The sequence below is a fragment of the Oncorhynchus gorbuscha genome, linkage group LG02 (assembly GCF_021184085.1).
Source record: "Oncorhynchus gorbuscha isolate QuinsamMale2020 ecotype Even-year linkage group LG02, OgorEven_v1.0, whole genome shotgun sequence".
In the NCBI taxonomy this organism is placed as follows: domain Eukaryota; kingdom Metazoa; phylum Chordata; class Actinopteri; order Salmoniformes; family Salmonidae; genus Oncorhynchus; species Oncorhynchus gorbuscha.
This window is the reverse complement of record NC_060174.1, coordinates 70,600,245-70,672,333: the sequence shown is the minus strand read 5'-3', so window position 1 is coordinate 70,672,333 and position 72,089 is coordinate 70,600,245. Positions and strand designations below refer to the sequence as shown.

The 72,089-nt window shown below is 45.0% G+C and overlaps 1 protein-coding gene, 1 long non-coding RNA gene and 1 other non-coding gene across 7 annotated transcripts; all 3 read right to left on the bottom strand.

Annotated features, from left to right (window-relative positions):
* Nucleotides 1-9,791: 9,791 nt before the first annotated feature.
* On the bottom strand, nt 9,792-11,964 carry LOC123994129. Of its 2 annotated transcripts, none has more exons than XR_006831583.1 (3): nt 11,716-11,964; nt 11,206-11,333; nt 9,792-10,745 (listed from the first exon to the last, which is right to left on the bottom strand). It is a non-coding gene; the product is annotated as an uncharacterized LOC123994129 (long non-coding RNA). The 2 variants fall into 2 exon arrangements; XR_006831584.1 differs by having other exon boundaries at nt 9,792-10,730.
* Nucleotides 11,965-22,810: 10,846 nt separating this feature from the next.
* Nucleotides 22,811-69,093, bottom strand: ksr1a (kinase suppressor of ras 1a). Of its 4 annotated transcripts, XM_046319929.1 has the most exons (20): nt 68,645-69,093; nt 43,098-43,238; nt 37,556-37,703; nt 36,801-37,296; nt 34,412-34,599; nt 29,074-29,143; nt 28,872-28,955; nt 28,616-28,707; nt 28,164-28,273; nt 27,874-28,036; nt 26,779-26,827; nt 26,247-26,679; nt 25,900-26,096; nt 25,688-25,784; nt 25,436-25,569; nt 25,188-25,319; nt 24,955-25,090; nt 24,156-24,289; nt 23,756-23,764; nt 22,811-23,045 (listed from the first exon to the last, which is right to left on the bottom strand). In XM_046319929.1, the coding sequence occupies exons 1-19, from the start codon at nt 68,852-68,854 to the stop codon at nt 23,758-23,760; spliced, it is 3,021 nt and encodes a 1,006-aa protein (XP_046175885.1). In that variant the 5' UTR covers nt 68,855-69,093; the 3' UTR covers nt 22,811-23,045; nt 23,756-23,757. The 4 variants fall into 4 exon arrangements, with proteins under 4 accessions (XP_046175885.1, XP_046175893.1, XP_046175878.1 ...); XM_046319937.1 differs by lacking the exon at nt 23,756-23,764; XM_046319922.1 differs by lacking the exon at nt 22,811-23,045 and having other exon boundaries at nt 23,407-24,289.
* On the bottom strand, nt 67,305-67,375 carry trnat-ugu. The gene has a single exon. It is a non-coding gene; the product is annotated as a tRNA-Thr (tRNA).
* Nucleotides 69,094-72,089: the final 2,996 nt, after the last annotated feature.

The following is a 72,089-nucleotide window of genomic DNA, read 5'->3' as shown; positions in this document are numbered from 1 at the left end:
TAATAGAAGGATTATGACATACTAGCCAGGGATGACCCAAAACAACAGGTGTGAAAGGTGAACGAAAAATCAAAAAAGAAATAGTCTCACTGTGGTTACCAGATACTGTGAGAGTTAAAGGTAGTGTCTCAAATCTGATACTGGGAAGATGACTACCATCTAAGGCAAACATGGGCGTAGGCTTGTCTAACTGTCTGAAAGGAATGTTATGTTTCCGAACCCATGCTTCGTCCATGAAACAACCCTCAGCCCCAGAGTCAATCAAGGCACTGCATGTAGCACCCGAACCGGTCCAGCGTAGATGGACCGACATAGTAGTACAGGATCTAGATGAAGAGACCTGAGTAGTAGCGCTCACCAGTAGCCCTCCGCTTACTGATGGGCTCTGGCCTCTTACTGGACATGAATTAACAAAATGTCCATCAAATCCGCAATAGAGGCACAGGCGGTTGGTGATCCTCCGTTCCCTCTCCTTAGTCGAGATGCGAATCCCTCCCAGCTGCATGGGCTCAGTCTCAGAGCCAGAGGAGGGAGATGGTTGCGATGCGGAGCAGGGAAACACCGTTGATGCGAGCTCTCTTCCACGAGCCTGGTGACGAAGATCTACCCGTCGTTCTATGCGGATGGCGAGAGCAATCAAAGAGTCCACACTGGAAGGAACCTCCCGAGAGAGAATCTCATCTTTGACCACTGTGTGGAGTCCCTCCAGAAAACGAGCGAGCAGCGCCGGCTCGTTCCAGTCACTAGAGGCAGCAAGAGTACGAAACTCTATAGAGTAATCCGTTATGGATCGATCACCTTGGCATAGGGAAGCCAGGACCCTAGAAGCCTCCCCACCAAAAACTGAACGGTCAAAAACCGAATCATCTCCTCTTTAAAGTTCTGGTAATTGTTAGAACAATCAGCCCTTGCCTCCCAGATAGCTGTGCCCCACTCTCGGGCCCGGCCAGTAAGGAGTGAAATGACGTAAGCAACCCGAGCTCTCTCTCTAGAGTATGTGTTGGGTTGGAGAGAGAACACAATCTCACACTGGGTGAGAAAGGAGCGGCACTCAGTGGGCTGCCCGGAGTAGCAAGGTGGGTTATTAACCCTAGGTTCTGGAGGCTCGGCAGGCCAGGAAGTAACAGGTGGCACGAGGCGAAGACTCTGGAACTGTCCAGAGAGGTCGGAAACCTGAGCGGCCAGGTTCTCCACGGCATGGCGAGCAGCAGACAATTCCTGCTCGTGTCTGCCGAGCATGGCTCCTTGGATCTCGACGGCAGTGTTACGGCGTCTGTAGTCGCTGGGTCCATTCCTCGGTCGGATCCTTCTGTCATGCAGGTGAATGAGGACCCAAAAGCGACTTGGCGAAAACAGAGTATTTAATCCAGTAATAAACTTTACAAAACAAAAAGCATAATACTACTCGTAAAGACGAGAACAGACTGGAGACTTGATCGAGAACTGCAGGTTGCCTCGGGAAGGCACTTGAACCTAGCAGACTCAGACACCTGCTCACCACGCAGCATCTGAGGGAAACACGACACGACAGGGCAAAACATAGACACAGCACGGTGAATTATAGATGAGGATCCGACAGGGCAGGAACGGAAAACAAGGAGAGAAATAGGGACTCTAATCAGGGAAAAGGATCGGGAACAGGTGTGGGAAGACTAAATGATTGATTAGGGGAATAGGAACAGCTGGGAGCAGGAACGGAACGATAGAGAAGAGAGAGCGAGAGAGTGAGAGAGGGAGGGGAGAGAGAGGGATAGAAAGAGGAAAGAACCTAATAAGACCAGCAGAGGGAAACGAATAGAAGGGGAAGCACAGGGACAAGACATGATAATTAATGACAAAACATGACAGTACCCCCACTCACCGAGCGCCTCCTGGCGCACTCGAGGAGGAACCCTGGCGGCAACGGAGGAAATCATCAATGAGTGAACGGTCCAGCACGTCCCGAGACGGAACCCAACTCCTCTCCTCAGGACCGTAACCCTCCCAATCCACTAAGTATTGGTGACCCCGTCCCGAACGCATGTCCATGATCTTATGTACCTTGTAAATAGGTGCGCTCTCGACAAGGACGGGAGGGGGAGGGAAGACGAACGGGGGTGCGAAGAAAGGGCTTGACACAGGAGACATGGAAGACAGGATGGACGCGACGAAGATGTCGCGGAAGAAGCAGTCGCACAGCGACAGGATTGACGACCTGGGAGACACGGAACGGACCAATGAACCGCGGAGTCAACTTACGAGAAGCTGTCGTAAGAGGAAGGTTGCGAGTGGAAAGCCACACTCTCTGGCCGCAACAATACCTTGGACTCTTAATCCTGCGTTTATTGGCGGCTCTCACAGTCTGTGCCCTGTAGCGGCAAAGTGCAGACCTCACCCTCCTCCAGGTGCGCTCACAACGTTGGACAAACGCTTGAGCGGAGGGAACGCTGGACTCGGCAAGCTGGGAAGAGAATAGAGGAGGCTGGTAACCCAGACTACTCTGAAACGGAGATAACCCGGTAGCAGACGAAGGAAGCGAGTTGTGGCGTATTCTGCCCAGGGAGCTGTTCTGCCCAAGACGCAGGGTTTCTGAAAGAAAGGCTGCGTAGTATGCGACCAATCGTCTGATTGGCCCTCTCTGCTTGACCGTTAGACTGGGGATGAAACCCGGAAGAGAGACTGACGGACGCACCAATCAAGCGACAGAACTCCCTCCAAAACTGTGACGTGAATTGCGGGCCTCTGTCTGAAACGGCGTCTAACGGGAGGCCATGAATTCTGAACACATTCTCGATAATGATTTGTGCCGTCTCCTTAGCGGAAGGAAGTTTAGCGAGGGAATGAAATGTGCCGCCTTAGAGAACCTATCGACAACCGTAAGAATCACAGTCTTCCCCACAGACAAAGGCAGACCGGTAATGAAGTCTAGGGCGATGTGAGACCATGGTCGAGAAGGAATGGGAGCGGTCTGAGACGACCGGCAGGAGGAGAGTTACCCGACTTAGTCTGCGCGCAGTCCGAACAAGCAGCCACGAAGCGGCGCGTGTCACGCTCCTGAGTCGGCCACCAAAAGCGCTGGCGAATAGACGCAAGAGTGCCTCGAACACCGGGATGACCAGCTAACTTGGCAGAGTGAGCCCACTGAAGAACAGCCAGACGAGTGGAAACAGGAACGAAAAGGAGGTTACTAGGACAAGCGCGCGGCGACGCAGTGTGCGTGAGTGCTTGCTTAACCTGTCTTTCAATTCCCCAGACTGTCAACCCGACAACACGCCCATAAGGAAGAATCCCTCGGGATCAGTAGAAGCCACAGAAGAACTAAACAGACGGGATAAGGCATCAGGCTTGGTGTTCTTGCTACCCGGACGGTAAGAAATCACAAACTCGAAACGAGCGAAAAACAACGCCCAACGAGCTTGACGGGCATTAAGTCGTTTGGCAGAACGGATGTACTCAAGGTTCTTATGGTCTGTCCAAACGACAAAAGGAACAGTCGCCCCCTCCAACCACTGTCGCCATTCGCCTAGGGCTAAGCGGATGGCGAGCAGTTCACGATTTACCCACATCATAGTTGCGCTCAGATGGCGACAGGCGATGAGAAAAATAAGCGCAAGGATGAACCTTATCGTCAGACTGGAGCGCTGGGATAGAATGGCTCCCACGCCTACCTCTGAAGCGTCAACCTCGACAATGAATTGTCTAGTGACGTCAGGAGTAACGAGGATAGGAGCGGACGTAAAACGTTCTTTTAGAAGATCAAAAGCTCCCTGGGCGGAACCGGACCACTTAAAACACGTCTTGACAGAAGTAAGAGCTGTGAGAGGGGCAGCAACTTGACCGAAATTACGAATGAAACGCCGATAGAAATTAGCGAAACCTAAAAAGCGCTGCAACTCGACACGTGACCTTGGAGCGGGCCAATCACTGACAGCTTGGACCTTAGCGGAATCCATCTGAATGCCTTCAGCGGAAATAACGGAACCGAGAAAAGTAACGGAGGAGACATGAAAGAGCACTTCTCAGCCTTTACGTAGAGACAATTCTCTAAAGGCGCTGTAGAACACGTCGAACGTGCTGAACATGAATCTCGAGTGACGGTGAAAAAATCAGGATATCGTCAAGATAGACAAAAACAAAGATGTTCAGCATGTCTCTCAGAACATCATTAACTAATGCCTGAAAAACAGCTGGCGCATTGGCGAGACCAAACGGCAGAACCCGGTACTCAAAATGCCCTAACGGGTGTTAAACGCCGTTTTCCACTCGTCCCCTCTCTGATGCGCACGAGATGGTAAGCGTTACGAAGGTCCAACTTAGTAAAGCACCTGGCTCCTGCAGAATCTCGAAGGCTGATGACATAAGGGGAAGCGGATAACGATTCTTAACCGTTATGTCATTCAGCCCTCGATAATCACGCAGGGCGCAGAGTACCGTCCTTCTTCTTAACAAAAAAGAACCCCGCCCCGGCCGGAGAGGAAGAAGGCACTATGGTACCGGCGTCAAGAGACACAGATAAATAATCCTCGAGAGCCTTACGTTCGGGAGCCGACAGAGAGTATAGTCTACCCCGAGGAGGAGTGGTCCCCGGAAGGAGATCAATACTACAATCATACGACCGGTGAGGAGGAAGGGAGTTGGCTCGGGACCGACTGAAGACCGTGCGCAGATCATGATATTCCTCCGGCACTCCTGTCAAATCGCCAGGTTCCTCCTGAGAAGTGGGGACAGAAGAAATGGGAGGGATGGCAGACATTAAGCACTTCACATTACAAGACCAATTAATAGAAGGATTATGACATACTAGCCAGGGATGACCCAAAACAACAGGTGTGAAAGGTGAACGAAAAATCAAAAAAGAAATAGTCTCACTGTGGTTACCAGATACTGTGAGAGTTAAAGGTAGTGTCTCAAATCTGATACTGGGAAGATGACTACCATCTAAGGCAAACATGGGCGTAGGCTTGTCTAACTGTCTGAAAGGAATGTTATGTTTCCGAACCCATGCTTCGTCCATGAAACAACCCTCAGCCCCAGAGTCAATCAAGGCACTGCATGTAGCACCCGAACCGGTCCAGCGTAGATGGACCGACATAGTAGTACAGGATCTAGATGAAGAGACCTGAGTAGTAGCGCTCACCAGTAGCCCTCCGCTTACTGATGGGCTCTGGCCTCTTACTGGACATGAATTAACAAAATGTCCATCAAATCCGCAATAGAGGCACAGGCGGTTGGTGATCCTCCGTTCCCTCTCCTTAGTCGAGATGCGAATCCCTCCCAGCTGCATGGGCTCAGTCTCAGAGCCAGAGGAGGGAGATGGTTGCGATGCGGAGCAGGGAAACACCGTTGATGCGAGCTCTCTTCCACGAGCCTGGTGACGAAGATCTACCCGTCGTTCTATGCGGATGGCGAGAGCAATCAAAGAGTCCACACTGGAAGGAACCTCCCGAGAGAGAATCTCATCTTTGACCACTGTGTGGAGTCCCTCCAGAAAACGAGCGAGCAGCGCCGGCTCGTTCCAGTCACTAGAGGCAGCAAGAGTACGAAACTCTATAGAGTAATCCGTTATGGATCGATCACCTTGGCATAGGGAAGCCAGGACCCTAGAAGCCTCCCCACCAAAAACTGAACGGTCAAAAACCCGAATCATCTCCTCTTTAAAGTTCTGGTAATTGTTAGAACAATCAGCCCTTGCCTCCCAGATAGCTGTGCCCCACTCTCGGGCCCGGCCAGTAAGGAGTGAAATGACGTAAGCAACCCGAGCTCTCTCTCTAGAGTATGTGTTGGGTTGGAGAGAGAACACAATCTCACACTGGGTGAGAAAGGAGCGGCACTCAGTGGGCTGCCCGGAGTAGCAAGGTGGGTTATTAACCCTAGGTTCTGGAGGCTCGGCAGGCCAGGAAGTAACAGGTGGCACGAGACGAAGACTCTGGAACTGTCCAGAGAGGTCGGAAACCTGAGCGGCCAGGTTCTCCACGGCATGGCGAGCAGCAGACAATTCCTGCTCGTGTCTGCCGAGCATGGCTCCTTGGATCTCGACGGCAGTGTTACGGCGTCTGTAGTCGCTGGGTCCATTCCTCGGTCGGATCCTTCTGTCATGCAGGTGAATGAGGACCCAAAAGCGACTTGGCGAAAACAGAGTATTTAATCCAGTAATAAACTTTACAAAACAAAAAGCATAATACTACTCGTAAAGACGAGAACAGACTGGAGACTTGATCGAGAACTGCAGGTTGCCTCGGGAAGGCACTTGAACCTAGCAGACTCAGACACCTGCTCACCACGCAGCATCTGAGGGAAACACGACACGACAGGGCAAAACATAGACACAGCACGGTGAATTATAGATGAGGATCCGACGGGGCAGGAACGGAAAACAAGGAGAGAAATAGGGACTCTAATCAGGGAAAAGGATCGGGAACAGGTGTGGGAAGACTAAATGATTGATTAGGGGAATAGGAACAGCTGGGAGCAGGAACGGAACGATAGAGAGAAGAGAGAGCGAGAGAGTGAGAGAGGGAGGGGGAGAGAGAGGGATAGAAAGAGGGAAAGAACCTAATAAGACCAGCAGAGGGAAACGAATAGAAGGGGAAGCACAGGGACAAGACATGATAATTAATGACAAAACATGACAGTGTGGCTCTGATCTGTTGGTTTGACTTTATGGCGAATCTAGAGATTGCAGCGCATAGACGTTCGGTGGTTCTCTTCTGGCACTTCTAGAAATTTCTCTCACAATGACGCATGCGGCCATCATTGTTTTACACTAATTGAAACACGGTCAAGCCATCTGCTTTTCTCTTTTCTCTTTGCACTCTCTCTATACACTCTCAAACCCAGATCAATGAATCCCTACCACTGTGTCGCTGAGTCATCATAATAATAATGTAAGTAACACAATTTATGTCCCTCTAACTTCCCGAATGCCTCTGCTGATGCTACAGCTATTGTTTGCCGCAATCATGTGACTATTGACAAAACTCTTGAACGTGCCGTCGTTGGCCAGCTCTCCCGCTATCTCTCTCAGAATGACCTTCTTGATCCAAATCAGTCAGGTTTCAAGACTAGTCATTCAACTGAGACTGCTCTTCTCTGTATCACGGAGGCGCTCCGCACTGCTAAAGCTAACTCTCTCTCCTCTGCTCTCATCCTTCTAGACCTATCGGCTGCCTTCGATACTGTGAACCATCAGATCCTCCTCTCCACCCTCTCCGAGTTGGGCATCTCCGGCGCGGCCCACGCTTGGATTGCGTCCTACCTGACAGGTCGCTCCTACCAGGTGGCGTGGCGAGAATCTGTCTCCTCACCACGCGCTCTCACCACTGGTGTCCCCCAGGGCTCTGTTCTAGGCCCTCTCCTATTCTCGCTATACACCAAGTCACTTGGCTCTGTCATAACCTCACATGGTCTCTCCTATCATTGCTATGCAGACGACACACAATTAATCTTCTCCTTTTCCCCTTCTGATGACCAGGTGGCGAATCGCATCTCTGCATGTCTGGCAGACATATCAGTGTGGATGACGGATCACCACCTCAAGCTGAACCTCGGCAAGACGGAGCTGCTCTTCCTCCCGGGGAAGGACTGCCCGTTCCATGATCTCGCCATCACGGTTGACAACTCCATTGTGTCCTCCTCCCAGAGCGCTAAGAACCTTGGCGTGATCCTGGACAACACCCTGTCGTTCTCAACTAACATCAAGGCGGTGGCCCGTTCCTGTAGGTTCATGCTCTACAACATCCGCAGAGTACGACCCTGTCTCACACAGGAAGCGGCGCAGGTCCTAATCCAGGCACTTGTCATCTCCCGTCTGGATTACTGCAACTCGCTGTTGGCTGGGCTCCCTGCCTGTGCCATTAAACCCCTACAACTCATCCAGAACGCCGCAGCCCGTCTGGTGTTCAACCTTCCCAAGTTCTCTCACGTCACCCCGCTCCTCCGCTCTCTCCACTGGCTTCCAGTTGAAGCTCGCATCCGCTACAAGACCATGGTGCTTGCCTACGGAGCTGTGAGGGGATCGGCACCTCAGTACCTCCAGGCTCTGATCAGGCCCTACACCCAAACAAGGGCACTGCGTTCATCCACCTCTGGCCTGCTCGCCTCCCTACCACTGAGGAAGTACAGTTCCCGCTCAGCCCAGTCAAAACTGTTCGCTGCATTTTTTGGCCCCCCCAATGGTGGAACAAACTCCCTCACGACGCCAGGACAGCGGAGTCAATCACCACCTTCCGGAGACACCTGAAACACCACCTCTTTAAGGAATACCTAGGATAGGATAAAGTAATCCTTCTCACCCCCCCCCCCTTAAAAGATTTAGATGCACTATTGTAAAGTGGCTGTTCCACTGGATGTCATAAGGTGAATGCACCAATTTGTAAGTCGCTCTGGATAAGAGCGTCTGCTAAATGACTTAAATGTAATGTAAATGTAACTATGAACCAGTTTGCCACAATTGTTATTATTACTTCATCATAAAGTTGATCAGCTAGCTAACACAGAGGACAGATCTGTTCATGGCTATGCAGCTATGTTGGAGGCTCAGACGCTGAGACAGCAGTGCAATTAACTTAGGCCTGACTTTATGTGTCGCTAATAATGTAAGTCTGATTAGGCCAAGGGAGTATTTTATATATGTAGCTAGTAATATATATATATATTTTTTAAAGGAATACTGGTATTTACATGGCTGGATTGCTAAATTAGTTACTAGTTCGTTTGCTAATGTTCCTTAGCCGCAAACCCTGGCCATAGCCGCAGTGAACAGCGTCGTCTTGTAACATTTTTACAGATAAATTGAAGGAAGTATCTGAGCTTTGTTATTTTGAATGCCTCTTTTTAAGCATTGACCTCCAAACACTGCTGAAGTTAGTGAGCAGCAAGGTTCACTCTGTTTTTGCCCCTGTATCGTGTTCTCCAATAAGTGTTACTTATGGACTTTAATGTCCCCCCCTCCCTTTCCCTTCTTTTTTTCAGAGGGAAACACATACCCTTTGACCCTAGAGAAGGTTCTCCTTTTCACTTCGGTGGCTTCAGCCATTCCTAGGCTGGGATTGCCAGTGGAGCCACAGCCAGTTCTTACACACACAAGAGAATAAGGCTGCCAGGATCTTCCCGGAAGCAGATACATGCAGCATTGTTTTAAGGCTACCAATTCACCCAACCCTACGCAGCCTTCAGGGAGGAAATGGAGAGTTGAATTCTACAGTCATCAACATTTGGTGTCATTGTCAAAGACTCCAGCCACTCAAGTCATAGACTGTTCTCTCTGCTACCGCACGGCAAGTGGTACCGGGGCGCCAAGTCTAGGTCCAAGAGGCTTCTGAACAGCTTCTACCCCTAATCAAACGGCTACCCAGACTATTTCCATTGACCCCCCTTCTCTCTTTTATGCTGCTGCTACTTTGTTATTATCTATGCATAGTCACTTTAATATCACTTTATCTCTACCTACCTGTATATATTACCTCAACTAACCGGTGCCCCAGTACATTGACTCTGTGCCGGTACCCCCTGAATATAGCCTCGCTATTGTTATTTTACTGCTGCTCTAATTATTATTATTATTATTATTTTATTTTGTGACAAATAACATTTGATTTAAAGGGAATTCATTTTAGGGGAATTATCCAAAATGTTTATTGCATGACCACCTAGTAAGTTCGGAATACTGCAGCCAATGTTAATTGGTGATGTGTGCCAAAATGATTGATATTATGAAAGTTTCCGACAAGATTGGCCATCAGCACAAAATAGTTGTGTAGTGAATGTTTTCAAAAACAACCAACCAGAATCAATTGGACAGTAATACATAATGGAGCTTTAATATTTTAATAAATGTATGATTTCTTAGAGTGGGTAGACTGGGCATTATGCAAAGTAGTTAAGTCATGAATGTCAAGGGGCTATAATATTACAATATGTGCAATGTTAACATAAATCTTACAGTAAATATGGACAACATTTAATTTACACGTGTTATGGCAATAAAAACAGACCCTGTGGTTCATCGGTGGGCAACTCCAGTCCTCGAGGGCCTGATTGGTGTCACACTCTTTCTCCATCCCTACCAAACACAGCTGATTAATCAAATTGCATTCCAAACTGAAGATCATGATTAGGTGATTATTGAAGTCAGTTGTGTTAGCTGGGGCTGTGGTAAAACTGACGCCAATCAGGCCCTCGAGGACTGGAATTACCCACACCTGCTGTAGTTGGTACATAGGTCGTGGTGCAGCAAGTTGATGAGGGTAGTGGAGAAGCACTGGTGGGACTTTTTGAGTGAAGTGACTAAGGGTGAAAAGGATATCAGGGTGCCCAGGAACTTGAAGCTGCTGATCATCTCCATGTCAATGTACCCTATATGGGAGAATGGTCTTTAAGTCTCACCATCTACTTTTTGAATATGTTTTTACAGGATTTACACCCAGAGGCCTGAGTCTGCTAACAAGTTTGTGGGTCAGGATGGTGTTGAAAGCAGAGCTATAAAAGAAAACGCACTCTGACATGTGTAAAATGCATAATTGACAAATTTGTTGGGACAATAGGCATTGGATAGGAGTTGGTCCAGTGAATTTTCTACCATGTGCTACACGATATCTATTGTTCCAGTTTTTAAAATCGATATCGACTGGGCTGTAGTGGAGATGGTAAGAAGCTTTGAAATCATGGGGACCAAACTTCTAACGTCCTTTCTTGGTACACACCCACACAGACACAGCAGTCATAACAACCAGTGGCACTCCATCCTAAGGTGGCTGAAGAAGTTTTGCCTGACGTCAAACATTAAGAGTGTCGGATTGAAATGTTTGAAAAAATGTAAACAACCATAAGAGCAGATAACTTTTTTTGTAATCATTACTGGCACAGTGATTTTAAAATCAATTCTAATTCTAGTTGCTTTCAATTGATTAATTGACTAACGGTTGTCTAGGTGTGAAGGAGAGTTTTTTGTATCCATGTTTAATAAAAACAAAGTAAACACGAATCAATACAAAAACGTAATGAAACCAAAACAGCCTAAACTTTGCAAACTAACACTAGACAGTTACAAGGACATAAGGACAATGACTGAATTGATATGGTTCCCAATCAAAAACCATAAAAGATTGTTCTAGATCACCCCACTAGCTTCATAACATTAACACAACTGACATTAAACTTTGCTTGATCGTAGATTGGGATACATGTTTTAATAACATTGGATATTTGATTGGGCTTAATGTTGCATACCTTGCGGTGTTGTGCATGCCAACCAGGTGAGAATCACCGGAATTAACTGTGATACTTGATGAATCAGGTCTTTGCTGCTTTATCAGCCTCTCCCTTGCCCACTCCAAGCTCCTCTTCATGGTTCCCTTCTGCAAGACAATTGTGTGATAATAAAGTGGAAAGAATGGGAATCCTATTCCTTTGAAGCAGTCCTTTTAGTACTGGGTATATGCCTGAAGTTGTTATTTTACCCTAATAACCTTAGATGGAATGTAGATATTCCAAAAACGAAGTGAACTTGCACATTAAAGTCTAATCTGTTCTAAAGCTGACATGTTGTAGATGTTAGAAAAGGTTTTACAAGGTTGTCACTAGCCAAATTTGCTTTATGTGAGCTTTTCAGTGTCTTCATGCTAATCGCGAGCTAGCGTGGCTACCACTAGCATTGAAATGACAGCCAGTCCGGCTGAAGAAATTGCCTACCTTCTTCAGCTGTTGTTTTGCTTAAAACATTGAAAATCTGGATTAGACCTTCTTCAGCTGTTGTTTTGCTTAAAACATTGAAAATCTGGATAGATGTCATTGCTGAGCATTACTGAGCAAGGATCTCATTCCATGGATGCCTCGTGTTAGTGTTTAAATACTGGAGAGTCGAGACCAAATCACGGGTGCTGGACAGAGTGGATTTCAGTTGTAACAAAAGGCAGTTTTAATGAGTTAAAAGATATCTTGTCCCGCAGTTTTACGTGCATGGATCTAGTTCATATAACTCGGTAAGAAGTCAGGTGAAAAAGAGACTTAGACATTGGTCACAGCAGATTTTATACATGGAATATGTAGGTGGAGTCTTGTCGTGTTGGTCTTCTGACTGGTCCCGAAAGGGTTGGAGGCGGACCTGCTCTTGCCAGAGCAGGAGCCCCATTGATGTACATCAGAGTCTTCTTGTTCTGAGCACCCGACCAGTAGAGGGGGAAGTAAGGTGTGTGTGTTCATTCAAGAAGGTATTTGTGTGTCAGGAAATCTGATACAGGAGAGCAGAGGGGGTCAGTTTTATGGCTGGGTGTATGTGTTCTTGCAATGGAAGATCTTTGTTTCCTGGGGTGGTGAGACAACAAAGCTGAGGGGATAGTGTTAGGGGGTAGTTTTATTGCTGGCTGTGTGAGCTAGTTCCTGTTTTAGCAGGGGTATGTAAGATGACTTGAGTCAGGCGGATTAGCTTAGCGCTGTATAATATATGAGCTATGTGTATGAATATTTATATAACACCTCGTGAGATGATAAAGGCTACTATGCCACAGGTTTTTCAGGATAATTTTTCAAAAACAACTTGTGTTATTGACTGCACATGAAGTGTTTTGCAGAAGGCTAAACATCTGGACTAAAAAAAACTGAATCTTACAGTCACTACTATGCCAGTAATACTGTAAAATATCTAGTACTACTGCTCCAACAGGAATGGTTATGTTCATTACAGAGGCTTATGGTGGGAAATGTAGCGATAGGTTCATAACACAGAGTTTTATGGGTTTCTCGACCATTTTGCGTGCTGGAGATGAGGTGATGGGGGACCGTGGCTTCGCAATTAGGGACTTGCTAGAGGAACGGAGTGTACGCTTGGTCTTATCAGCATTTACATGCAAGCAATGCCAGTTGACAAATGAGCAGGTCACTCGCACACAACGCACTGCTAATGTCCGTATTCATGGGGAACGAGAAATGACGCATCTTAAGGTGTTTCTCTCAAACTCTGCCTATTAGTTTGGTCCCTAAAATTGACAACATACATTTGTGCAGCTCTTGTAAACCTGAGAGGAGAGCTTATTTCTAGCAAATAGACACAATGTCTAATAGTGGTGGGTCGTTCGCGAATGAGTTGGCTCTAAGAGCCGGCTCTTGTAGGTGAACGTTGGGAGCCGGCTCACATATCAGAGGAACCAGAATCTATTTAGAAAAATATACACAAATTAAGATATGAATAATCAAAAGATTTCAATGAATATAATGAACTAATTCAAGGAACTAAAAAACAATATAATATTGGGCTAAATGCTCAATCGCTCACACATTTGTTCTGTCTGCTCAGACTAACAGCCTCACGTGTTGTTCCTGTCCAATCAGACACACAGTGTCAAGCAATGATCCAAAGATGCGTGAGGGAGGGCGGAGCCAACTCACTCACACACACATAGAAGCCGAGGAGAGAGAGGAAGGACAGCTGTGAAAACAATAACTGGAAAAGGAGTCGGAAACACAGTGGCATTTGGATGCAATTTAATAATGTAGACAATGTTAGAGCACAGTGTAGAATTTGCCAAAACAAAATCTCATATAAAGCCGGTTCTACGCACAACCTACACCGGCATATGCGAACTGTGCACCCAACTGTGAAGCTAGCTGTAGCGGAGCTTCAAGAAACTAGCGGGCTTGCTAGTGATAGAGCCAGCACCTCCACACGTGGAGATGTATCCACTCAGTCAAGTAGGCATACTCCGCAACCCACAGCAACAGTCTTCTATGGACCAGTTTATGCTAAAGTCTATGTCTGTAGCAAAACAAGGCCAAATTGATATTGCATTTGCTAAAATAATTGCCACCGATTTCCAGCCATTTTCGATCGTGGAGAAAGAGGTTTTTAGAAATTATAGCAATAATCTAAATCCAATGTACACAATTCCAAGCAGGAAAAACCTTTCAAAATCACTTATTCCACAACTGTATGAGAGCAAACAGGCTTCAGTGTGGGAAAGAATCCAAAAAGCTACTGCAGTTTGCCTTACTACTGACTGCTGGACATCAAGGGTAACCACTTCTTACATGTCACTTCATTGAATATTTTTTTGATGTCTAGCTGTCTTCTGTACAACTTTGAGTTCAGCGACAGACACACCTCAGAGAACTTGGCAGAGGAACTTTTGAGAGTGGCCAGAGAATGGCAAGTAGATGGAAAAGTGGCCTGTTGTGTTAGCGACAATGCAGCTAAAATAACCAAAGCCATTACTTTTTTAAATGGACCCATCATCCTTGTCTTGCCCACACAATCAACCTGATTGTAAAAGATGCTCTGAAGGTGATGACCCACTGTGGACAAAGTGAAAGCAGCTATGGAATACGTCCACAGGAGCACAGTAGGTGCTGAAAAACTAAACAACAGTCACCCACGAAGCATCGTTACCCATCGCTCCACAAAAGCCGTGGCCCTTGCAGAGCAAGGGGAACCACTACTTCAAGGTCTCAGAGCAAGTATCCATTTTCTCCATTGGGAGACGAATTAGGTACTGTCCATTTTTACCCACCTGAAGGTTGTATCCATCTTTCCATAATAATGAATTAGGTACTGTCCATTAGCCAAGCTTTTGATGTCACCATTTGGCCGACTCAGAAATTCTGTCAGAGACGTGGAACTCTTGAAGGAGCACTTGATCTCAAGGAGCTGTGTTGCATCAAGGATCCCATCTGGGCTGGCTCCCAACCAAGGATGGTCAGGGTGCACCACCAGGCCTCTGTTCTCCACAACATGCCTCCAGGAGTGTGATGACATTGACCTAATTTTCTTTGCTGTATTGCCAGTGAAGGTTTGGTACAAATTTGATTTATTTTACCTTTATTTTACTAGGCAAGTCAGTTAAGAACAAATTCCTATTTTCAATGACAGCCTAGGAACAGTGGGTTAACTGCCTGTTCAGGGGCAGAACAACAGATTTTGTACCTTGTCAGCTCGGGGATTTGAACTTGCAACCTTTCGGTTACTAGTCCAATGCTCTAACCACTAGGCTACCCTGCCGCCCCAAATGCTCATTTACACATTTTTTGGGGTCTGTGGTGTTTCGTTTGGGGACTCGTTTCGCTGTGCCGGCTGTTAGACGCAGCTTCCTAGCATCATGCCATAGCTGTGAAGCACTTTGGATCTTGGTTTCTTCCATCACGTAGCTGCTTGTACGGGGGATCATTTGATGTAGGCCTAATAAAACATTGCACTTCCTACAGGTTAGTGTTGTGCTGTGTTCAGTGTGTTTGTGTAGGCTGAATCATGTTGGCTTGGGCCTGACTTGCTGCTGCTGTCTACATCTGCTCTGTAACTTAGTTAAAGAAGACCATTTGTCTGGAGCCAAAATAGTGGGGCCATTACTGAGGAGTTGATGTGGCTTGTGAACTCTGCATGGTTCCTGAAAAGTAAGGGGGAGGTTGTGGAACCGTCCTGTGGCGATGTTGATGGGCCTGGATATGTGTGGTGTGGTCTGTGGTGTTTAAAATTAATGTGTTTCACCTTCCTCAGCCCTACATTCTTCTTCACACCTGAGTTCCACTTCCTTTGAACATTAGTGCATACCATTCCTGTTTCGCCTTGCCCGATTGCACTCTCAACCAACATTGAAGAAAATATTTTTAGTTATTATCTAACCCAGTATTTCTCAAACCTCTCCTGGAGTATCTGTTGTCCTGCACATTCATGTCATTTTTGGTCATTACTTTACTGACCTTCCACAGAATTGCTGCAGCATGACTACAAGAGCATCCTGGCCCTGCAATACATGAGCAACCCGCTGCCTGTATGACACCTGTCGTTGATGCTAGTACCCAAGCCTTGTGATGAGATGCATGCAGGCTCTGACTCGGCTCTATGTCTGCTTTTTAGGTAGACAAGGTTGTCTCCAACATCCTTCAATAACACCCAACTGACTTTGTGACTGCCAGGGTGTAGGTATTGACTGTAAGTCGCTTTGGATAAAAGCGTCTGCTAAATGGCATATATTATATTATTATAATAACACCCAACTGACTTTGTGACTGTGTAGGTATTGGTACGCCTCTGTAACAGTATAACTTTAGACCGTCCCCTCACCCATACCCAGGCGAAAACCAGGGAACCTTCTGCACACATCAACAACAGTCACCCACGAAGCATCGTTACCCATCGCTCCACAAAAGCCGCGGCCCTTGCAGAGCAAGGGGAACCACTACTTCAAGGTCTTAGAGCAAGTGACTCACCGATTGAAACGTTATTTAGGGCGCACCACCGCTAACTAGCTAGCCGTTTCACATCCGTTACACCTCGAAACTTTTTAAGTTGCTCATCGCCTTACCATCGCAAGCTGCAGATTAAGTAAGTAAGTACGCTACCGTACGTGATACGAGGCCAATTCTTCACGTCATCTTCCCAACCATCAATTACGGAGGGTAAAGGTTGGCTAATATTACCCTTTTTGTTCTCCATCAGGTTGTGTTCCCACATCATTATTAGTTTGGCAAGCTCTTCATGAATGAATGAAGAAACTGTTTATGTCAAAATATCAAACCGGAAATAACATCCATAATTCGCGTAAGGCATCATGGGACACGGGAAACTAAGGATAGCCAGTGATGAGAAACAGATCCTTCCACTGTAAACTAGCTGATTAACATTATGATTCAGTTATTTTTTACATTTTATTTCACCTTTATTTAACCAGGTAGGCTAGTTGAGAACAAGTCCTCATTTACAACTGCGACCTGGCCAAGATAAAGCATAGCAGTGTGAACAGACAACAACACAAAGTTACACATGGAGTAAACAATAAACAAGTCAATAACACTGTAGAAAAAAGAAAAAAGAGTCTATAGACATTGTGTGCAAAAGGCATGAGGAGGTAGGCGAATAATTACAATTTAGCAGATTAACACTGGAGTGATAAATGATCAGATGGTCATGTGTAGGTAGAGATACTGGTGTGCGCAAAATAGCAGAAAAGTAAATAAATAAAAACAGTATGGGGATGAGGTAGGTAAATTGGGTGGGCTATTTACCGATGGACTATGTACAGCTGCAGCGATTGGTTAGCTGCTCAGATAGCAGATGTTTAAAGTTGGCGAGGGAGATAAAAGTCTCCAACTTCAGCGATTTTTGCAATTCGTTCCAGTCACAGGCAGCAGAGAACTGGAAGGAAAGGCGGCCAAATGAGGTGTTGGCTTTAGGGATGGTCAGTGAGATACACCTGCTGGAGCGCGTGCTACGGGTGGGTGTTGCCATCGTGACCAGTGAACTGAGATAAGGCGGAGCTTTACCTAGCATGGACTTGTAGATGACCGTCTGGCGACAAATATGTAGCGAGGACCAGCCGACTAGAGCATACAGGTTGCAGTGGTGGGTGGTATAAGGTGCTTTGGTAACAAAACGGATGGCACTGTGATAAACTGCATCCAGTTTGCTGAGTAGAGTATTGGAAGCTTTTTTGTAGATGACATCGCCGAAGTCGAGGATCGGTAGGATAGTCAGTTTTACTAGGGTAAGTTTGGCGGCGTGAGTGAAGGAGGCTTTGTTGTGGAATAGAAAGCCCACTCTAGATTTGATTTTAGATTGGAGATGTTTGATATGAGTCTGGAAGGAGAGTTTACAGTCTAGCCAGACACCCAGGTACTTATAGATGTCCACATATTCTAGGTCGGAACCATCCAGTGTGGTGATGCTAGTCGGGCGTGCGGGTGCAGGCAGCGAACAGTTGAAAAGCATGCATTTGGTTTTACTAGCGTTTAAGAGCAGTTGGAGGCCACGGAAGGAGTGTTGTATGCCAATGAAGCTCGTTTGGAGGTTAGATAGCACAGTGTCCAAGGAAGGGCCAGAAGTATACAGAATGGTGTCGTCTGCGTAGAGGTGGATCAGGGAATCGCCCGCAGCAAGAGCAACATCATTGATATATACAGAGAAAAGAGTCGGCCCGAGAATTGAACCCTGTTATAGCAATTTTCAAAGACAAAACCGTTACATTGGGAAGGTCCATACTCTGCTTGCAGTGGCAAATACAGTTCCTTTAAACTCTGAAATGTGGTTGAAAGGAGGAGCTAGGAAATGGCTGGTAAAATCAGCATATTAAAGAACACGGTAAGTTAGCGTGTAGGCAGTGGCGGTTCTAGCTTGTCTGGCTCCCTGGGCGAACATATAGCCAATGTTAAGTAAGCTAGTTGGACAGAAAACTAAATATTGTCGCCCCATGTGTAATAACATAGCAAGCAACGTAGGCTAAAACACACAAGTGTTATACTACCCTATTTCATTACATGCATAATATTAATATTATTGCTATATCGAAACTACCTCACCACTATGGCCTATTTTATTGCCTTACCTCCCTTATCTTACATTACATTTACTTGCACACACTGTATATATACTTTTTTCTAATGTATTATTGATTGTATGTTTGTTTATTCCATGTGTAACTCTTGTGTTGTTGTATGTGTTGAACTGCTATGCTTTATCTTGGCCAGGTCGCAGTTGCAAATGAGAACTTGTTCTCAACTAGCCTACCTGGTTAAATAAAAGTGAAATAAACAATTTGACTCATAAAGAGATGACATAGCTGCATGCCTTTTATCTTATGCACATTGCTCTTCTTCTTTACTCTTTTTCCTAAACTGGGCACCTGATGGCTTAGACATTTTCTTATTCATTTGTGTTGATTTGGTACTTGAGCATCAATACATTACCCATCCCCCAATACTGTCAACCAAGAGTCAAGACCAGCGGACTGGTTTTATATTATTAACGATTTCACACAATCCAGAAAAAAATGCAACAATATGGCTGTGAAACTATATATTCACCGTATTATGAATGAATTGTGGTTTATTTGGTAGCATTTCAGTGTGACTGATTTTACTAATTGCATTAGTACTGTACACAGTTAGAGGTGCGCTATTTGATAGATTCCCCCCCTCCCTCTACATCGGGGTTCCAGTGGGGAGACCTGAGGTCAACCTACCCCCCCCCCACCCCATCTAGTACTTCTGAGTGGGAGACCTTCTTGCCTAGCTCACAAACTAGAATCAGAGCGCCCACTCGGACAAGGTTAATTGACCAACAGTCCCACACGGTGACGTGACGTTCAAATGAGCGATAGAAAACCGATCGCGCAAATGTCATCATTCCATTTTTTTTGTGCGTGCCATGTTACCGATACCTAAATCCGCCACCGTGTGCAGGTCTATGTTTAGCAGCTGTAGGCGTTGATTTGACGTGTGCAGGACTGCTTACAGTCGTTTATTTAGCACGTTAGACCGCCTGCAAACACATTTGCACGTGCTTATTTGACGCGGGTAGGCGTTAACTTAGTACGTGAACACGTTAACTTAGCGCCTGCACCTGCTTACTTTACACGCGTAGCATTACAAAGATTGCGATTTGACCACGTTCTTTAAGAACCAAACGGCGTTCCATACATTTGACAGCTAACCTTTTTTTTGACAGCCCTGGGTCTCCTCATCTAGCGATCCCACAAAGGATAGCTACAGACTAAAACAAAATGAAAAAGTAATTTGGATAAAACATACTACACCAGTCTCTAGATATGTTAATTCATTTCGACCCTATCCCCTCCTCTCTTCTCCAGACCATTTCCGGAGACCTTCTCCCTTACCTCACCTCGCTCATCAACTTATCCCTGACCGCTGGCTACCTCCCTTCCGTCTTCAAGAGAGCGAGAGTTGCACCCCTTCTGAAAAAACCTACACTCGATCCCTCCGATGTTAACAACTACAGACCAGTATCCCTTCTTTCTTTTCTCTCCAAAACTCTTGAACGTGCCGTCCTTGGTCAGCTCTCCCGCTATCTCTCTCAGAATGACCTTCTTGATCCAAATCAGTCAGGTTTCAAGACTAGTCATTCAACTGAGACTGCTCTTCTCTGTATCACGGAGGCGCTCCGCACCGCTAAAGCTAACTCTCTCTCCTCTGCTCTCATCCTTCTAGACCTATCGGCTGCCTTCGATACTGTGAACCATCAGATCCTCCTCTCCACCCTCTCCGAGTTGGGCATCTCTGGCGTGGCCCACGCTTGGATTGCGTCCTACCTGACAGGTCGCTCCTACCAGGTGGCGTGGCGAGAATCTGTCTCCTCACCACGCGCTCTCACCACTGGTGTCCCCCAGGGCTCTGTTCTAGGCCCTCTCCTATTCTCGCTATACACCAAGTCACTTGGCTCTGTCATAACCTCACATGGTCTCTCCTATCATTGCTATGCAGACGACACACAATTAATCTTCTCCTTTCCCCCTTCTGATGACCAGGTGGCGAATCGCATCTCTGCATGTCTAGCAGACATATCAGTGTGGATGACGGATCACCATCTCAAGCTGAACCGGCAAGATGGAGCTGCTCTTCCTCCCGGGGAAGGACTGCCCGTTCCATGATCTCGCCATCACGGTTGACAACTCCATTGTGTCCTCCTCCCAGAGCGCTAAGAACCTTGGCGTGATCCTGGACAACACCCTGTCGTTCTCAACTAACATCAAGGCGGTGGCCCGTTCCTGTAGGTTCATGCTCTACAACATCCGCAGAGTACGACCTTGCCTCACACAGGAAGCGGCGCAGGTCCTAATCCAGGCACTTGTCATCTCCGTCTGGATTACTGCAACTCGCTGTTGGCTGGGCTCCCTGCCTGTGCCATTAAACCCCTACAACTCATCCAGAACGCCGCAGCCCGTCTAGTGTTCAACCTTCCCAAGTTCTCTCCGTCACCCCGCTCCTCCGCTCTCTCCACTGGCTTCCAGTTGAAGCTCGCATCCGCTACAAGACCATGGTGCTTGCCTACGGAGCTGTGAGGGGAACGGCACCTCAGTACCTCCAGGCTCTGATCAGGCCCTACACCCAAATAAGGGCACTGCGTTCATCCACCTCTGGCCTGCTCGTCTCCCTACCACTGAGGAAGTACAGTTCCCGCTCAGCCCAGTCAAAACTGTTCGCTGCTCTGGCTCCCCAATGGTGGAACAAACTCCCTCACGACGCCAGGACAGCGGAGTCAATCACCACCTTCCGGAGACACCTGAAACCCCACCTCTTTAAGGAATACTTAGGATAGGATAAAGTAATCCTTCTCACCTCCCCTCCCCCCCTTAAAATATTTAAATGCACTATTGTAAAGTGGCTGTTCCACTGGATGTCATAAGGTGAATGCACCAATTTGTAAGTCGCTCTGGATAAGAGCGTCTGCTAAATGACTTAAATGTAAATGTAAATGTAGATATTTGTTTGTATGGCCTTACTCCCCATCATATATCCTTTGAACATATGGCATGGGCACAGAGTGACCAGTGGCAGTAACTAAATACAACTGACTGTAAAAGCCCATAACATAACTGAAATACTTTATTGAATTCTGCTCAAACAAATGATGACATAAGCTTTATTTTATTTTGTCAAGGATGAAAACAGAAACTGTGTTCACAGAATGGTAACCACATGCAATACAAAAATATGAATTTTTACATGACATAAAAAACATGAATTGACCCATTCAAAAAGAAATGTACAGTATTTTTACAGTATTTGTACATGAAAAAATATAAAGATATATACATCTGTAATAGGGGAGCAGTACCTATTTCAAAATGCGATGTATTGTACATATAAAATGTTTGTACAAATATTAAAAGTTAATTAGCTGTACATTAAATAATGTATCTACATGTATATCTTACATACCATTGATATCATCAATACATTTACTGCAGTCTTTCACTAAATCAACCCTATATGTTCCAATACAATACACTCACTTACACACTAATACAAGCACACCAACTGAAGCTGACAATCACTAACGGAATACACATAAGCACATGTGATCATGTTTAAGGAGTAAATTATACGACACTTTTGTGCCAGGTTCCTGTTCTATTTTTTGGGTGCTGTAAATGAATCTACTATACTACTTGACTTGGTATACCTCTCTACAGCTCTCCCAGGCTGAGAGAAGGCATCCCTGCTTCTCTGTGGCTCCCTCTTATGCATTTTAATAATCAGGGCACTCGCTTCATTATCAAATACCTTCAGTCCTAAATAACCAACATGATTCCATTCCCAGTGTGTAGTGAGATGAGAGAGGAAGATCACATTGCATGCTGACACCTCTTAGCTGTGGTTTCAACAGATTCATTCTTCATTTATGCAATGAGCTGTTTTCAAATGTATGGTTTCATCAGATTCTACTCAGACAAGCAACACAGAGGCATGAGTCAATTCAATCATGCTCTCACAACTCCTGAGACCTTTGTCCTTTCAAATGTCATGGAACAAAAACATAAACACTGAAAAATATTACTCAAAATAGGAACCAACAACTAAATGTAAAAGTTTGTATCTTGTCATTTTTTCTCCTGTTGAAATAATGTGTACAGGTCATGTGCAGGAGGCAGACAGAGCGCAGCACGGTGACCGTGTCGCAGTGCATGTCATCAAAAAACTGCAGAGAGCTGAAGGGTAAGAGTCAAGAGGCAGTTGGATTACATCACTCAAGCAGCCCGAAGCTTCAAGACCACAATGAGAAAAGAGGAGGGAGTGAATGCAGTGGTCCATTTAGGATAGGAGTTACAAACATTGTTTTGGTCCAGCAAGTGTCTGGGTTGCATCGTCTGGGAGCCCCCAGTAGGAAGAACCATATCACAGCAGCACAGAGAGGAGGGAGAGCAGGGCAGGCTGCAGATGGAGCAGAGCACAGCAGAGCAGCCGTCAGCTACCGGGCTCATACCAGAGCATACCGGTCAGTCTCAGAACAGACACCACAAGCCAGTTATTCACAACCCTCAGATAGTCCAAAAAGCAACAGTAGAAAAAAATGAAGGCAATATGTTTTGAGACGAAGGAAGGAAAGTTGAGGGAGGTAGCGAAGCACTACCCGCGGCCTCCTCAGTCCAGCACCCTTCTCTCCCACACAACCAGACACTACAGTTTAAAAGACATGGAAGATCAGGCTGTGGGTTAGTGGATGCCGTGTCTGTATCAGGCAGAGTCAATGCTTTGATCAATCCTAAAAGTGAAGGATTTCAGGAGCATGCAAGGCAGACCCAGGCTTTGTTTGTTTTGCATTGCTTATGTTTCATAGTGACGGCTACAACCTATATCAGGAAGACAGAAAACAGAGAGAGAGAACAAATGAAACATGGAGGTTAGAGGCTGTTAGTGAAAATATAATAACAGGTTAAAATTAAGAGAATGATTTGAGAAGAAGACCGGTGCAGTAGAAGAGACAGGTAAATACTTCAACATGAAACAAGGGCCCAGATTTCTGCACCACAGGAATCTCAAATGAACCTTCTCATCACAACTACCTCTTTCAGGATTTACAAGCCCATGCAGTGTCCCAACAGACCATTGCAAACACCATGCAAACTGGTAAGCTCTTCTCTTCCCATTCAAGCACTGGCATGCTATGCAGGCTCAATTTGTTGGGGCATCATTACTGATAGTGTTGGCAAAGGACAGCTTGTTTGAAAACAAACATAAGACCAGTAGCTAGCTCCACTAGCAGAGAGTTGTTAAACTGGTAGGGGCTGTTACTGGACAAGTAGTTCATGTGTAGAGAAGACTCCACCCATGAGCCTTTTGAGTGACAGACGTGCAGTATGTAGCGAATGAGCAAGTTACAGAGCGCGAGCAGGACAGAGATGGCAGGAGATGAGTGAAGGTGCAGAGACAAATCTGGACCAGGTACTGTACACCTAACATATGAGAAGAAAGGGGTGGGGAGGTGTATGGGTACAGAGCAGGTCAGGAAAATGTCCAGGAAAGGGAGGGACAATGCTTTTAAACAGAAAAGTGCACTCACAGTCACATCCTGGAGGAGAAAGTTTGGGAAACAGAAGATAAAACAGAAAATTCCCTTAGCGTCACATATAATGGTTAATTTCTAAATGCTTCACCATTAGAAACCACAGTCACTCATATTACAGTGGTCAACGTATCTGTAATGGACCGTCAAGAGGGTATGTGGCTCATGACAATAAACTACGACCAAGAGTCAACTCGGTCATCCCCTGCCTAGTCTCCATCAGTTTGACATCAGTGGCCATAAAACCGCACAGCAATCTGAGGGCCATCCTTTACATGCCTTCAGCTGAACCTCTTTGTTTCATACACAAGTCCATTCCAGATGAGTCAGAACCCAGTTAGGGGTCAGAGTGCATGGCAGGGCGGGCAGGCATGTCCTACACCTCTAGGATACGTACTCTGCAGACTTCCAGAAGTGTCCAGGGTGGGACAGTCTCCGGTTGAGTTTGGGCAGCTTCTCCAGCATGTCTGCCAGTTGGGTGAAGGTGGGCCGCTCCCTCAGGTCATAGGCCCAGCAGGCAGACAGGATTTCCTGCAGAGACAGGAAGGATTAACGTCATCACTTCATGCCAACACAATGTAGAGATGTATCCTGTAGTCAGCTTTAATTTCTTCTCTACTCTATCAAGGTCATCCCTTAAAAAGATAGCATTAGCATGAGCAAATACCCTCACTTACCCTGCTAGGATTAAGAAAGATGCAATTCCCCCCCAAAAAGTATGGGCATAGATTTCTGCATGATTACACCACAATGTGATCTGGCACCAGAGCATGTGAGTGGAGATAAGCGTTTGGAAATCCCGCTCATGCTTTCGGGATACGTGTCTTTTCAGATTCCACAATGATTCTTTAGTTGTGGACACTACATCACCACACTCCCTCTCTTGCTCTTGGTCCTCATCTTTGTAAGTCACCTTGATTTAGCACCTGTGTGTTCTATCAGTTTCTTTATGAAAATATTTTGTTAACTCCATGACAGTAGCTAAAGCAAGGGGCTATAGCAGCACACAAGTAGACTACAAATGCATGCTGGGCCAGGCGTGCCCTGAGCTCGTGAAGTGAGCGCTACTGGAACGAAATTGGGGCGGGCGAGAAGGCCTACGCTCCAGCCATTGGGAATCTCGCACCGGGCTCCAGTCAAATTGGGCACGCTCCCCTCCAGCTCCGCTCACATAAGTGCTTCCCCCCTCCACTCACCGTGACCTCCTTGCCCAGGTTGATCTCTGCCAGGACCTTCTTGATGCCCTCACCGCTCCCCACCTGCCAGATGGTAGCCTCCACAGGCTGGTTGATGATAGGCCAGTCCCTGGCTTGGAGCTCGTACCAAATGGTGCTAAAAGGGGGCAACCAGCAATATGGTCATTCCCCAGAGCCAGTTAACTGTAAAGTGAAGCAGTCTCAAGGAGAAACTATTCTGCTAGAGAGCGTACCCAAAGGCATAGACGTCTGCAGCGTTGGAGAAGGGCAGGCGGTCCTCGTTGTTTCCAGGGCTCATCCTGCGTACGATCTCTGGCGCCAGGTAACAGATCCAGCCATGTGGAAGCTTCAGCTCGTTGTCTCGCCTGTGAGAGAAAACACACACACACACAATAAGAAACCACTGTTAGGAGAACACAGACCCACCGAGCATCCACCAGCTGAGATGATAGCTGTAGGAACCAATATGCAGAGTCCATACCTCCCCTCCTGAACCACTCCAGAGATCCCAAACAGGCCAAAGTCTGTAATAATCACTTTATTGGTGTCATGAAAGACGTTCTTTGACTTCAAGTCCTTGTGGACAATGCCTTTGGCATGCAGGTAGCCCATTCCCTGTGTGGATTAAAGTAATAAGGACATACAGTAAATATATATTACACATACTGTTTTTGTCAACATTACCCATCTACCTGTACAAATCTGAAAGGACCGAACAAGAGTAGAAGTTCACCTTTACAATTTCTTGAGCGATTTGCCTCGTCTTGTTTATATCCAATGTGTTTTTGGTGTCCCGAACCACAGAGTATAGTGTCCTCCCTTTACAGAAACTGGAGAAAAACATTTGAATGAACTAATGGAACTAAACAAGTAAACAACAGCTATGGTGGACTGAATATGCCAAAGAGAAATTAATTTGGTATGTATGTTAACCCCTCCCCCTACCTGGTGATGATGGCGAGGTGGGGCGGGGCCATGCAGGCCCCCATGAAGAGGACCACGTTCTCGTGACGGGTCTGTCTGTAGTTCATCACCTCCTTCTTAAACAGCTTCAGGTGGTCCTGGTTGTTCCCATCTATCTCCAGCAGCCGGATAGCCACCTCGCCATGCCAACGCCCCTTATGCACCTTTCCCCAACGGCCCTGGAGTGAAGGAGGGAGTGATTTAATGACACTTTCAGAAACCGACATTCAATGGGTTTGAATAGAAAACACTGAAGTTTCATGCATATGTAGCTTGATCATTGAAAATGTTCTCTCCAGTGAAAACAGCGTGTTCTATTGCCCTCTCACCTTCCCAATGAGCTCTCCCAGGTCCAGCTGTTCGAAGGGAATGTCCCACTCCTGCAGGTAGACGCTGGTCTGGCTGGCCTTACGGGAGATGGGGCCTTTCCAGCGACCACTCCGTGAACTGGGCAGGTCATCCAACTCATCACCATCACACTCACCGTCCGAACCACCATTCATCCCACTCCCATCGTCATCTTCCTCATCATCATCATCCTCCTCCTCCTCCTCCTCTACTGGATCTGGGTCTATCTCAGGTTCAACCTCCTCCTCCTCCTCCTCTTCCTCCTGTAAGACATTCATGCATGGCCAATGCTTTTGGTTTTGGGCATGTGTCTGCACATATGTTACAGTTACTTTACACACACACACAGTTTCTACCTCTCCATCGTCATCCTCAGCCAGTTCAGCGTGCATGTCATCTGCTGGTTCAGTCTCACTGTTGGGACGGGTCAAACCACAGTCACAATGTCAGAGTGTTCTGAGTGTTGCACCATTAAAACACTATTGATACATGAAATAGACAGGCGAGCCTTACACGGTGTCTTGGAGGGCTTCAGAGTGCAAAGTAGTGGAACTGGACACATCTGGGAGAAAATAATACAAATATTCAGTATGCAATAAAACTGCTCTTTGCTCTTATAGCCAAACTTGCATCCCTCATGTAGTTTCTTTGCCTACTTATATTGGCCCCTTGCCTTAGCAATGTAGCCTAGTGGTTAGAGCGTTGGACTAGTAACCGGAAGGTTGCGAGTTCAAACCCTCGAGCTGACAAGGTACAAATCTGTCGTTAACTGTTCTGTTGTTAACCCACTGTTCCCAGGACGTCATTGAAAATAAGAATATGTTCTTAACTGACTTGCCTGGTTCAATAAAGGTAAAAAAAAATATAATAATAATAAAAAAAATGTGTTGACAACCACAACCACTACAATATGATAAGACATGCAATTCTGAAACTCCCCAGCAGGTGGCACAGAGACCCATCTCCACATGAGATAATGCAGTCTGAATATCACACAGCAAAACACATTGTTCCAAGGCATTCACAAATGCACAACTTGGTCATATAATCCACTAAACCCGTGAGTACATGCAGGAGATAGACAGAGCTGACAGGGTTGGTTGTGGCTGAGGATGTGGGCAGGAGTGAGCGCCGCCCAACAGTGTCTGGGACTGTACCGTAAACTCACCAGGGAAGATAAACTGCTGTCTATGCTGAAAGTAGCAGGCAGCTTAGGGAAAAGAGAGGGAAGAACCAACAAGCATGGAGAGGAGAGAAGGACTCTGGGTTAGAGTAGGCATTAAAACAACCCTAGTCACACCCACCCACCCACCCACAGGAGTTCCTCTGTGTTAGTGGTATTAATGAAGAGAGGGGGAGAGAGGGAGGTCGACCACTGCTGCCCGGCCATTCCATTCCAAGTCTAGCATTCACTAAACAGAAAATGTGACTCAGGGATGCAAGCATGCACCTGGATAGTTGGAGAATGCTGACTTAACTGTGTGCAGTGGACATGCTTCTGTGGTTGTTTATATAGCCGCGTGTATGTATATTCATGTGTGTGTTTGTGTGTGAGAGCGGTGATTGTGTGTATTCATATAAGGGTGTGAGTGACAGTCAGGGACCTACCTGGGAAGTGGAAGCGGTTTTCCCGGTGGACCTTGGGCGAGGGGTTGGGGGGCGGGGTGGCACTGGGAGGGTTCTGGAAGGGGGCAGGGGAGGAGGGTGTGGAGGAGGTGGTGGAGGACGGGTTACTGCTGGAGTCCAACTGGTTCAGCACAGGAGGGTGATCCTGAGAGAAGGAGAACAAATACACACTAATCAGAGTCAATAACACACTTGTCTGTCCTAACAGCATCATGCACATAATTATCATCAAAGCTGTGATGTAATATCTAAGCAGGTATGATTGGTTGTACCTTTTTGGTGATGGCCTTTGGTAGTGTGCCAAACTGCGGTGCTTCCAAAGGCCGGTCCACAGGGTTGTTGATGTCAGACGGCACAGACTCAGTCCTCCGAATTTTGGTGACTGGAAAGAAGAAATTGGGGTCATAACCCTCATACTTGTTGAATCTATGTAGGCCCTTTAATAAACTATGGATGAACATTTTGCAGATTGACGTTTATTGAGATGAGTCTTGTCTTGGAGGTAGAACTAAGCGATTTTCTGTTAGATGTGCCAGCTGCAAAGTCAATATTGTCTATATTGTAAAGATTTATGAAAAAAAAATTGAGCTTTTTTTGTTCTTAATTTAAGGTTAGAGGTGGGCATTATTGTTATCATTGCAGTTAAGGTTAGGTTTAAAATCAGATTTATTGACCCGTCTGCAGAGCTGCCTCCAGTACAGGAGTCATCCCAATAAATACTAACCTTCGAAAATGTGTGGTGTGGAAGGCTTACTTGGCAGAAAGGAGATTCTGCAGGAGGGAGATTCTTTAGTACACTTATTATGGCACTTTAACCTGCAGACAGGAAACAACCAATGAGAGAACAGCAACAGAAAAACGAACCACCAAAAGAGGATGAAGTTGTATTTTACTGCATTGTACAGATACTCAAACGAACTCCAGAACATCTCAGAGAGCCTCCCCCTATCCTCCTCTCCATGTCTCCTCACTTCACTCACCTGCAGTGTTTACACTTCACCCCAAACATCATGTTCTTCTGACACACCTGACACGTCTGGGACAGCCACGACTTGGTGGAAAACCTGCACACAGAATCATCAATTGCTTAAACCATCAATAGTGTTTTGCTATATAGTAGATTGAAAGTATATTTCATATTTTCATCATGGCAGTCTGAGGCTTAAAGGTGTAGTCAGCAACCTGTGGGTGACGGCCAGGCCTATGTCTCTCCTCACTGCCTGTGGGGAGCCACGGCGCAACCCCATGTTATCTGGAGAGAGACAGAGATGTCAAACACTAGGAGTGAAACGTAAACCTGACAGAGGAGGATGTGTCTAAACATTGAGTATTAGTGCAAAAACTGCAAATGTTCTATGAAGTTTAGAGGCTAGTATCAAAATGAAATGAGTGGTGCTCAGGGAACTCCTCAATTCTGGTTCTTTTCCCAAACTTCCCAACATTTTCAGAAATCCTGGTTGGAAGACTCCTGGAAGTTCCCAGAATTTTTCAACCCTACCACTTGCTACAGTATGTGCCAAAACCAATGAAGAACATTTACTGTTTATTTTACAAGTTAGAACAAATGTAAGTGAGACCTATTGACGTTGTTTCGGTAGGTGAATCCCCTACACATAAATCATTATGGAGAGATACTGACACAAAAGCACACACACACACACTCACCACACACACTGTCAACACACATACTCACTTGGTCAACAGACACACTCACACGGTCAACATACACACACTCACTCACTCGGTCAACACCCAACACACTCGCTCAACACCTAACACACTCGCTCAACACCTAACACCACTCGCACAACACCACACACACACACACACACACACACACACACACACACACACACACACACACACACACACACACACACACACACACACACACTCACACACACACACACACACACACACACACACACACACACACACACTGTGACGGCCCTGAATTTTTCTCACCGTCTCAGTGCAGCTCCTTCCAATAGGGCGCACCTTTAATTCCCAATTAAATAGCCAGTATCAGCTGCGCAAAAGTGGGGTTGTGATCGTGACTGAGGATGTGTTCAACCCTCAGTTCCCAAGCTTCTCTATTCCGTTGTTTTGTTGCCGTTAAACGTGTGTTTTGTTCCTCGCTCAAGTTTACACACAGGATCGGATCCACTCTTTGCGTCCCTGGACTACACCTCTCCGTTCTTCGTGGCCTTTCTCCACGGGAGATCTATTGGCGGATTGGATTGTCTGACTGACCGACTGACTACCACCTTTTTGTATACGGTATTTCATTTGTTTTGATGTGATGTATACTGTGATTTATGTTGTTAGTTGTAGTTGAGGACTTATTAAGAGTGATACTTTAAAGTTCTGTGGTAAACTTATTGTTCTATTGACTGATTAATACTGGGTTTATCTACACGGAATGAACGGACAAACACGTGACAGAAGTCACTTGAGTTCCCTGAACTCACCGGGCAGGACTCTTTTAGGCACCGAGGTACAGGACATTTCTGGAGGAACCAGAACTCATTGTGATATTATTATATATGTGTGTAATCATTGTTGTTGCTAATACAACCCACGCAACAGAATATAATTGTTTTGAAGTTCTTTTCAATGTTTTAAGGGTGTATGAAAAGTTTATTTCCATCCTGACTTTTACATACGTCCTTTGTATTGGTGTAGACTTGACGGACCAGATGGGACTCATTCCCACCCAAACTAAAAGGAGAAACTAATGTTTTCTCTGGTAGGCACAACCTACCTGGCACTATAAATAATAACTCAAGTCAAAACCGTTACATAAAAAATGGCACCCCAGATGGGACTCATTCCCACCCAAACTAAAAGGAGAAACTAATGTTTTCTCTGGTAGGCACAACCTACCTGGCACCCCTATAAATAATAACCTCAAGTCAAAACCGTTACATAAAAAATGGCACCCCAGATGGGACAGCTCAACATTGAGAACTAACCAAACAAATACTGGAATTAAAACAATGGATTCACCCCAAGATAATGTGCTCATCCATGTCATACCTGTCAATGGGAATACACAGGGCCATTCTGACCATCAAGCTGACAATACAAATCATAATGTGAATGGAGATAATGGAGTTGCTTTGGGCCAGAGCCCTGGGAATCTGAATGCTCGGCCTGAGCCACAGGCCACAGGAGGTCTAACCACATTACTCACTTATTGACATGGATCTGTGTGGAAGTACTGAGCAGCCCTCCCTCTGACACCCAACCTTCCTCCATTGTCTGGTTTATCTCCAGAGGTTGTAGTCTTACAACTTCAAGGTGACATCCTTGATATTCGTCGGACTCAACAACATCTCCAAACTCTTATCCACCATAATTTCAAATGTCTGAGGGAAGAGCAACAACAGAGTGCCATGGAATTCAGAAACTCACTGAGCACTCTAACCCACACGCTGACAGAGCTCAGTGAGAGTGGAAGACGGAAATTACTGGTGCCCTGGACAGGCAGTTTGACTACCAACGAAACCAATCTCACTGAGAGAGTAAATCGAACCTTGAAGACAATGATTGCTTCCATGTAGGGACCCAGCACAAACACTGGGACAAGCACCTTCATGAGTTTCGATTTGCCCTGAATTCTGCTGTGCAAGAGTCCACTGGAGTCACACCTGCAGAGCTGAACCTAAGTCGTCTCTCCGAGGACCCTTGGATATGGTGCTACAGCCCCAGCAGCTTACTCCAGACGCTGCTTGCTATGACCACACAGGCCATCTCCATGACTTGAGAGCTCTTGTCTCAAAGAACATGATCCAGGCTCACTCAAGCAGAAGAGAAATTATGATAAGAACAGACGAGACATGCAGTTCCAGCTTCGTGATCGGGTGTGGCACGCTCTCATCCTTACTCAGCTGAACAATTCACTCACTCACTCTCCTAAATGGCAAGGACCATATAGGATTGTGGAGCAGATGGGCCCTTTGAACTACCAGTGGTGAAAGAGGACACAGGTGAAGATATGCGCATCGTCCATGTCTCACGCCTTAAGGCCTGTTACCCCTCGGCTGAGGAATTGAGGCGATTGAGCGCCGCAAGGTCCTGGATATTTTTGTAGAGAACACGATGAGGAGACCTTTCTCGGTTTCCCCGACCAAGATGTGCCTTCCAGGGCAATGGTCGGCTTTTTCCAGGGGAGGGGTGTGTGACGGCCCTGAATTTTTCTGAACCGTCTCAGTGCAGCTCCTTCCAATAGGGCGCTTTCCCTTTAATTCCCAATTAAATAGCCAGTATCAGCTGCGCAAAAGTGGGGTTGTGATGGAGACGTGACTGAGGATGTGTTCAACCCTCAGTTCCCAAGCACTCTATTCCGTTGTTTTGTTGCCGTTAAACGTGTGTTTTGTTGCCTAATAGAGTTTACCCAGGATCGGATCCACTCTTTGCGTCCCTGGACTACACCACTCCGTTCTTCGTGGCCTTTCTCCGCGGGAGATCTACACATTGGATTGTCTGACTGACCGACTGACTACCACCTTTTTGTATACGGTATTTCATTTGTTTTGATGTGATGTATACTGTGATTTATGTTGTTAGTTGTAGTTGAGGACTTATTAAGAGTGATACGCTTTAAAGTTCTGTGGTAAACTTATTGTTCTATTGATGGTATGATTAATACTGGGTTTATGCTACACGGAATGAACGGACAAACATTGCGTGACAGAAGTCACTTGAGTTCCCTGAACTCTACCGGGCAGGACTCTTTTTAGGCCCACACAGGACATTTCTGGAGGAACCAGAACTCATTGTGATATTATTATATATGTGTGTAATCATCACACTAATACAACCCACGCAACAGAATATAATTGTTTTTGAAGTTCTTTTCAATGTTTTAAGGGTGTATGAAAAGTTTATTTCCATCCTGACTTTTACATACGTCCTTTGTATTGGTGTAGACTTGACGGACCAGATGGGACTCATTCCCACCCAAACTAAAAGGAGAAACTAATGTTTTCTCTGGTAGGCACAACCTACCTGGCACCCCTATAAATAATAACCTCAAGTCAAAACCGTTACAACACACACACTCACTCACTCACTCACTCACTCACTCACTCACTCACTCACTCACTCACTCACTCACTCACTCACTCACTCACTCACTCACTCACTCACACTCGCGGGCACACACACACACACACTCACTCACTCACTCACTCACTCACTCAACACACGCACTCACTTTCTCAACACACACACACATTCACTCGCGCACACACACACACTCGCTCAACATACACTCACTCACTCGCTCAATACACACACTTACACACACTTACACTTACACACACTTACACACACTTACACTCACACACACACACACACACACACACACACACACACACACACACACACACACACACACACACACACACACACACACACACACACACACACACACACACACACACACACACACACACTGTCAACACACATACTCACTTGGTCAACAGACACACTCACACGGTCAACATACACACACTCACTCACTCGGTCAACACCCAACACACTCGCTCAACACCTAACACACTCGCTCAACACCTAACACACTCGATCAACACCTAACACACTCGATCAACACACACACTCACTCACTCACTCACTCACTCACTCACTCACTCACTCACTCACTCACTCACTCACTCACTCACTCACTCGCTCAACACACACACTCACTCTCTCAACACACACACTCACTCGCTCAACACACACACTCACTCTCTCAACGCACACACACACACTCGCTCAACATACACTCACTCACTCGCTCAATACACAAACTTACACACACTTACACACACTTACACACACACACACACACTTACACACACTTACACACACACACACACACTTACACACACACACACACACACACACACACACACACACACACACACACACACACACACACACACACACACACACACACACACACACACACTCGCTCAACACACACACTCACTCACTCGCTCAACACACACACTCACTCACTCGCTCAACACACACACTCACTCACTCGCTCACTCACTCACTCACTCACTCACTCACTCACTCACTCACTCACTCACTCACTCACTCACTCACTCACTCACTCACTCACTCACTCACTCACTCACTCACTCACTCACTCACTCACTCACTCTCAAAGACACAAATTTGTGGGAGTATTAGACTTATCTCTAAGCTGTGAAATGAAGTGGAGGAGTAATGTCATCTATACAAGCGATGGGGTCAGAGAACGCTCCCCCACATCACAGCCTTCTGATGGAACAACCCCAGCAATCTACCGACTGAAACACACACTGCCTCTGAGCCAAACTGGGACGGCTACTGTGGCCCTACAGCCAGTTACTGGAAAATAATTATATTTCTTTACAAAGAGCACACATAGACAAAGGGTCCATGCACTTACCAATCTACTCAAAGGAAGATTCCTTACATATAGCCTAAGTGGGGAAAGTAGACATGTGTGTGAACTCACTCTTGAGGTGGGATGAATGCTCCTCCATCAGGGTAGGGGTGCCAGGTAGGGTGTAGGGGGCAGTGGCGGGGGCAGGGGTTGAAGCCCCGGGAGTGCGGGTAGACAGGTGGGGGGAACGGGAGGGTGAGTCCTCACAGCCATTCCCATTGATCTGAACGTTGAGGAACAACTTATTCTGCTTTGCACACCTGAGGGGAAAAAAGAAACACTGGGACGTCAGTACATTGGCCCACTGCTGCCCTCACACCCTCATCTCAACACAGTCAACACTGGATTACTCCCAAATGGGCCACCATACAGATCACCAAAGACAATCATTTAATGGCTATCCTGTACCAGCCATGTTATGCAAGTGGCAGAGAGGAGAGGAGCGAGGCAGATGGGGAAGGAGGGAGACATTAGCAGTAGCTCTTGGCACATGGCAGACTCAGCCACAACCTCCACCACAGCAGAGCACAGGCCAAAGGGCTGAACGTCCTCTGCCTGGCACTGGGTCAGGAATGCAGAGTGCTGATCCAGCAACAGGCAGCCCCACTGCCTTCCTGCCTGCTCTCTCTGGGCTCTATACACAGTGGAAAAGGCCTGTGCCTCCCTATGCCCCCGGTCACACTCATCAGTGTCCTCACATGATAGGTCGGCGGTCATACAGTCTACTTCTATATAAAGTATATAGTCTATGTATGTATCATTAAGCTATATTATCAGTCCTGTTTAAATACTTCCATCTAGTCAGGTTCCATTCATTACGGCTGAGCTTTTCAACACTAATGCTACAGTGCCTTGCAAAAATTTTCACCCCCTTTGGCATTTTTCCTATTTTGTTGTATTACAACCTGTAATTTATGTAACAGACATACATACACAAAATAGTCCAAATTGGTGAAGTGAATTTTAAAATTTATAACGGAAAAGTGGTGCGTGCATATGCAGTGGCCAGAAAAACAGCCATTGCTTAAAGAAAAAAAGAAGCAAACACATTTGGTGTTCGCCAAAAGGCATGTGGGAGACTCCCCAAACATATGGAAGAAGGTACTCTGTTCAGATGAGACTAAAATTGAGCTTTTTGGCCATCAAGGAAAACGCTATGTCTGGCGCAAATCCAACACCTCTCATCACCCGAGAACACCATCCCTACAGTGAAGCATGGTGGTGGCAGCATCATGCTGTGGGGATGTTTTTCATCGGCAGGGACTGTGAAACTGGTCAGATTTGAAGAAATGACGGTTGGCGCTAAACACAGAGAAAGTCTTGAGGGAAACCCGTTTCAGTCTTTGAGACTGGGATGGAGGTTCACCTTCCAGCAGGACAATGACCCTAAGCATACTGCTAAAGCAAAACTTGAGTGGTTTAAGGGGAAGCATAACAATGTTTTGCAATGGCCTAGTCAAAGCCCAGACCTCAATCCAATTGAGAATCTGTGTTATAACTTAAAGATTGCTGTACACCAGCGGAACCCATCCAACTTGAAGGAGCTGCAGCAGTTTTGCCTTGAAGAATGTGCAAAAATCCCAGTGGCTAGATGTGCCAAGCTTATATAGACATACTCCAAGAGACTTGCAGCTGTAATTGCTGCAAAAGGTGGCTCTACAAAGTATTTACTTTTTTTTTTTTGGGTTGGGGGGTTTATTTTGTCTTATTTGTTGTTTCTGTCACAATAAAAAATATTTTATCTTCAAAGTGGTAGGCATGTTGTGTATATCAAATGGTACAACCCCCAAAAAATCTATTTTAATTTCAGGTTGTAACAAAATAGGAAAAATGCCAAATGGGGGTGAATACTTTCGCAAGCCACTGTACATTTACAAATGAACAGGATATTATGGATATGTGTTAGTACTGTATGCGTATCTATGTCTGTGTGGGAAAAGTGTGTGTGTGTTTCTGTGTTTCTGTGTCTTGTCCTCTGAGAATCATGCCTTAGAAATTACTCAATCTCAGGGAATCTGTGGGGGATTAGCTCTGGCCTTATACTGAACACATGAAGTCAGCAACGGGCAGGATGTGTGTGTGTGTGTGTGTGTGTGTGTGAGTGAGTGAGTGAGTGAGTGAGTGAGTGAGTGAGTGAGTGAGTGAGTGAAAAGCCCTGTGCTTCAGTTGTAACATCATAATAAGGAAGGACAGAAGTGTGTCGCATATACAAACCGGTTCCAAGATTTTGAGCATTGTGGAAAACTGCCCAGACACTGGTCATGATGACCTCACGTGCATTGCTAAGCAAAATAATCTTTCAGAAATCTCTTGTCGAGTGGGCCACTATGATTACTGTCAAATGGACTGGATCAGTTGAAATTCTGTGCCTCCAACAACACTGTCAGACAGCATAACCCTTTGCTCTAGGTCATAATGGACTGGAACTCTCACAAAGCATGGGGGGCAGGAAGTGACCTACTTGTTGGTGGGCGGCTCCTCGATGCGGTTCCCCAGCTGGGACTCGTGACTCTTGCTGCGGGTCAGGGTGATGTTGGGCAGGAGGTGCATCACCTTGCGGGAGGGCGGCGGCGGGGTGCATGGGGGCTTCAGCCTGTGGCGCCTCTTGGAGGGCGGAGTGATGGGCGGGGTGGAGGTGTGGCCATAGAGTCGCCCCTGATGGGCGGCGGAGAGGGGGAAGGGGTCTGTGAAGGGGCTGTCAGCGTAAATGTACGCCCCGTGGGCCTCGGGACCGGGCATTGCAGACACGGAGCCGAACCGGGTTTGGGCACAGGCGGTGCAGGGGGTGGGGGGAGTGGATGGGGTGGTGGGGGGCCGAGCTAGGGGAGAGGGGCTATGAGGGCGCATCGGACCCCCCATCCCCCCCATCAGCTGGTCGGCAGGCAGCAGCAGAGAGCCACTGTCTCGCCGGGTGGGCTCAGAGAACCAGAGTCCCCCATCCTCTCTCAGCTCCCCATCTGTAGGGGAGACACAGAACAGGGTTACAGACCATTAACACACGCCAATCAGTCTTCCACCCCTCAACCCTCAACCGAGTGTCTTCTGTCCTACAATATAACTTTACCCAGGGTGGCACCCTGTTGCTTCTGACGGGGCTAATAGACCAGAAACAGCCTGGCAGAAACAGCCGAGTCCAACAGTCAGTAAAACCCCACAGAGACCCCAGACTGGCATGGCAGATCAGGCAGACTCTCCAGGATACAGACAGACACCCACCTGATTCAGTGGCACTCTTCAGGCAGGAGAGGGCAGCGGTGAGCCTGGCACACTCCTCTGAAGTGGAGCCCAGTCTCCTCACAGTCTCCTGCACCTGAGAACCTGGCATCTGCAGCAAGGCATCCAGGGACAGTTTCAAGGGCACTGCCTGGAGAGAGGAGAAGAAAGAGACACGGTCGGGGGGGGGTATTAGTACGTCAACACAGTATCCAGTCACAACTCTCCATACAGTACAACATGTGACAGAGAAACATAGAATCTGTATACATCTTACACGAGTATGCTAGAGTCCAACTCACCTATGCTAGACACAAAGGTTATCATTGTTCCTTCTCATAAACCAAAGCCAGCCAGCCCATATGTCTAACTCCAGTTATGTCCACAAAGCAGGCCAGGCCAGGCCAGGCCAGGTCAGTACAAGCCAGGCCAGGCCAGGCCAGAACAAGCCAGGCCAGGCAAGGAGCGGAGACCAGAAAGTACTGACTGACTGGCCAAATCCCCCTGGGGCCTCCCACCCAGAGAAGAGGTCAGACAAGCTGCACAATTGTGCTATTTCGTTATTTTTATGCGTAGCTTATAAAAAAAAAACGTATTGTGTACATTATGTTGCTGCTACAGTCTCTTATGAGCAAAAATAACTTCTGGACATCAGAAAAGCGCGGACCGGAAGAAACTTTTTCCTTTAATAAGTCCGGCGTGTCCGACGAAAAGGATATCCTGCTTTCACTGGAACAGGCCCAGATCCACGCCCTTTTGCGTTAAGAAAAGACACCGGAAAACGGGCTGCAGATCAGGCATCCTTCTGAAAATCCGGAGGCGAGCGAGCAAACTGCATTCATCTCGCTAATGTGCAATCATTGGACAATAAAATGGATTACCTACGATTAAGATTATCCTACCAACGGGACATTAAAAACTGTAACATCTTACGTTTCACCGAGACGTGGCTGAACGAAGATACGGACAACATAGAGCTAGCGGGATTTTCCATGCACTGGCAGAACAGAGACGCTACCTCTGGTAAGACGGGGGTGTTAGTCTTTTTGTCAATAACAGCTGGCGCGCAATTTCTAATATTAAAGAAGTCTCGAGGTATTGCTCGCCTGAGGTAAAGTACCTTATTTTTATTTATTTTTTACCTTTATACTGACTAGGCAAGTCAGTTGAGAACAAATTCTTATTTTCAATGATGGCCTAGGGGCAGGGGCAGTACAACAGATTTGTACCTTGCCAGTTCAGGGATTCGATCTTGCAACCTTCCGGTTACTAGTCTAACGCTCTAACCACAAGGCTACCTTCCGCCCCGCACTAGGCTATAAGCCTGCCGCTTATCTTAAGATGTAGAACGCGTAGATCTTCCAAGAGAGTTCTCATGTGTATTATTCGTAGCCGTTTATTTACCACCACAAAACTAAGCTGGCACTAAGACCGCTCTCAACCAACTCTATAAGGCCATAAGCAAAGAAGGAAATGCTCACCCAGAATCGGCGCTCCTAGTGGCCGGGGACTTTAATGCAGGCAAACTTAAATCCGTATCACCTCATTTCTACCAGCATGGCACATGTGCAAAAAGGATTATACCCTGATGAAGACAGCTTGGCTGTCGAAACGTTGGTATTACATTTTTGCATCTGAGCTCCTAGAGTGTGCGGCTCTCTTTTATTTTCAAGTTTCTACTCCGCTAGCTAGCACCTCGTCTTAATAGGTGTGCGTTTCTTTTTCTTTTTCTTCTACATGTGTAACAAGGGAAATAAAGTCCTAGACCACTTTTACTCCACACACAGAGATGCATACAAAGCTCTCCCCTGACCTCCATTTGGCAAATCAGACCGTAATTATATCCTCCTCATTCCTGCTTACAAGCAAAAACAAAAGCAGGAAGTACCAGTGACTCGCTCAATATGGAAGTGGTCAGATGATGTGGATGCTACGCTACAGGACTGTTTTGCTAGCACAGACTGAAATATGTTCTGGGATTCATCCAATGAAATTGAGGAATACACCACCTTAGTCATCGGCTTCATCAATAAGTGCATCGATGACGTCATCCCCACAGTGACTGTACGTACATATGCCAACCAGAAGCCATGGATTACAGGCAACATCCGCATCAAGCTAAAGGCTAGAGCTGCCGCTGTCAAGGAGCGGGAGACTAATCTGGACGCTTACAAGAAATTCCACTATGCCCTCAAACGAACCATCAAACAAGATAAGCGTCAATACAGGATTAAGATTGAATCCATCTACACCGGCTCTGACGCTCGTCGGATGTGGCAGGGCTAGAAAACTATTACGGACTACAAAGGGAAACCCAGATGCGGGCTGCCAACTGATGTGAGCCTACCAGATGAGCTAAATGCCTTTTATGCTTGCTTTCGAGGCAAGCAACACTGAAGCACGCACGAGTGCACCAGCTGTTCTGGATGACTGTGTGATAACGCTCTCGGTAGCCGATGTGAACAAAACCTTTAAACAGGTCAACATTCACAAAGCCACTGGGCCAGACGGATTACCAGGACGTGTTTTCAAAGCATTTGCAGAACAACTGTCAAGTGTCTTCACTGACATTTTCAACCTCTCCCTGACCAAGTCTGCAATACCTTTATGTTTTAAACAGACCACCATAGTCCCTGTGCCCAAGGAAGTGAAGGTAACCTGCCTAAATGATTATAGCCGCTTGGCACTCACGTCTGTAGCCATGAAGTGCTTTGAAAGGCTGGTCATGGCTCACATCAATAGCATCCTCCCGGACACCCTAGACCACTCCAATTCGCATACCGCCCCAACAGATCCACAGATGACACAATCTCAATCACACTCCACACTGCCCTTTCTCACCTGGACAAAAGGAGCACCTATGTGAGAATGCTGTTCATTTACTACAGCTCAGTGTTCAACACCATAGTGCCCACAAAGCTCATCACTAGGCTAAGGACTCTGGGACTAAACACCTCCCTCTGCAACTGGATCCTGGACTTCCTGACGGGCCACCCCCAGGTAGTAAGAGTAGGTAACAACATGTCTGCCACGCTGATCCTTAACACTGGGGCCCCTCAGGGGTGTGTACTTAATCCCCTCCTATATTCCCTGTTCACCCACAACTGCGTGGCCAAACACGACGTCAACACCATCATTACGTTTGTTGACGACACAAAAGTGGCCTGATCACCGACAATGATGAGACGGACTATAGGGAGGAGGTCAGAGAATTGGCAGTGTGGTGACAGGACAACAACCTCTCCCTCAATGTGAGAAAGACTAAGGAGCTGATCGTGGACTACAGGAAAAGGCGGGCCGAACAGGCCCCCATTAACATTGACGGGACTGTAGTGGAGCGGGGTCAAGATTTTCAAGTTCCTTGGTGTCCACATCACCAACGAACTATCATGGTCCAAACATACCAAGACAGTCGACAAAACCTTTTCCCCCTTAGAGACTGAAAAGACTTGGCATGGGTCCTCAGATCCTCAAAAGGTTCTACAGCTGCACCATCGAGAGCATCCTGACCGTTTGCATCACCACCTGTTATGGGTAGTGCGAACAGCCCAATACATCACTGGGTTCAAGCTTCCTGCCATCCAGGACCTATTTAATAGGTGGTGTCAGAGGAAACCCCATAAAATTGTCTCCAGACAATTGGGAGACTCCAGTCACCCAAGATATAGACTGTTTTTTCTGTTACCGCACGGCAAGCGGTACCGGAGCGCCAAGTCTTGGAGCAAAAGGCTCCTCAACAGCTTCTACCCCTAAGCCATAAGACTGCTGAACAAATCATAAAATCGCCCCCGGACAATTTACATTGACCCCCCTCCCTCCTTTTGTACACTGTTTGTTTGTTACCTGTGCATAGTCAGTTTGCCCCCACCTACATGTACAGATTGCCTCGACTGACCTGTGCCCCCGCACACTGACTCGGTACCGGTGCCCCCTGTATATAGCCTCGTTATTGTTATTCTTATTGTGTTACTTTTATCATTACTTTTCACTTTGGTCTCCTTGGTAAACATTTTCTTATTCTTGAACTGCACTGTAACCTTAGAGCTTAAACCATTGTCTCACCATCCTCAACAAGCTGAGAAGATTTTTCTGGAAATACTGTATCTAAGTCAAGAACATACTCCAGAAAGCTTCCTTTTCGAGTAACAAAAAACATTCAGTTGCTTACATATATGTTTGACTATCGTTCCGGTTAACATGCAGCTTGTAGGAGCAGGCTCACCCAGTTGGAAGGCTTGCAGAAGGGCTGTCACAAGGAGGCTTTTTGCATCACTTGCAATTAAGCCCATAAGATACACACAGACCTGTAAGAAGCTCTCAACCTAATATCCACAGATCGGCTGGTTATGTAATATTATGTACATAATGAATACAATGAGACAAGCTCCCTTCTTGGCTGAGTACACCCCCAAACAGTGAGTGTGCAGGCATGCAGCACTGGTGGATTCTGGGTCAGCTGTGCCTTCATGGTTCACACCATAGAGATCCTAGTATTGTAAGTCCTAATTCTATGGTTCACACTGTCACTGAAGTGGGTCACAGCACCCAGCATGCAGCAGCAAAACTGCTTGAATGGCTGACTGATGGGAGTTGTACTGTAAAGGGAACTTGTTGGATGGAAGAGGGCATCATAAAGCTCCACTATAAGCACAAAAGCCCACTGGCATCCCTGGTATTTTGTAGGCTGCATTTCTGTCCTATCCTGCTTGCCGTTTGTTCACAGGGAACAGACAGACCACTGGCCAATGAGTAAAAATAGAGCAAATGATGGAGGGAGAGCATGAGACAACGTAAGAGAGATGAGACAACGTAAGAGAGAGCATCAGAGAGACAACATGAGAGACATCGTAAGAGAGCATCAGAGAGACAACATGAGAGAGACGAGAGAGAGAGACAACGTAAGAGAGATGAGACAACGTAAGAGAGAGCATCAGAGAGACAACATGAGAGAGACGAGAGAGAGAGACAACGTAAGAGAGATGAGACAACGTAAGAGAGATGAGACAACGTAAGAGAGAGCATCAGAGAGACAACATTAGAGAGACATCGTAAGAGAGATGAGAGAGAGAGCATCAGAGAGACAACATGAAAGAGAGACTGCACATTATGTACTGGCTAGGCCCCAGCCTAGCCAGTACATAATGCGCGCGCCTGGGGAGACATGCAGATACAGTAAAGCAGCAGCCAACAGTGGTGTTGTTGAGAGAGAGAGAGAGCGAGAGCGAGAGAGAGCGAGCGAGAGAGAGCGAGCGAGAGGAGATGAGGTTGCACGTCCTGTTAAAACTAACACAGCTCAACAACTTAACTTCAACGAATCACGACCATAGGATATCAACAGTGACACCGGTTGGCTGCTATTTAAATTATCTGTGCCATTTGAGAAAGAAAATAATAGCTGCGTTCTGTGTACACATACTGTCCACATCATGGAAAGTAGCATAAATATAACTTAAAAATGTAATATCTTAAGATGATAGTAAATGAAGCAAACTCTGATTTTTCAGTAATCACATACTTTCCACACACACACACTTCTAGGACTTACCTCAATGAGCTCAGGTCTCAGGTTGATGGTGCGCAGCCAGTCCCCCAGCCGTGGGTAACTGTCCAAGGCCTGAGGCCTCTCTGTCTCTGGCACTTTCTGCTTACACTGCAGCTGCTTACAGATGTACTTCATCAGCTTCACCTGCAGGGGGCAACAGAAAGGGCCACACAACAGATAAGGGAGGGAGGGGCAGGTTAGTGAGAAGAGAGATGAGATGAGCCTGGATAAGCTAGCTGGGAGCAGGCCAGAGCCAGGGCCTGTAGGATATATACTACTCTTCCCTGTGTTGTTGTCAACTGTGTAGTTTAGCGTGACAGGAAAATATAGGTGAATTGAAAAGACCCATGAGCCTAATGGACAGTCGAACATAGCTACAGCAATTATGGCCTGCACAATTGGTATGCACACTCATTCTTTGCAGAAATAGCACATAGAAAACATTAAATACCAGGGATACATTAATTATACATTTTAATTTACGCTCTGATTATATGTTGCTCAATTCTACTCTGTGCGTCATACTTCCATAAAAAATTTCCTTGCACATGCAAATAATTTAACAACTGATTAACTAAACCGAAAACCTACAATAGACACTATATTCACTGGTAAATGAAAGCCAGAATAAGACAGACCCTGACAATGCCAAGCCATGTTTACAGTATGTCTATGCTGGAGTTTTAACAGATCCAAAGCCACTTATCAAATATTGGACAAGGCCAAAAAAATGTAAATCCTATAAAACAAACATGGCTGCCAAAGAGACAACGAGGGAATGTGCTTAGGGCTGTTATGGTGATCGCATTACTGCCACACCAGCGGTCACGAGTCATGACGGCAGTCAAATTCCACACGACCGTTTAGTCACGGTAACTTGGCTTCTCAAAGCTGTGATGCTGTTGATGGCCATTAGTAGCCTACCAAACTTGCTAACTACCTGGTACTCAGCACTCTATTCTCATTCTAAATCACTCTGACATCAATGCAAATGTAATTGAAAATCCAATCAAACACTTCATGAGACCCCATGAGCTCATGTTTTGCAACATTTCTATAGGTTACGCAATTGTATGAGAAAACAGAGTTGATGGCCTCTATTAAAAGGAGGATGTTCCCATTAGCTTTTCCCTGGAAAAACGTCCTCCATTCGGTATTTAAGTGCATAGATGACATGTATCCCCCCCCCCCTGCCCCTGTTTTGAGACAGGTGCATGATAATGGTCCATTCTAAATCAAAACACATTTGACACATATTATTTAGTATATGTAAAGACCAGATTAAATCAAGAACATGTAATTGGGCTAACGAGTGGCGCAGCGGTCTAAGGCACTGCATCTCAGTGCTAGAGGCATCACTACAGACCCTGGTTCAATTCCAGGCTGTATCACAACCGGCCATGCTTGGGAGTCCCATAGGGCGGAACACAATTGGCCCAGTGTCGTCAGGATTAGGGTTTGGCCGGAGTAGGCTGTCATTGTAAATAAGAATTTGTTCTTAACTGACTTGCCTAGTTAAATAAAAAAGAACAAAAAAATTATAATCTGATGGGTGAGAATATTAGCCTATCACTTGTGAATGATATATTCTAAGCAAATCTTGTCTGCTAAAATGAACTAGTGTAGCCCACAGCCATTTGGCATAGCCAGAACAGCACCTAACATAAGAATAACTCAGAGTATGCTATTCTGTTCTTCTGAAATAGACTACATTGTCTTCATATCATGTTTCTTTAGAACTGTCAAACATAATTAAAGGATTTATTGGATTTATTGTGATGGTGTAGGCTACATGGATTTATTGTGATGGCGTAGGCTACATGGATTTATTGTGATGGCGTAGGCTACATGGATTTATTGTGATGGCGTAGGCTACATGGATTTATTGTGATGGCGTAGGCTACATGGATTTATTGTGATGGCGTAGGCTACATGGATTTATTGTGATGGCGTAGGCTACATGGATTTATTGTGATGGTGTAGGCTACATGGATTTATTGTGATGGTGTAGGCTACATGGATTTATTGTGATGGTGTAGGCTACATGGATTTATTGTGATGGTGTAGGCTACATGGATTTATTGTGATGGTGTAGGCTACATGGATTTATTGTGATGTGGATTTATTGTGAGGCTACATGGATTTATTGGGATGGCGTAGGCTACATGGATAGGCTACATGGATTTGGGATGGCGTAGGCTACATGGATTTATTGTGATGGCGTAGGCTACATGGATTTATTGTGATGGCATAGGTTACATGGATTTATTGTGATGGTGTATGGATTTATTGTGATGGATTTATTGTGATGGTGTAGGCTACATGGATTTATTGTGATGGTGTAGGCTACATGGATTTATTGTGATGGTGTAGGCTACATGGATTTATTGTGATGTGTAGGCTACATGGATTTGTGTGAGGCTACATGGATTTATTGTGATGGTGTAGGCTACATGGATTTATTGTGATGGTGTAGGCTACATGGATTTATTGTGATGGTGTAGGCTACATGGATTTATTGTGATGGTGTAGAATACATTGAATTATTGTGATTGTGTAGGCTACATGGATATATTGTGATGGTGTAGGCTACTTGGATTTATTGTGATGGTGTAGGCTACTTGGATTTATTGTGATGGTGTAGGCTACATGGATTTATTGTGATGGTGTAGGCTACATGGATTTATTGTGATGGTGTAGGCTACATGGATTTATTGTGATGGTGTAGGCTACATGGATTTATTGTGATGGTGTAGGCTACATGGATTTATTAGACTTTTTAAAATGTAGATGTTCGAAAAGGTCTGCATCAGTGGCTTGGAGGCTGCGTGGAAGCCAGGAGATGCTAAACGTGTTCATGTTAATTAACGGTAAATTACCGTGAGGCCGGCAGTTATTTGCTTGACACATCACCGGCTGACAAAATGTCATGACCGCCACAGCCCTAAGCGGACTTTACAGTCTTTGATGTTTGGACTGTGGTAGAACACTGGGGAGATTAAGCAGTTTCAGACACATCTATGCACACCCACACTCACACACAATCCTTCTCCCATAATGTGAGGAGAGGCCAATCTGAAACATGAATTATTCCAATCACGCAGACACACATTTATTAATTCTACAACGTGGCGTTTCTCCTCCATATATGTTGTCACACAGGCAGGCAGTTATCCGACTGGATTTTATTTGACCCTCCCTCTCTTCTTTTTTTGCTTCGCCTCCAGCAAGCAGCGCTGTCAAGTAGATATAAATAGCTGTTATTATATGGAAGGGAACAGCGAGCTGGCCTTCTCATGAGGGTGTCTGCACTGCTGGCATGGCAACCAAGTGTCATTGGAACATTGCAGCCACTGAAGGCAGGGGCATAGTGACATCACAGTCCTGGAAGACGCAAAGTTCACAGTGAGGCTAGCAGACAGCCTCACAGCCATCACTGGACTGGCCCCCGACTAAACATACCTCCCCCTCAGTGACCATGTATCAACATGTCAGCCCATGAGCTTTTGTTTTTCTAGGTGCTAACCCAGGTATCACATTGTTCTTTCATCTGTCAAGACTGTGGGATCCATTTTTTTATATTAAAAGACGTCATAAGCTGTTCACATAATAAACAAAACAGTGAGGATGCTTACATGGCAGAATATGTGAAAGCACTCCACCATGATCGTCTACAAACAAACAGAGCACTGGCTACCACATTCATTTTCCAGCTCTGCAGAGAGACTGGACACAGAGACAGGCTGGACAGAGAGAGACAGGCCGGACACAGACAGGCGGCTAAGGGTGAGAGGATATGCCCCCCCCTCTCCGTGTTGTGGTGGATGGTGATGACGCAGGGAGCAGGGCAGTCTAAGGGGAGAGAAGGCGAGGCCTGTACAGCTGACACCGGGGAGGAGGGTTCGCCCGCTGAGACGGCCCTTTCACCAGCACCCAGGGCAGCAGCTTGCTGACGCACAGCAAGCCATGTTACCATTGGGGCCGCTGGCCATTAAGCCAGTCATCCTTTTCACCCCCCCCCCCAGCCGCCTGTATCTGCTAATCAGCACTTTAATAAGTGAAGCCTCAGTAACTGGCATCTAGATTCAGGGATGCCAAGCCAACCTCATCCTTCACCACACACAAACAGACCCCCCCCCACACCTAGTGACTGCTAAGATTTCATGCCCCCCCCCATTGCTCCATTCACCTGATATCTGATGTACTGATAAACATCACAACATCTCAAGCCCTGCTGGGTACCATCCAAACAGCACACCAGACACCACTGCCCTAATGTTGATTGTGCAAATTTACACGGGGATATCAAGAGATGTATGGAACATGACAGTGGAGAAATAAAACAGATGAGACGGAAACCAAATAAAACTATGATCAGGCTGGACGCTCACGTGGCACGTTAATGACAGTCTGAACATAGTGGTCTGTGATATAAACACCTCAGAAGTTGTCCAGAGGATGTCGGAAACTCGAGCATTACCACTATTTACTGCTGTACTTTAATATAGCAACATTGAGGACCAGGCAGGCTCCACTCCTTGTTCCGACCTTCCCAGGTGACTACCGGATGAGTAACTCACAGCACTGTGGTATTAGTTTGCGCTAGCCTGGCCTTCTCAACTCCATGCAGTGCTGGGCTCCAGTATAGTGTGTCTCCTTATCTCCATCTGGAAGTGTCCATTACAGCAGGACGCCTTGGGCTGCAGGCCGCACCGCATGGCCATGAAATGAGCAGCGCACCGCCAGGTGTCACTCTACTCCACCCACCAGCGTAGCCGCGGGAAGATGCATTTCACGGTCACGTCTACACCGGTTGTATTCGGCACAAGTAATAAATACAATGTGATGTTTTGAGTTGTGGGTGCTAGGAGGGGTGTGCGGGAAAAAAATCCCCTTTATAGTAAAGCATTGCATGCATCGGAAATCGCATTTGAGTAGTGGCATACAATGGAGCATACATGTATTTGGGGATGTTTTATTTTTGCAGTGTCTGGTAGAAGAAAATAAAAAGGGCCATTGCATTTCATTTAGAAGACAGAGTATTTTTTTAATACCACACAAATGCCCAAATGTAGGCTACTGTGCAACTGACTATTCAGATAGGATGCAATTGTGAAACTTTCTTAATTGTTTTGTATTTAGAATCATTTGTTTTATCATCATCATTATTATTATTGTAGGCCTACTTATTAATCTAAACCAGTTCTTTAATTATGCAAAAGGTGTTGTTTCATTATGTTGGGACATATTCATTGGTTAAATTAAGTTTGAGCTGTCTTTTTAATTGTGCTCAGTATTTAGTTTAAGACAGGTTATAAGTAGGCCTTTTGTAAAAGAAATAACATTTGCCTATTGCTGTCATTTGTTGGGTACGGAAGGCAATATCCTTCCTTCGTAGGTTTAAACCAGTTCCCAAGTGTTTTGTTTGCTTCTGTTGAGCCATTTTCTTTGGACAAATTAAGTTCCAGCTGTAATGTGGTGTTTGCTGTGATATAATATCTGCTCATATTTTCCAAATAAACAAATGGCTCGACTTACTTTTGATATTAACTTTTGTGATGGTTTGGTGTGGCTATTAGCCTATTATACTGCAGGCCTATGATATGAAGGCAGTGCGCACCTGCACTGCATCGGACTCTGACAGATGATCTTGAGGTGAGGAAGAATGTTTTAAGCCTACCAGAGTTAATCCTATAATTTAACAATATAATACTTATCTTTATAAAAAATATTGTGATCGAAAAATTGCGAATTAGACTTTCTGTAGGCCTATATCTTTACACAGTAGCATATCTGACAAGGATAAAGAGATGTTGGTATCGTAGCATGCCACCGGCATATCTCCATCTCTCGCTCTCTCTGGGGCTAGGCCTAAGATACTCTTCCTTTATCTATATACTTAACAAAAATACAAACACACAACAATTTCAAAGATTTCACTGAGTTACATTTCATAAGGAAATCGGTACACACACACACACACACACACACACACACACACACACACACACACACACACACACACACACACACACACACACACACACACACACACACACACACACACACACACACACACACACACACACACACACACACACACACACACACACACACACACACACACACACATACTTAAAGTCGGAAGTTTACATACACTTAGGTTGGAGTCATTAAAACTTGTTTTTCAACCACTCCGCAAATTTCTTTTTCAAGGCCTACCTTCAAACTCAGTGCCTCTTTGCTTGACATCATGGGAAAATCAAAAGAAATCAACCAAGACCTCGGGAAAAAAATTGTAGACCTCCACAACTCTGGTTCATCCTTGGGAGTAATTTCCAAATGCCTGAAGGTACCACGTTCATCTGTACAAACAATAGTACGCAAGAATAAACACCAGGGGACCACGCAGCCGTCATACCGCTCAGGAAGGAGATGCATTATGTCCCCTAGAGATTAATGTATTTTGGTGCGAAAAGTGCAAATCAATCCCAAAACAACAGCAAAGGACCCTGTGAAGATGCTGGAGGAAACAGGTACAAAAGTAACTATATCCACAGTAAAACAAGTTCTATATCGACATAAGCTGAAAGGCCGCTCAGCAAGCAAGAAGCCACTGCTCCAAAACAGCCATAAAAAAACAGACTTCGGTTTGCAACTCCACACGGGGACAAAGATCGTACTTTTTGGAGAAATGTCCTCTGGTCTGATGAAACACAAATAGAACTGTTTGGCCATAATGACCATCGTTACGTTTGGAGGAAAAAGGGGGAAGCTTGCAAGCTGAAGAACACCATCCCAATCGTGAAGCACGGGGATGGCAGCATCATGTTGTGGGGGTGATTTGCTGCAGGAGGGACTGGTGCACTTCACAAAATAGATGGCATCATGAGGGGGGAAATAATGTGGATATATTGAAGCAACATCTCAAGACATCAGTCAGGAAGATAAAACTTGGTCGCAAATGGGTCTTCATGGACAATGACCCCAAGCATACTTCCAAAGTTGTGGCAAAATGGACAACAAAGTGAAGGTATTGGAGTGGCCATCACAAGCCCTGATCTCAATCCCATAGAACATTTGTGGGCAGAACTGAAAAAGCGTGTGCGAGCAAGGAGACCTACAAACCTGACTCAGTTACACCAGCTCTGTCAGGAGAAATGGGTCAAAATTCACCCAACTTATTGTGGGAAGCTTGTGGAAGGCTACCCAAAACGTTTGACCTAAGTTAAACAATTTAAAGGCAATGCTACCAAATACTAATTGAGTGTATTTAAACTTCTGACCCACTGGGAATGTGATGAAAGAAATAAAAGCTGAAATAAATCATTCTCTCTACTATTATTCTGACATTTCAAATTCTTAAAATAAAGTGGTGATCCTAACTGACCTAAAACAGGGAATATTTACTAGGATTAAATTGTGAAAAACAGGAATTGTGAAAAACTGAGTTTAAATGTATTTGGCTAAGGTGTATGTAAACTTCTGACTTCAACTGTACACACACACACACACACACACACACACACACACACACACACACACACACACACACACACACACACACACACACACACACACACACACACACACACACACACACACACACACACACACACACACACACACACACACACACACACAAAAAAAAATATAAGTGCAACATGTAAAGTGTTGGTCCCATATTTCATGATCTAAAATAAAAGGTCCCAGAATTTTTCCACACACACAAAATGTTGACGCTTGAGGCGTCACTAGACTCCCTGGTTCGGGGTGGTGCCCAATCGGCCCAGCGTCGTCCGGGTTTGGAGGGGGTAGGCCGTCATTGTAAATAAGGATTTGTTCTTAACGGAATTGCCTAGTTAAATAAGAGGTTACATTTAAACATTCAAATTTAAAAACTAGATGAAATAAGTAATGACAAACTTCACAGGGTGGTGAAAGTGCACGGCGATCTTGATGCTCCTTTCCAATAAATACTGAGGGTCTTATTCTGGTGACATGATGATCAATGCTTGACCGACGTTTGACAAATAAAAATATTATCACTCTAATCCATTATAATCTCATCATGTAGACAAGCCTACCTGCACTGTACCCACACAGCCTACCTGCACTGTACCCACACAGCCTACCTGCACTGTACCCACACAGCCTACCTGCACTGTACCCACACAGCCTACCTGCACTGTACCCACACAGTCTACCTGCACTGTACCCACACAGTCTACCTGCACTGTACCCACACAGTCTACCTGCACTGTACCCACACAGTCTACCTGCACTGTACCCACACAGTCTACCTGCACTGTACCCACACAGTCTACCTGCACTGTACCCACACAGTCTACCTGCACTGTATCTGTGAGCTGTTGGCTAATGCACACGTGCCAAGACCAGAGTAGACACGTTTGCTATTTAACACAACAGTTTCTGTGACAACTATTGGTACATGAAAACTTAAGCTAAAAAGTAAACTGTGTGCACCAAGTCATCACACAATTTGTTATCCCCAACAAGTCAGTTTGGTGGAAACATATCACTGGTGAAAAAGAGAATATTCACATGAAAACCTGTTGCAAATTGGATGGAAACCTAGTTAGTAACACTGACTCAACCAATGATGCAGAGGAAGCATAGCCTACTCATCAGTGATGGCCAATGCGCTCATGCCACTATCTCCAGATAAGCTAAATTGAAAAACAGCGCTGTTTACTCAGAAGCGCTCAAAGGTTGAGAAAAGAAGTGGTTTGCTTCTACAGACAGATCAGTCTTCTCTTTTCAGAAGTAGGTATTTGCTTTCCAAACGGTAGGCCTACGTTTCTCTCGTGATTGTATTTAGATTTTTGTGAAAGGCAAACTGACCGCTGCACCCAAACATAGAAAAATAATTCATAGATGGCAGTTCCTAGTCAAGTCAGGACGGGAAGCCATTAGTTTAACAGTAAAGGTGCCAGGGTTAGAGGTTCCAAAATCTGTCTATGATTATATCGATGGCCACAACGCAACAAGCTGTTCTATATTTGGTGTATTATTTGGAATAATTGTATTAATGTCTGTTCAGAAAGGAGTAATCGAAGAAGAAGAACCATTTTTCTTTCAATTTATCAGGGGGCGCACCCCAGCACCCGTACTTTTCACAGTTATGCCCACCAGTCACCTCTCGAGTGCTGGAGATACAATGAGCTAAGCATGCCTTTTCTCAGCTCATTCACTCACACACGTAGTACACACTGTAGAAACATAGACACACTTTGGGCGAGAGAAAGTGCGGCCTTGGGATGAAAGAGACAGCTTGGCTCTGCGGCAGCGGTTAACAAAGGCCTCTCCACTGCAGGCGAGAGGAAAGAGTAGGAGAGAGAGAAGGGAGCATAGAGGAAGAGAGGAAAGGACAGTGGGCGTCTGGGAGGACCTGAGGAGGGGTCAGGTCAACAGCCTGGGCAAAGGGGCCCTCCATAGACCACTCCAGCTCCTCGGCTGCCAGACAAGTACTAATTGTACTGAGGGCATAGATCGCCCTCCTCAATAAAAGCTAAATTTTTAGTCTTCCCCTGGACGTGTGACTGGGAGAAAGAAACCCAGTCTATTTGAGAAGTGAATAAACTGAAAGTGTGTTAAAGAGAGTTGACTTGAAGAGAACTTGATATGATCTGACATCGCTCGTCCATATATTTATTTATTGTTAATTCCATTACTTTATTTAGATGTGAGTGTATTGTTGTGAAATTGTTAGATATTACTTGTTAGATATAACTGCACTGTTGGAGCTAGAAACACAAGCATTTCACTACACCCGCAATAACATCTGCTAAACACATGGATGTGACAATACAATTTGTTTTGAGCAACAAACTCAGACAGAAGGACAAATATGAATGGGAAGCAGCATTTTCTTTTTGACTAGACCCATTGAAGCCTCAATGGTATGATGTCCAGTGAAGGTAATAGTATATTACTGAATCACTTCAAATACAGACTGTCTGACAGGGCTGGTTAAAGGGAGCCATATCCTATTCATATAGGCTACCATGCCCACAACTCCTTAAATTGACACAATGTGTCTGGACTTTAACCATTGTTCTGGGTGCACGCATTTGACCTTTGAGGTTAGCCAATGAGATGCCTCATGCTGTGGGTGGACAAGAGGGCCAGTAAGCTTCTTCTTGCCGACAACAAGCTCTCTTCACTGTATCTCTTCTCTTCTTTTAGTGGAGTGACAGGATGTGAGCTGAAATTGAGAAGATCCACATGACATTTCCCACAGAGCAGGAATGACACTAGATCCATTAGACTTCTGTCTGAAATTCTCTCTGTGTAGTTTAAAGAGTCAGGAGACATTTTAACTGTAAAAACTTTTACATTTGTAGTAGGCCTACATAGTAACAGCCAACGTGACAATTTCCTCCTCATATTTTGCAACTGTGAGTTGCAGATAGTATTTTTCAGTCTCATTTGTGGAACATAATGGTATTGTGTAGTTGGACACCAGAGACATCCGTCACAAGAACCACACACACACACACACACACACACACACACACACACACACACACACACACACACACACACACACACACACACACACACACACACACACACACACACACACACACACACACACACACACACACACACACACACACACACACACACACAGAGGTAGATGGGGATCATTCAGCAGCACAGCGAACAATACACTGGTGCAAGAGTGTTGTCAGGTTACCTAGCAACCTCACTCCATAGTTGTCAGCAAATTGTTTAGAGTGGGATTTTCCCATAGACATGTAACAGAAAATCTGAGACCGTACACCTCGATGTGGAATATCTGTTAAAAGTACACCTCAGACTAGACACAATTCTGCAGTTCTGCTAAATAAAACACACATATCTTATTAGGTAACATTTGAATAACAGCACATTTTCTATAGAAAGATCAAAAGCTGGAGTAGCATTGTACCATTCCACAGATCCCAGACATGACGTGTGTTTTAAAACACTGAAATCCTCAGCGGGCTTCAAAATGTAACAGTCAGATTCACAAATCGATAGATTCTTCAGTCAGCCCTGTGATGATCAGCTAACAACAGGTCTGTGTTAGGTAGAGGATGGAACTCATTGACTCATATAGATGGGAACCTGGTGGGGGATGGAACTCATTGACTCATATAGACGGGAATCTGGTGGGGGATGGAACTCATTGACTCATATAGATGGGAATCTGGTGGGGGATGGAACTCATTGACTCATATAGACGGGAACCTGGTGGGGGATGGAACTCATTGACTCATATAGATGGGAATCTGGTGGGGGATGGAACTCATTGACTCATATAGACGGGAACCTGGTGGGGGATGGAACTCATTGACTCATATAGACAGGAGCCTGGTAGAGGATGGAACTCATTGACTCATATAGATGGGAACCTGGTTGGGGATGGAGCTCATTGACTCATATAGATGGGAACCTGGTGGGGGATGGAGCTCATTGACTCATATAGATGGGAACCTGGTGGGGGATGGAACTCATTGACTCATATAGATGGGGACCTGGTGGGGGATGGAACTCATTGACTCATATAGATGGGAACCTGGTGGGGGATGGAACTCATTGACTCATATAGATGAGAGCCTGGTGGGGGATGGGGTAGCCTGACAAGCCTCAGATCCCACCTGTTAGTCTGAAAATGGGGGTTGAACAACACCGTGGAAACGCTTTAGTGCCTTGAGGAGATGAGTGACAGCCAATATGAACCAAGTCACCAGAGAGCAGCCAGAGAGACACCAGAACGCCTGTCTGACACAGGGGACAAAGTCCTACTGTTCCATTTGTTTCCTCAAGATTCGGCAGAAATAACCGTCTTGTACTCTCAGAAACATTGGATGACAGGCTTACTTTGATGTCTTTGCCAATGACAGCATTGCCTCTCTGCAGGAGAATTGTGCAAGACTTCTTTCCCAGGGAAACAGAACGTACACTATGAGGTAATATCAGATTTCTCAAAGATAAAACAATCTCTGTGGTAATAGAAGCCCCCTTCAAATATACATGACTCTCTGCAGTTTCTATTGTCACATGTTATGTGCCATTATCCTTTGGTCCCCTCAGAACTGTACAGCAGTTTTTAAAAGCATCTGCCATCTGTGGTCATGGTGGGCATATGACCCACATGGATTCTGAATCTGCCCCACAGAAGCCCACAAACTGCACCATTCATCTGGTATTATGTGCTGGCTTTTGTCTTCACAATTGTAAATCAAACCATGATCAATGCTCCATTTTCAAGAGCAAAATAAATGTGGAAGTGTGTCCATGAGTGTTTGATGGTTCTCTTCCAAAACATTGTTTTAGTCAGAAAATAAAAATGTACAATTTTTTTTTTTAAATACTACATGTCTTTGTAACTGGAATAGGTACAAGAACTCATCAGCACACAATAGTATCACCATCAAGCAAACAGGACCATGTGACAAGCAGGCAGGACCATGTGACATGCAGACAGGACCATGTGACATGCAGACAGGACCATGTGACAAGCAGGCAGGACCATGTGACAAGCATGCAGGACCATGTGACAAGCAGGCAGGACCATGTGACAAGCAGGCAGGACCAAGTGACAAGGAGGCTGGACCATGTGACGAGCAGGCAGGACCATGTGACGAGCAGGCAGGACCATGTGACGAGCAGGCAGGACCAAGTAGACAAGCAGGCAGGACCATGTAACAAGGAGGCAGGACCAAGTGACAAGGAGGCAGGACCAAGTGACAAGGAGGCAGGACCAAGTGACAAGGAGGCAAGACCAAGTGACAAGCAGGCAGGACCAAGTGACAAGCAGGCAGGACCAAGTGACAAGCAGGCAGGACCAAGTGACAAGCAGGCAGGACCAAGTGACAAGCAGGCAGGACCATGTGACAAGCAGGCAGGACCAAGTGACAAGCAGGGAGGAGCAGGCAGGACCATGTGACAAGCAGGCAGGACCAGGCAGGACCAAGTGACAAGGAGGCAGGACCAAGTGACAAGGAGGCAGGACCATGTGACAAGGAGGCAGGACCATGTGACAAGGAGGCTTTGTTGCGTTTTTCTTTTCGCCTATAGCTTAATCTGCCCTTATCCGCTGGGCCCATGCGGTCCAAAGTAGCATTAATAAAATGTGGGCGGCCCCCGTCACAGCCACTGTGTGCAATGGTCTCAGGGCAGCACAGCACTGTGATCTGGCAGATAATGAACATGGCACATTAAGGCCTTTGTGATGGGCCTAAATGTTAACAAACGGCTGTGACGTGATACTGCATATTAAGCAGCCCCAGGTAACAACATGAATATGCCACAGATCACCACAGCCCACCACCATTGTGGCACGATGGATGGAGGCACAGTGACGCATGGTGCAGGGAGGGAGGAAGGGTCACATGTGCCACGGGCTTTGTGGCGGGGCTGGGCGCCCATCGTCCGTGGGTAACTGTCAGAGACAATGGCCCACTGCACTGACCCCTCCGTCATCGCTGGCTGACCCCACAGGGAGGGGCTGGGGGATTGGCTGGCTGCTGCCACTAATCCTCTGTCCTTATGTTGTGTAAGGTTAGTCCCCGTCTGGTTTGTCCTAGCGACAGCCCCAGCAACACACAGCCCGGCCTTGCCGACACACCATACAAAGCTCAGAAATTTTAAGTGTGTGAACATTACTGCTCATCTTGATAAGCAATAATGACTATGAAATTAATCATTTCAACACTGCTTTATTGTATGCTCAAAAAATATATATCATACCACCAGGACATGCTAACCTCCCCTGTTATTGGCAATGGTGAGAGGTTAGCATATTTTGGCGGTATGATCTTTGACTCTCTGTAACTTTCTCATTCATCATTAACCACAATTAATTCTGGGTTATCCGTAGTCTTGGTAGCATCCACATTAACGTAAGTGTTTAGAAACATATTATTTTCTTATTTACAATAAAAGTGATTCCAAAATGACAATACATTATTTACCAGTCATTTCTACTGGGCACAAAATAATTTTGAAACACTGCAAATGCATCCAACAAGTTTGTAGAGTGACAAGCTTGATGTAGTAGGAATATGGGACCAAATACTACACTTTTAGATACTTTATTTCTAAGAATTTTTAGGGCTGTCAATTTTGACCCTACCTTTGAGATTTTGTTATTATTTCATGTTAAAGAAAATCTCTTTCTCTGAGCAATTATATTAGTATTAAAAAATATTTGCCCATTTTTTTGGAGTGCAAAATATAGCTCAGTATTTTTTAGTAATTATTTTCCACAGTTCTAATTGCTCATTTTTATCAAGCGTGTCAATAATTTCGGACCCCGCTTTACTGCTGTCTCAAGACATACAACACAATAGGACAATTTAAAGATTGCAATTGCATCAAGGCCCTGAATCAATTGGAAGATCATTGTTGAGTGTTTTGGGTTACACGTTGACATAAGTCAGTTAGAACAGCACGGGGGCAGGCTAATGCGTGTCTTTGTAACGGATGTGAAACGGCTAGCTTAGTTAGCGGTGTGCGCTAAATAGCGTTTCAATCGGTTACGTCACTTGCTCTGAGACCTTGAAGTAGTAGTTCCCCTTGCTCTGCAAGGGCCGCGGCTTTTGTGGAGCGATGGGTAACGATGCTTCGTGGGTGACTGTTGTCGATATGTGCAGAAGGTCCCTGGTTCGCGCCCGGGTATGGGCGAGGGGACGGTTTAAAATTATACTGTTACATCTTCTCCTGAGTTACATTTGAAACCAAACATGCATTATTATCTAACCAGGCAATTCCCATAGAACTTAAGAGTAGGTGTTCGAGCTGGTGTTGCATCATTCTCTGAATCGAAATGGTTCTCTAAATCTAAGGCACTTTCTGTTAGAGAGCAACGCATCATTATTTAGGAATTTAGATTAAACTGATTTCAATTGAGAAACACAAAATGCCTCAAATACATTAATTGTGTAACCATGCTGTATATAGAACCCTTCTAACAGGAATGAGGAATAGGCACTATTCCTTATTCCACTTGAGTAATAAGAACAAACAAAATGCCCAATTCTGGTACTAAGCAATTACAAAGCTATTGCAGTTTTATTACACAGGTATAGAAGCAAATGTATGTCAAATGTTACCCAAATGTAATATATCCGATCTAGAAATGGAATTATGTCATGGTCCTTGAAGATAGGAAGAAAAAACAGAAAGGAATGGGTAGGAAGGAAGCTTGCTTGAACAGGGCAACGGAACCTCTTGTTTTCTGCCATGTCATGCAAATCCTCCTTCCCCATTACACAAATACTGCAGACCTCAAAATTACCAGATGCAGAGAAACACTACATCCTCAACATGTTTAAGAATAGCTCAAAAGCCGCCTGCTGGGGTAAAACGACCATGATTTCCACACAATGCAATCCGACTGCTGGATTGTACCGTTTGTTTTCCCAATACAAAAAGAGGAAACTGAAATAGTGTGGATAATGCTGCAATGATTTGCTTGTTTCTTCTCTGGTGATGGCCATATTCTCCCCAGTCGGTCTCCTCCTAGGCCTCAGACACAGCAGTTGCTATGTTGTAAAGAAGCAGCCCAGCTGATTGGCTTTGATCCCCCCCCCCCTTCCGCCCTGCCCTCCCCTCTCAGCATAGCCTCTTTGCACGTCATTTGATTTCCTTATTTAACAACCAACCCTGAAAATGCGTAGGAAGAAAGACGTCTAAATATAGACACAGCCACAATAGCTCACACCACGAGCAGCGCAGCAAAACTCTTTCCAACATCATGAGAAGACAAAACAGATGATGCATTTCTATCTGCTGATTATTAGGATAGGCTCAGGGATGGATTATCTGCACAGATAACATGGTGATGCACTAATCCAAAAGACTCACGGAAGAAAATGTATATCAAAGGACACCTACGCAAGCAAGATTCAAATGAAGAGTCAGAAGTCTGGTTGTTGTGACCGATATAATATAATCTTTATCATGTTATATGTCTATATAGGCTAGGCTACATACAGTGCATTCAGAAAGTATTCATATCCCTCGTCTTATTCCACATTTTGTTGTGTTACAGCCTCAAATTCAAAATGGAATGAATATTTTTTTTCTCTCTCCACACAATAGCCCATAATGATGAAGCGAAAACATGATTTTAGACAGTTCTGCATTTCTTTCATGAAATCTCATTTATGCCAATACACGATAGAATCACCTTTGGCAGCGATTACAGCTGTGAGTCTTTCTGGGTAAGTCTAAGAAATGTGCACATCTGGATTGTACAATATTTTGCACATTATTATTTTAAAAAAATTCTTCAAGCTCTGTCAAGTTGGTTGTTGATCATTGCTAAACAGCCATTTTCAAGTCTTGCCATAGATTTTCAAGACAATTCAAGTCAAAACTGTAACTAGGCCACTCGGGAACATTCAATTTCGTCTTGGTAAGCAATTCAAGTGTAAATTTGGACTTGAGTTTTAGGTTATTGTCCTGCTGAAAAGTGAATGTCTCTGAGCATCTGTTGGAAAGCAGACAACAAGGTTTTCCTCTAGGATTTTTGCCTGTGCTTAGCTTCATTCTGTTTCCTTTTTTAAACAAAAAAACCTCCCAAGTCCTTGCCGGTGACAAGCATACCCATAACATCATGCAGCCACCACCATGCTTGAAAGTATGGAGAGTGGTACTCAGTGAGGTGTTGGATTTGCCACAAACATAACACTTTGTATTCAGGATGTAAACTTAATTTCTTTGCCACATTTCTTCAGTTTTACTTTAGTGCCTTATTGCATACAGGATGCATGTTTTGGAACATCTGTCATTTAGGTTAGTATTGTGGAGTAACTACTAGGGTTGCGAAGGGTTGGAAACTTAACGGTCAATTTCCAGAATTTTTCCATGAGACGTTAAGCCCAGGAATTTGGGGAATTTAGCTTACATTCATCAAAAAGGTTAGCTTATAACAGTGAACCTTTTTTTGTGGGATACACATAAGGCAATTCTAGGTCTTGTGGCATATTTTGGTTAAACTATCCCCAATTCAATGGAATTGCAACCCTCTGCATGCAGTGCATTCTTCCATCACATGTGAAGTTCACTCTTCCATGATATGTACAGCTGATTCTCAAGATCTTGCACACTAATGAGATGCTATTGAGCCCACACTACTACACTGTCTGAGCCAAGGACTACATGCTTTCTGGTAAGTTATGATTACAATACTGGGTGGGGTGAATATATTTTATGACATACATGATTTTCTGTTAACTAGTGAATAGTAGCCTACAGCAAAGTGTGTTTAAATTATTTCTAACTTGTGAACAATTTCTGCTAGTTAGTTTTTGCTACCATGTGGGATTTAGCTTGATTGAGCCTGTTAACTGAAGAGTGTTAATTCACCGGTTTCCATACATGTTTCATTTTAAAACATATATCTTAAAAGGAGTTTAATCTAACTGCTTAACTATTTATCTGTACATGGAATTGTATATGTTTATTTTTTAGTCATTTTTTTCTTATCTTTACAGGACAATGCCACGGGCACTATCTGATGTGTGGAGACATTTCACTGCAGCTAATGTAGATGGAAAAGCTGTGTACATTTGCAAATACTGTGCCAAATAACTTGAAGAATGCAACAAAGATGCAGAATCATCTGGACAAGCGGATAAAGTTCCTTTAGCGCTCAAAACAAGCAACCTCTGACAAAAGTCCCTCTACTTCTATTTGAGGTGAAAATGATGAATCAGACACCTTATCGATAGCAACAGGAATCAGAAGATTTCTTGACTCAATGGAGGAACGGAGTCAGAGAAATGCTGATGAATGTCTTGCTTGAGCTGTGTATGCAACTGGTTCACCTCTGATGCTCACAGGTATTGGAAGAGATTTCTGAATGTTCCTAGCCCAGCATACACCCCTCCAATCAGACATGCCTTATCTACTCATTTGCTGGATGCAGAGTTCAACAGAGTTCAAGTGAAGGTCAAGCAAATCATAGAGAAAGCAGACTGTATTGCAATCATCTCTGATGGGTGGTCGAATGTTCGTGGGCAAGGAATAATTGAGGACATCATCTCAACCCCTGAACCATTATTCTACAAGAGCACAGACACAAGGGACAACAGACACACCAGTCTCTACATTGCAGATGAGCTGAAGGTTCATCACTGACCATGGACCACAGAAAGTATTTGAACTGGTGACAGACAATGCTGCGAACATGGAGGCAGGTTGGTCTAAGGTGGAGGAGTCCTACCCTCACATCACACCCATTGGCTGTGCTGCTCATGCATTGAATCTGCTCCCCAAGGACATCATGGCACTGAAAACAATGGATACACTCTACAAGAGAGCTAAGGAAATGGTTAGGTATGTGAAGGGTCATCAAGTTATAGCAGCAATCTACCTCACCAAGCAAAGTGAGAAGAATAAGAGCACCACATTGAAGCTGCCCAGCAACTCCTGTTGGGGTGGTGTTGTCATCATGTCCAGACTGCTGGGGGGGGGGGGGGGAGTCTCTCCAAGAAATGGCCATAACACAGTCTGCCGACATGGACAGCCCCATGAAGAGGATCCTGCTGGATGATGTAAACTCAGCAAAAAAAGAAACATCCTCTCACGGTCAACTGCGTTTATTTTCAGCAAATTTAACATGTGTAAATATTTGTATGAACATAACAAGATTCAACAACAGACATAAACGGAAACAAGTTCCACAGACATGTGACTAACAGAAATGGAATAATGTGTCCCGGAACAAAGGGACAGTCAGTATCTGGTGTGGCCACCAGCTGCATTAAGTACTGCAGTGCATCTCCTCCTCATGGACTGCACCAGATTTGCCAGATCTTGCTGTGATATGTTACCCCAATCTAAAACCACGGCACCTGCAATTTCCCAGACATTTCTGGGAGGAATGACCCTAGCCTTCACCCTCCGATCCAACAGGGATGCTCAATGGGATTGAGATCCAGGCTCTTCACTGGCCATGGCAGAACAATGACATTCCTGTCTTGCAATAAATCACGCACAGAACGAGCAGTATGGCTGGTGGCATTGTCATGCTGGAGGGTCATGTCAGGATGAGCCTGCAGGAAGGGTACCACATGAGGGAGGATGTCTTCCCTGTAACACACAGTGTTGAGATTGCCTGCAATGACAACAAGCTCAGTCCGATGATGCTGTGACACACCGCCCCAGACCATGACAGACCCTCCAAGTCCAAATCAATCTCGCTCCAGAGTACAGGCCTCGATGTAATGCTCACTCCTTCGACGATAAATGCGAATCCGACCATCACCCCTGGTGAGACAAAACCACAACTCGTCAGTGAAGAGCACTTTTTGACAGTCCTGTCTGGTCCAGCGATGGTGGGTTTTAGCCCAGAGGAAACATTGTTGCCGGTGATGTGTGGTGAGGACCTGCCTTCCACCTGCCTACAAGCCCTCAGTCCAGCCTCTTTCAGCCTATTGCAGACAGTCTGAGCACTGATGATTGAGGCATTGTTCGTTCCTGGTGTAACTCAGGCAGTTGTTGTTGCCATCCTGTACCTGTACCGCAGGTGTGATGTTCGAATGTACTGATCCTGTGCAGGTTTTGCTACACGTGGTCTGCCACTGTGAGGACGATCAGCTGTCAGTCCCGTCTCCCTGTAGCGCTGTCTTAGGCGGCTCACAGTATGGACATTGCAATTTATTGCCCTGGCCACATCTGCAGTCCTCATGCCTCCTTGCAGCATGCCTAAGGCACGTTCTGCCAGATGTGCAGGGACCCTGGGCATCTCTCTTTTAGTGTTTTTCAGAGTCAGTAGAAAGGCCTCTTTAGAGTCCTAAGTCTTCATAACTGTGATCTAAATTGCCTAGCGTCTGGAAGCTGTTAGTGTCTTAATGACCGTTCCAGAGGTGCATGTTCATGAATTGTTATGGTTCATTGAACAAGCATGGGAAACAGTGTTTAAACCCTTTACAATGAAGATCTGTGAAGTTATTTGGATTTTTATGAATTACCTTTGAAGAACAGGGTCCTGAAAAAGGGATGTTTCTTTTTTTGAAAAATTGGTGGCCATCCGGGCGAATTGAAGGCTTTTTGAGCCTGATAACGTGCCATCCTCAACAAGGTTGGAAAGTGACAGTGAAGATGAGGCCTCAAGAGTCTGATGTTCAAGAGGTGGACATTGTGGAGGTCCAGGGAGAAGACATGGAAGCCGGAGAGGAAGACAACCAAAGCCTTAGTTTCTAGACTATAATTTTACAGATGTATGTTGAAATCTTTTTTGGGAGAAGCGATGGATCTTTGGGGATCATTCAATATTCCCTTTCTTTTGTTGTTCAGTGAAATCATCCCATGTGAAGAGTCAACTCATTTAATTAAAGTTCAATTCGTAAATAAAAAATCTATTGGAAGGATTTACTCATTTGTAATTGTCTACTTATGATAAGGTAAAAGGTTTATGTTTCTGTCTCCATATATGGTAAATATATCCAATAAAAAAAAACATATACATTTAAATTGTATTAATATTAATTTGCATGCATTTCCATTGTTTCCCATATATTCCAACACAAATGTTCCACCTCTGAATATACCCCAAAATGTGCAACCCTAGACACTACAATGTTGATCCATCCTCAGTTCTACTGTAACAGCCATTAAACTCTGTAAATGTTTTAAAAAGTCACCATTGGCCTCATGGTAAAATCCCTGAGTGGTTTCCTTCCTCTCCGGCAACTTGAGGTACGAATGACGCCTGCATCTTTGTTGTGACTGGGTGTATTGATACACCATCCAAAGTGTAATTAATAACTTCACCATGCTCAAAGGGACATTCCCTGTCTGTTTTTCATTAATTTTTTAAACACATCTACCAATAGTTGCTGCTCTTTGCGAGGCATTGTAAAACCTCCTTGGTCTTTGTGGTTGAATTTGTGTTTGAAATTCACTGCGCGACTAAGGGACCTTACAGATAATTGTATGTGTGGGGTATAGAGATGAGGTTGTCATTCACAGAGTGAGTCCATGCAACTCATTATGCAAATGTGTACTCCTGAACTCTATAACAAAGGGGTTGAATACTTGTTGACTCATGACATTTCAGCTTTTCATTTGTTATTGAAAAATGAAAAAAATTCAAAAAGCATAATTCCACTTTGATATTATGTGGTATTGTGTGTAGGCCAGTGACACAAAAGCTCAACTGAATCAATTTTAAATTCAGGCTGTAACAAAATGTAGAAAAAGTCTAGGGGTGTGAACAATTTGAAGGCACTGTATAACCTGTAAGAAAAAAAAAACTATGTTCAAGCTTTTAGAGTAACCTTCCCTACAAAGTATTTAATCTGTCCCTAGAGGCTGTTTGAATTATTATTGGATATCATCTAGTGTCATTCATTGCTAAAGTGTAACAGACATACTGATTCACAGCCACAGAGACAACGACAGGGAGACATAACAAAGAACAGGCCAACATGGAGACAGAACGACAGACAGAACGACAGACAGAACGACAGAAAGAAAGACAGACAGAAAGACAGACAGAACGACAGACAGACAGACAGACAGACAGACAGACAGACAGACAGACAGACAGACAGACAGAGGGGGTGTGTGAGAGATGTCAAGAGTCAGACAGGGATTAGTGTGTGAAAACTGAAGCACCACCTTGCAGTACTCCATTTGGAGAGCAAAGCACCATTATCTTTTCACCGGCAAGGCACACAGTAAAAAAACAGCCATGGATGGAGTGCCATAATAAAGCTCTTTCAGTAAGAGTATAATGCGAGTTCAAGCCTCTCTTGATTGCGCTCAAGTGCGGGTCTCTGGGAGAGATGCCCCTGTTTTGCAACACAACTGTGACAGACACTTTAACCCGTCGCTATTCACTTCTCTCATTCATCACACAAATTAACTGATCAGTTAGGCCATTTAGCTGGATTGACAATTGATATTTTCCACTCTGCTGTTATATACACGGGACTCATGAGAACACTTGTGGAGCCCTATGGGAGTGTCAAGCTGACAGGCTTGTCAGATTTCTGCCAGTTAGGATTTTATGGTCAAGCCCAAGACAGATCTGGGCGACTTATGGTTAACATCTCTCTCTGCTCCAATTGTCACTACAATCTTCTCAAACAAACAGATGGGGGTGATTCAACCCAGATGGTTCGGGCTTTTGGACCTATGAAATACTTTGACTAAAACTAGTGCTTCAGTTTGGTGCTGTAATACTACCGATATTCTTTCCAGCATCCCCACATTTGTCTGGTTCAGGGGGTGTGAAGATGGGATCAGGGTATACAGTGGGGCAAAAAAGTATTTAGTCAGCCACCAATTGTGCCAGTTCTCCCACTTAAAAAGATCAGAGAGGCCTGTAATTTTCATCATAGGTACACTTCAACTATGACTGACAAAATGAGGGGGGAAAATCACATTGTAGGATTTTTAATGAATTTATTTGCAAATTATGGTGGAAAATAAGTATTTGGTCACCTACAAACAAGCAAGATTTCTGGCTCTCACAGACCTGTAACTTCTTTAAGAGGCTCCTCTGTCCTCCACTCGTTACCTGTATTAATGGCACCTGTTTGAACTTGTTATCAGATCGTTGCTGGTTGAATGTCTATAAGGCAGGGTGAGTAGACCATAACGATCCAGTTTCTCAGTGATGGACATCCTGAACTAACAAGAAAACCCAGTGTGAAGGAAGAAGTGAAAGTGGCAGTGTGTGTGGTGACGGTAAAAGGCGTACTGTAGAGTGAGCCTAGAGCACCCACTCATTGCTTTCTATTTCTGACACTCACTTGAAGTCTTTCTTTGTCCTGAAACAGGTTTACCATAACTCGTGTTGCTGTTCAATGACCACTCAAGAAGTCCGAACCTTGTTGAAGATGCATGAAACGTAAAGAAAATGCACTCTTCAAAAACCCCTGAAGGGAAGAGTAATAGCCTGTGCTTTCCTCAAATAGAAACCTGACAATCTCATTCAAATGTGATGAGCACGAAAGCATATCAGTAGTATAATTTAATTTGCATAAAGAGTAGGTTATTGATACATCTTTGTGGATGTTGGCGACTGAATGCAGGCTGGACAAATGTCATAACAGCTGAGAATATTCTGAACAAAAATATAAGTGTTGGTTCCAATGTTCATGAGCTGAAATAAAACATCTCAGAAATGTTCCACACACACAAAAAAAACTCAAATGTTGTTCACAAATTTGTTTACATTCCTGTTAGTGAGAATTTCTCATTTGCCAAAATAATCCATCCACCTGACAGGTGTGGCATATCAAGAAGCTGATTAAACAGCATGATCATTACACAGGTGAACAATAAAATGCCACAGATGTCTCAAGTTGAGGGAGCATGCAATTGGCATGCTGACTGCAGGAATGTCCACCATAGCTGTTGCTAGAGAACTGAATGTTAATTTCTCTACCATAAGCCGCCTCCAACATAATTTTAGAGAAGTTGGCAGTACATCCAACTGGCCTCATAACCACAGACCATGCCAGCCCAGGCCTATGCCCCCCCAGGCCAACCCATGGCTGTTCCCCTGGCCCATCATGTGAAATCCATAGATTAGGGCCTAAAGAAATTACTTCAATTGACTGATTTCCTTATTAGGAACTGACACACACACAACCGGAGTGCCAAGTCTAGGGCCAAAAGGCTCCTCAACAGCTTCTATCCCCAAGCCATAAGACTGCTGAACAATTAATAAAATCTCCACCAGACAATTTACATTGACCCCCCCTCCCTTTTGTACACTGCTGCTACTCACTGTTTATTATCTATGCATAGTCACTTCACCCCCAACTACATGTACAAATTACCTCAACTAACCTGTACCCCTGCATACTGACTCGGTACCGGTGCCCCATGTATTTATATTCGTTATTCTAATGGGGTTACTTAAAAAAAATAAAAAAAATACAAACTTTAGTCTGCTTGGTAAATATTTTCTTACCTCTTCTTGAACTGCACTGTTGGTTAAGGGCTTGTTATGTAAGCATTTCACAGTAAAGGTATACACTTGCTATATTTGGCACATGTGACAAAAAGTTTGATTTGGGGTCTTGAGTGCACAAAACATTAGGAACACCTGCTCTTTCCATGACAGACTGACTAATAATAATAATAATAATAATAATATATGCCATTTAGCAGACGCTTTTATCCAAAGCGACTTACAGTCATGTGTGCATACATTCTACGTATGGGTGGTCCCGGGGGATCGAACCCTCTACCCTGGCGTTACAAGCGCCATGCTCTACCAACTGAGCTACAGGACCACCCGTTAGGTGAAAGCTATGATTCCTTATTCAGGTCACTTGTTAAATCCACTACAATCAGTCAATATGAAGGGGAGACCAATTGTATAATTATTTTTTAGCCTTGAGACATGGATTGTATGTGTGCGCCATTCAGCATGTGAATCGGCAAGACAAAAGATGTAAGTGCCTTTGAACGGGGTATGGTAGTACGTGCCAGTTGCACCGGTTTGAGTGTGTCAAGAATGGCAACGCTGCCGTTTTTTTGTGTGACGCTAAACAGTTCTCGGTGTATCAAGAATGGTCCACAGCCAAAGGACATCCAGACACCTTGACAACTGTGGGAAGCATTTGAGTCAACATTGTCTAGCATTCTTGTGAAACGCTTTCAACCCATGTCCAGACGAATTGAGGCTGTTCTGGGGGCAAAATGGGGTGCAACTCAATATTAGGAAGGTGTTCCTAATGTTCTGTACACGCAGTGTATATGCCCATGAGTATGTTATTGCTCTATAATAGGCTACATTTTCCGTATTATTTTATTACTTTGATATAATATTTTCCAACTAAACACTACCATATTATGGGCCTAAAGACTGGAGCCGATATGTAGGCCATCACCCGTTGCGCAATTTAAACACTGGTTCCTCAGAACTGTTTGCACACGCTACTCAACTCATCCCAGACACGACTGAAATTATTTTGTTCACACAGCCAGGTGCAGGGAACGCATTAAAAAACATATTGGCCTTAAATTGGCTCAGAAATATACTCAGGGAAATTATCAAGATTATTGGCATGAGGAGCATTTACCATTGCCGAGAAATTCTCTGCTATTTCATGTTGCATTTCGTTTTGTCTCCGAACTTGGCTTGTCTGATGCAGAAATGCGGAATCGTGAACAAGAACAGAATTAAAATGTGAGTAATTTGGCCCGTTCCATCAACACGCAATACATTGCTGCAAAAATTCCAGGGTTTCCAGCCAAATATTTCACCTCGAGAAAGAGGTCACAGTAACCAGATCAACGTCAGTGACAATGTCCATTTATAGCTATATCAATAGTAGACAATGTGGGAAGTCGCCGTGCATGTTTAAATGTAGGCCTATTCTTTAAATAATCATGTATAGCATCGCGCAATACAGCAAACAACTGCAGTGTATTGTGCAAAACATGAGGAAATTGATGGAGTGCCTAGCTTAGCCACCAAAGAAATGCAGCCCAAGAAGACATACGTATAACTCCGCAGTTTGGACCGCCGTATTTATGCGTTTTCAAGAGTTAATTACCTCTAAAGTACGTATCTCTTGCTGTGTGAGGTCATTGGACGCGGCGCATTTGGTCCGGAGCCCCTGTAAACTGGAGATGGAGATTTCAATCATGTTCTGGATGAGTTCGCATTGGTGTAGCGCGGCCATCGCTGCGCCACCGCCACTATCCCTCTCCGACTGCTCATCACTCTCGACCATCTTTCCACCTTTATCAGACACACTATCCATTCCTCGGCATTGGGCACGGCTTTAGGGGGTAGATGCACTTTAAAATGCACATGCACCAGCTACGCAATGTTATGGAACTTAACAAATATCCCAAAATTGAGCAGAAAAAGCGCCAAATTCGGATATAGAAATACAAATGTTCGATATCAATATCCTGGTCCAAAGCAATCCAAAGTCCAACAGTGTTCGGGTTGTATATTCTCTTGCCGAGAGACTCTCTCCCCCTGCTGAAAGCTCTCGCCTAGGCTTTTATCGTCTGTCAGCTGTTGGAGACATCACGGACCCGTTGCAGTTCGGGAAATGAAGTTTTTTAATATGGCTGGGCATCCGCTGATTTGGGGCTTAATAAATACGTGTCTCAGTTTGGGCATATTGTCCTGACTAAACGTCGCTGGTTCTCTAGCCTGTTTGAGAGGACCAATAAAATATTTTCTTATAAAGTCTTGCCAACAAATTATCCTCACCACACACACCTTGAGCTGAAGTATATCGCTCCATAGAACAAGAAGCGATGATGCCGAGATCTACTGCAGTATACTACCCAGTCATATTAGCACAATAATACTCCACAACCTGTGAACTTGACAATTGCTACTTGACATGCTATAATGTGCAGAATTAGACCCAATCACATTGTGGAGTGAATCGGTGTGAGGGCCAGCAATGTTCACTCCGGATCTGTAAGCACATGTGATGTGTCCCTGGAATTCTCCATCTACATCACTTACCCTCTCCTCTCTTATTTCTGACACAGGACTATAAACAATGCCTTGCTTTCCTTAAACACACTGCCTGCATCCCACCTTAAATGAAATGACCAGGGTGCAGGGTTTCCCCATAATGTTAACTCGGAGAGGAACAAAACTGCACATGTATGAGAGTGGGATAGGTGATAGGATCACAAAGGCAAGATTTGAGCTGCAGTCTGGTGAATGTAAGCCCTTATGAGTGAGCCCTGTCCTGGATAAGCACATGTGGGTGCTGGCTTATGACTCCACACACTTAGCCACTACATCGAGAGAGATCAGAGCACAAAATAAGCTATTTTAGTAGGCACTCATCCTAAATGCAGATTACAAGGTAATCCCCTATAAGGTCCCACTGTCACCTTCAGGGTATGTGACCGCTCTCCTCTTGCTTTCTCAGCCCCACATAGCAATGCTGACTAGAGACACACACTGACATCAACGTGTGTCCTGGCTTAGACTCCGGAGACTCTGCCACCTTTTACATCACCTACACACTCAAAGAGTAAGTCTCGTTTCCAGAAACGTGCTCTCCTTTTTTGTGTGTATTGGACTGAGCTTGTTACATTCTTGCCAAGGGTAAAGCACAGAGAGCATCAAGGTAAGCAAAGCATTTTCTCAATGTTAGAATTCCCCCAAATTCAGCAAGGCCTCATTTACGGAAAAGCTGACAATTTGGTCTGAAAGCAATAGGACGAGTGAGGAAAGGAGGCACTTGTCAGCTTGTTGACATGACTTGCTGAGCTGAGGGTAGACACACACATCCTTTTGCCAGCCCACTCGGCCTGGCGGCCTTTTGGGCGGTTTGTACTGCAGCCCGATTGGCCAGCCAGGCTGCTGCATCTTAGTGTAGGGGCAAGCCTCCCAGGCAGCGTTGCATCAGATTCAATTGGATTGTGGACAATCTGATTGCGTGTCCTTTTGTGACGGGGATCTCCTGAGCCAACCCTGCAGGTCTGAGAAGAGAGGATGAGCCCAGGAAGGGCCACAGACACTGGGACTGCTGCTCCATAACAACACAGCCTACCTGTACAATCTAAATTGTAAAGTCTTGAGTGTGAGGTTCACATGTCTAGTTTAGACACACCGCATATGTAAAAAGGGACATTAAACATCCCAATCCTAACCTCGGACAGGGAGGGGGACACTAGAACCAGGCATGATCTGAGGAGCAGGGTGGACAGTCAGGCTTAGATTAAAGCTCCATCTGCAGTTGCCATGCAATTAGCAGCATAAAGGCCTGACAGGCTTAATCACACCAACATGCATGTCACTCAGCCATAGCCAGCCCTGCTTGCCCAGTTGCCACTACAACACATACAGGCTGGAGCCCCCTTCAGGACAGGGGTGGCAATGACTACCGCGGGAGGCCATGCAGAGACAAAGAAAGACTGACGGCAAGGGAGGAATAAAGAATAGAACTACAAAACAGAAGAGCAAGAACAATCAAGATACTGGGGGGAATATGGTAGAGATTAGCATGATATCAAAAGAGAAACAACACTGATGTGTCATACAGTACTATCGGAAGAAATGCAATGAGGAAAAAACTGCACATGAGATGCAGATGCGATGAAGTTAAATACATTTGTGTAGAGCACCATCTACTGGGCAAAGTAGGTTTGCCGTTAGAGCTCAGTGGGCAAACTCCAAAACCATTCAAGATCCAATGCAGCCGTTTTGATCTCAATATTAAATTATTTATGTAACATTTAAGTACTTTACTGTGATTGTTTTAAATGGAAATTGTAAAAAATAAACCAAAATAGCTTCGTTGCAAAGAGCATTTTCTCAAGGAATAATTTTGCTAGGACAGTCTGGGGGTGGTCTGAGTGGGGAGGGGAAATCAGAAATCTAGCTGTTATTGGAAGAGAGGTTTGGAACTACTTATTGGGTTATTATCTAATTTACCCCCTGGTGATGTCACCAGGCAGGCCAACACTCCATCCCACCAAAACAGGCAGAAATTTCAGGTGGTCATTTGAAATATCTAGTACACTAAAAGGGTATTATGATAAGTTTCACAATATTGTTCCAACCTCTGTGTGGTAATATATATAAAACACAGAAAAATCACATCTTCTACACTGGGCCTTTAACTTAGTCGAAAAAGTAGAGGCAGTGAGATTGAATAATTTTACTGAGCAGCATTGATTACTATCACAAATAGTCCTTGTTAAGTCGGGAGATGCATTGGACATGAGAAACGGAATAAAATGGCAACAGTTTACATTAGGCTTATTCCAGAGAAATAACCTGTGTAATTACTTTGTACCAAGCATGAAAGCACAAGTATTTACGTAAAACAGAAATAAAAGTGATATGTCTGACATACCATATTTAAAATGGTAAACACCATATTTTTAGGAATTAGAACTAATTAATCCTAGAAATGTAATAGGATATCTATGGTAAATGCAGACTCAAATAGAGCACTTAGAAGTAAACCTGCAAAAAAATCAGTGGCAGTTCTCAGTCAGTGTTGATGT

Excerpts from the sequence above, each read along its gene's own strand:
- ksr1a (XM_046319922.1), bottom strand. The coding sequence starts at position 68,854 with ATGGATAGTGTGTCTGATAAAGGTGGAAAGATGGTCGAGAGTGATGAG. Across the intron at positions 34,600-36,800 it reads GAGGAGCCGCCCACCAACAA|GTGTGCAAAGCAGAATAAGT; the intron begins GTAGGTCACTTC and ends TTTTCCCCTCAG. Across the intron at positions 26,680-26,778 it reads GAAGCCCTCCAAGACACCGT|TGAGACTGAACCAGCAGATG; the intron begins GTAAGGCTCGCC and ends CCGTCCCAACAG.